At 44.3% G+C, this 72089-nt stretch overlaps 2 protein-coding genes across 4 annotated transcripts; one reads left to right on the top strand and one right to left on the bottom strand.

Annotated features, from left to right (window-relative positions):
* Positions 1–2643: 2643 nt before the first annotated feature.
* On the top strand, positions 2644–11836 carry LOC123411927. Of its 3 annotated transcripts, none has more exons than XM_045104887.1 (5): positions 2644–2866; positions 3278–3435; positions 7036–7234; positions 7649–7812; positions 11748–11836. In XM_045104887.1, coding segments are annotated over exons 1-5 (726 nt in total). In that variant the 5' UTR covers positions 2644–2663; the 3' UTR covers positions 11750–11836. The 3 variants fall into 3 exon arrangements, with proteins under 3 accessions (XP_044960822.1, XP_044960820.1, XP_044960821.1); XM_045104885.1 differs by having other exon boundaries at positions 7649–7806; positions 11748–11835; XM_045104886.1 differs by having other exon boundaries at positions 7039–7234; positions 7649–7806; positions 11748–11835.
* LOC123411926 lies at positions 10305–12767 on the bottom strand. The gene is made up of 3 exons (XM_045104884.1): positions 12141–12767; positions 11727–11960; positions 10305–11083 (listed from the first exon to the last, which is right to left on the bottom strand). Exons 1-3 carry the CDS (start codon positions 12713–12715, stop codon positions 10609–10611), a joined length of 1284 nt encoding a protein of 427 aa, XP_044960819.1. The 5' UTR covers positions 12716–12767; the 3' UTR covers positions 10305–10608.
* Between the last annotated feature and the right edge of the window lie 59322 nt (positions 12768–72089).

The following is a 72089-nucleotide window of genomic DNA, read 5'->3' on the forward strand; positions in this document are numbered from 1 at the left end:
AAGGTACCAAGGATCAGCAGCGGTGCAAGGCTGCCACCAACACCAGGGCAGAGAACCGGGGTCCAGGGAGAGGGAGGACTAGATAGTCTCAACGTCACCACAGGCAACGAGAGTAAGAAACCATACTGCAAGGGAAAAAGGAGCCTATTTGGTACTCCCTCAAAAAAGGAAATAGATGAAGCAATGTTCGGCTCAATTTGCACGTTTTGGAACTACATGGCCCATTAAATTCCTATGATGCATATCGATCTGACGCTCTAACATGTTAAGAGCATCTCTAGCAGACCCCATACAATGCCCCGACCCGCAAAATAACCACCAAAATATGTGCCGGGGCGAAAAATGCTGCCACACCAGACCCCACAAACGCGTCCGGCCCGAAAACTTTTTGCAGGGCGCGGCAAAAGTTCGCCCTCAACCTTCAAATTCACGGGTGGGAGGCCGACCCGAGCTCTCCCCTTATACGCAAAGAGATTTTGCGCGAGGGAACTTTACGCACCGTCCCGCCCGCTTCCCCTCATCGGTAGTCGTTGCGCCGCCCACCGCGTGCTCTGGACCTTCTTCCCCGACATTCTTCGCCGTCATGGAAGCCTTCCAGTCAACGGATCTCGTCATTGTGGAGGTCGTGCACGCGCAATCCCGTCTGGTGGATCTCGTCGCCGGCCATGTCGCCCCCACTCCCTCTGTCGCCAACGTGCCAGCCCGCAAGCAACAAGGCAACGTTGTCGTGCAGGCCAACATTCCGACTGGCCCAGTCAGAAGAGAAGGCGCATCGGGCGCCGCTACTCCTGCGCGATCTGGACGACCGCCGGCGGGGAAGATGAACAAGGTTTTGGGCGTGAAGCAGAAGAAGCTTCCTATGAAGAAACCTTCGGCCACTCCATCCGCCCCGGCGAGACGTTCCCTGACGGTGCCTTCCTACGACGCTGCTTCCACCGCAGGCGAGGTGTTCGATGAAACGTTTGGAAGGTATGCAACTTCTATCACTTATTTTTTGCTTCGATTATTTTCCCATCGTGATGTGCTTTCACTCGATGTAGCCGTGGTTCAAACAATGCCGCTGCCGAGTTCGTGCACTTGTTGGCCACCAACGCAGTCGACATCGATCAAGCCCCGATCGGTGGTTTCGATTACAATGAATTAGAGGGTGGCGTTGATGACCACGGTGGTGAAGACAAGGTGGATGAGATAGATGAGGGGATGTATTAGCAATCGCAAGGAAAAAAGCACTAGATCAACGAACTACACGATCTTGAAAGATCAAATGTTGATAAAGGCTTGGAGTGCGGTGTCTATGGATCCTTGCACGGGTGTGTCTCAAATCGCCAAGACCTATTGGCAACGAATTGAAGATCAGTACTTCCAATTAATGGCCAAGTATCACAATAGGACAACACGGACCTTTCGGTCACTCGAAGGTCGTTGGGACGTGATCAAGCCGACTTGTAGCCGTTGGGCAGTTTGCTTGGAACAAGTTCACAATGCTCCTCCAAGTGGAACTGTCGAATCCGACTATGTGAGTTGATTGCAATCAAATGGTTCCACTAGTTTGCATAATGTATAATGGTTCCATCAGTTTAACTTTGTTTTTATTGTGTAGGAAAAAAATGCCCAACAACGGTACAAAGACATGAATGCTTTTGAAGGAAGATTTTTTAAACTAGAGCATTGTTGGGAATTGCTCAAAAACTGTGATAAATGTGCGTTGATTGACAGAGAATCCCCATCGAAGAGAGGTTCACTTACAAAAATGGATGAAGATGAAGATGATGATGGCCCAAGAAACTTGAACAAGCCCGATGGTGATAAAAAGACAAAGGAGAAGATCAAAAGGGAACGCGAAGCATCGACCTTGCGGGACAAGATAGATTCCATGCTGCAATCAAATGAGGTATTGCTAGCGAAGTCTTCGGATGCAAAGATATAGTTGGCCGAGAAGAAGGCACGAGAGAAGCAAGAGAGGTGGAAATTGATCAAGGAAGTTGAGGAGATAAAAGAACGTGCCGCTGAGAACAAAACCATGACCAACCATCTTGCCAAAGAGAATAGGATCATGACTTTGAACCACAATGACATCGACGACATCATTAAAGAATGACATGATATGACAAGGAGAGAAATCTTGAAGAGGAGGATGCTTGCGTGTTACAATGGTGGCGATGGTTTCTCCTCAGGAATCGGAACCGATGATTTCGGTGCCGGAGTAGGGACAAATGCCGGAGTAGGAACAAGTGCAGGCGATGGATTCGGGGGAGTCGACGGATTTACGGGCGGTGATGAACTTGATGGTGCAGACTAAAGAACGAGGATGCATGAAATCCTTTTGCGTTTGTCTTTTAAACTATGCTCTCATTTCGCGTGTGAACTATGCTTCATTCTTTAAATTCGAATTCATTTGCCGAAATTGCTGTTAAATTCCAACTATGTTTTATTACATGGTTTTCCGGTTTGTGGGTCGACGCGGTGGCGTCCGAGCAGCTCCCGCATTGACGACTCATATAATAGCATCTTCTGTAAATATGTTTTAATGCGGGTCCGTTTTAGGATGTGTGTCTCTGTCCGTCGAGCGTCGATCCGTAAAATCCGTTTTTTGCAAATTATAAACGGCTTTTGTGGGTCGACATTATACAGGGTGTGCTAGAGAGGAGAGAGGTCGCTGGAAAATGGAAGCAGCAGCACGAGCAAATGAGCACGAGCGCGACCCCGAATGGCGTCGACCCCTAAAAAAAACGAATGGCGTCGACCCCGAGCTTGGATTTGGGAAAGATCATGCTGCCGGCCGGCTTCCTCCTCCACCGCTGCGCCGCCACGCCCCAGCGCCCATCTTCCCAAGGGGCGCCGTCTCGGTCTCGTTCTCCAATGGTAGGTATGCCTTTTCCTGCTCCCCCTTCTTGCATTTCTCCGTGGAATTGTTTGAGATATTGGTGTTGAGTAAAACCGTATTAAGATGAGGTGCGAGGAGTCAAATCTTAGTATTACCGCTCTTACCAATTTCATGGTCCACTCTGAAGCCATATCGGTTCAGTTGAATCCGGTAACATTTGATTCCAACTTCTTCGCTATAATTATCCTGAGCTGGCAAAATTAGAGATCCATTTGGAGGGGAATCGTATGTAAAGGGTGTCCAGATAGGGGTTGTCGTACACATGACAGGATAGTTTCGTTGTGCAATATTCAGCTACGAACTTGCAATTCTGGGTGTCTAGTTCTGATGTTAACTTCAGTCTCTGCGCTTGAACATACAGTGAAGTAATAATGGCTCATACCAACGGTGTAGGTGGAGATGGGCTCTCCCCATTGAGCGACTCAGAGAAGAAAGCCCTCTGGTGATGGAGATCCCGCTGGACGATATCCGGAGGCCGCAAATGCGAACACGTGCAAGATCCTCACAAGGTGCAGGAGCTCATGGACAGCATCTGCGTCATCGGCCTCCAAGTACCTGTATGCATCTTTTCCTTTAACATTAATTTTACTTACTGAAAGTATTTTACTTTAGCTCATAAGATAAAAAATTCAGAAGTGGAATTTTCTAATATGGAATTGAGTACATATATGAATGGAGTTATAGAGTAGTTAATACGTGGTCGGCCACTGCTACTGAATCCAGTGATCTCCACACAATTGTCTGAGGATGTTTATGTTATTGTTGATTGAGATTCACTTTATCAAGTATTCGAGTATACGCGTCAATATTCAAGTTGGGTTGCTTACCTGCATGTTCTGCATACATCGTCACAAAGTGTAGATGCAATTTTTTGCCCACGAGATCCTGCAGTATGTATAGAACGAATTTTCCCAAGCTCACTTGACATGTGAAGTCTGTTCACCTGCAGCAGTAACAACAGGGGCTCTATTAGCTCTGTTATGCTCCTCTGAATCAGATTTTTTCTTTTGATAATTGACAGACTTTATTCCTCATATAATGGCTAAGTCGTTTACAAGAATTAGAGAAAAAAATCAGGGACATTCAAATCCCAAAAGCCTGACGATCTAGTACTAGAACATTTTTTTGCAAGCCTGTTAGCTACTCCATTACTTTATAAAAAAATTTAGCTACTCCATTAGCCTCTCTAAAGCAGTTACCAAACAATGTACTAGCAAATTCAGACGCCAAGTGTTTGCATTCCATAATAATCGGAAGCCAGAATCAGTCTTAGATAAAAGGAAGCGTGCCCTTTATACCCGGATAAGGGGCTTTATAATTTCAACATCGGCTCTGTTATGTCTAAGATTGGATCTAATCTTGGTCTAAACTGTTAGGAAGTATTAGTATTAGTCTAGGAGTCCTTATTAGTCTATGTTTACTTTCCTTGCACCTCAAGTCATGTGTAATATATATATGCCCCTTGGGCCTTCAATAAAGATAAGTTGCTTTCCTAACATGGTATTAGAGCTTAGGTTATTTTTTTCGGGCGCCGCAACTCGCCCTCCCGATCCAATCTCGCGCGTCGCCGCTGCTTTTCTTGCGTGGTCGGATCTGGCTGCTCTCCCGTCGCAGTCCTCCCCGTCGTGCTCCCTCACCCCGGCCGCGTCGGCTCCTCCCTGCCTCGCCGTCTCGCGCTGCCTCGTCTCCCATCGCTGGTCCAGGACCCGCTGCCGCAGGTCGCGCCGGTCTCCTGCCTTGGATCCAGCCGCCGCCGCCCCCTCATCAGATCCGGTCGCGCCGCCTCACGCCTTGGATCCTGTCGCTGCCCCAGTCCGCCCAGATCGAGGCGGCCCCAGACGCGGACGCAGATCCGGTGCTGCACCAGATCGAGGCGGCCCCTCATTAGGTCCGGTGCTGCTCCAGATCGAGCAAGATCTGGTTCCGACACATGGGTTATGTTGCCTTGGCCGTCGAAGTAGAAGATGCCCCCTTCTGGTTCCGGCACATGGGTATTTATACCCGGTGTTGAGTCAGATGGACGCCTTCCGTTCCTGGTCTCCTAGTTGCGAAAGCCTTGACCTCCCAATCTTGATCTCTGAGTGGTGGACGTCTCAGCCTCTTTCCCGTGTGACTGGTGATCTCCCTTTCGCCTGAGGCCTTGACACTAAGGAAGGAGGGGGTCTGTTGTAGATGTTCCCTTTAGCATACAAGTTTTCCCCTTTTAATGAAAGATTAAGGGTTCGAGCGACTCTGAATGGGGCCTGGCATGATGTGGTATGGGAAATTTCCACTTAGCGCTGACATAGACCAGGGCCAGTGAGTTGAGATTTCACCTATTAACGAGCAACATTACAACCATGAGACCAAAGCAATGCATTAATCAAGATCGAGTAGCTCCGATCACTCAACCTCTCTAGGAGACACTTTTTAAAATAAGTAACTGAAATTAATAGATAACAGTAAACAACAAAGTAAGGAAAGAAAAACTAAACATGTAAATCTGTCTCTATTAATTCATACCGGAACACTTGTTGAAGCACTATACATGACACAAGCAACATGCACGCCTAAAAACAGTGCAAAGACAAAAAAAGGACATAATTGGGGAAACCGACAAGGACGTAACAAATGATTGATTGTGTCTTTCTTCCTTGGCTCGATGCACCCGTTTTTGCGGAATTTCTGATTAATGACCGGATCGCTTCTATAGCACCTCCACCTCATTATCTTGGACTTGCGGCATCTCCCATTTCTCCATCTAAGCCTCCTACTCATTATCCTCAACTGCCTGTACTTCCAGTATGTCCTTCCATGTCTCCATCTATTAGTACTCATTACATACTCCCCATAAATCCTCATATTAATGGGAGGAAATGCAATAGATATAAGCTAACGGTCCAAATTACAATTGCACAAATGAACTTGAGGGGGACTAGATCAACTCTTGGAGCCAAAGAAGGAAGGAAAAACACTATCCATTGTTTCTTTATGAAATGACCCATTCCGATAAATGTTCATCTGTTAATTTCTTCTTTTGGCCATCTCTACCATTTCATACATAATCTTCCAAGCCTATGTCCAACCTAGGTCTCTAGAGCAAGAAGAACGTAACATAAAAATACCTCAATAAAAGCCAGTCGTGCCCCTGATCTCTTCATTCTCCATTCTCAGAGAAACAAATTAAATATTATGGAGAGTGTTGGTGTTAAATGATGGTGAGGGTAAGGTTTTTATAACTGATTGGTTTCTCTGTTTGACTCCCTAGTTACAAACTGCAAACTATAGTGCCGGTGAAATATGAAATCATTAATTTGAATTTACATCTCTCTCATCATATTTATATAAAGGAATTACATTGCCGCAACATAGCAACACCACACAATATTAATTACTGGTGGCTCTTGGACTAAAAACACGAAGAGCGAACATGCATGCTTTAGATAAAGTAGTGTTAGTATAGTAGGACCTGACTATCAAGTAGAAGGTCTGATTTTCAAGTATTTTGGCAACTGAATCTTATTTGATTTCGTCAAAAAATATTTATTTTTTCACCAAGATTCATGTGTTTTGTCATGGGGTGATTGCAATCTTGTAATGTAGGTAACAATCATGTATGATATATTATGATACAACAGTCAGGGCCATGTATTGAGACAACATGTACACTTTTGTATGGTGATACAACAACAATATATAGTCTTACGAAATAAGGGAGATGACAAGCACTATATTAAGCTGATGAGACATAACTATATTAAGCTGATGAGCACTATATTAAGCTGATGACAAAGGTGAAATATTGTTTATATATAGAAACATAACTATTTATTCATTATTAAACACATATGCCGGCCATAATGTCTTGAAAATACGAATTTACGAAAAAAGGAAAAACTCTTAGGTTTCGAGAGGTGGCACGGTGCGTCACTTGTCGAAATCTGGAAGCTGAAAGTGATTCTTGAAAGGAGTACTACCTAATTAATGATATCCACTTACACGGTTTCTTTTTTTTTTGAGGGGTACTTACACGGTTTGATGATTTAGTAAGAACAATATTTAGGAAAAAGGGAACAGATGAAGCAATGTTCGGCCCACTTTACACCTTTTGGAACTGCAAGGCCCGTTGAATTCGTATGGTGCATATTGATCCGACGCTCTGACACGTTAAGCAGAGAGGCCGCTGGAAAATGGAAGCAGCAGCACGAGCGTGACCACGAATGGCGTTGACCCCTTGGATTTGGGAAAGATCATGCCGTCGTCCGGCTTCCTCCTCCGCCGCCGCGCCGCCGCCCCCCAGCGCCCATCTTACCAGCGGGAGAAGCACGGGCGGGCGGTGCGGCCTCGCCGTCTCGGTCTCGTCCTCCAATGGTAGGTCTGCCTTTTCCTGCTCCCCCTTCTTGCATTTATCTGTGGAATTGTTTGAGATATTGGTGTTGAGTTAAACCATATTGAGATGAGGTGCGAGGAGTCAAATCTTAGTATTACTGCTCTTACCAATTTCATGGTCCATTCTGAATCCATATCGGTTAAGTTGAATCCGGTAAGATTTGGTTCTAACTTCTTCGCAATAATTATTCCGAGCTGGTAAAATTAGTGATCCATTTGGAGGGGAGTCGCATGTAAAGGGTGTCCAGTTAGGGTTTGTTGTACACATGACAGGATAGTTCGTTGCGCAATATTCAGCTACTAACTTGCAATTTTGGGTGTCTAGTTCTGATGTTAAGTTCAGTCTCTGCGCTTGAACATACAGTGAAGTAACAATGGCTCATACCAACGGTGTAGGTGCAGATGGGCTCTCCCCATTGAGCGACTCAGAGAAGAAAGCCCTCTGGTGATGGAGATCCCGCTGGACGATATCCGGAGGCCGCAAATGCGAACACGAGCAAGATCCTCACAAGGTGCAGGAGCTCATGGACAGCATCTGTGTCATCGGCCTCCAAGTACCTGTAGGCACCTTTTCCTTTAACATTAATTTTACTTACTGAAAGTATTTTACTTTAGCTCATAAGATAAAAAATTCAGAAGTGGAATTTTCTAATATGGAATTGAGTACATATATGAATGGAGTTATAGAGTAGTTAATACGTGGTCGGCCACTGCTACTGAATCCAGTGATCTCCACACAATTGTCTGAGGATGTTTATGTTATTGTTGATTGAGATCCACTTTATCAAGTATTCGAGTATACGCGTCAATATTCAAGTTGGGTTGCTTACCTGCATGTTCTGCATACATTGTCACAAAGTGTAGATGCAATTTTTTGCCCACGAGATCCTGCAGTATTATGTATAGAACGAATTTTCCCAAGCTCACTTGACATGTGAAGTCTGTTCACCTGCAGCAGTAACAACAGGGGCTCTATTAGCTCTGTTATGCTCCTCTGAGTCAGATTTTTTCTTTTGATAATTGCCAGACTTTATTCCTCATATGATGGCTAAGTCGTTTACAAGAGTTAGAGGAATAAAATCAGGGACATTCAAATCCCAAAATCCTGACGATCTAGTACTAGAATATTTTTTTGCAAGGCTATTAGCTACTCCATTACTTTTCTGAAAAAAAATTAGCTACTCCATTAGCCTCTCTAAAGTAGTGACCAAACAATGTACTAGCAAATTCAGACGCCAAGTGTTTGCATTCCATGATAATCGGAAGCCAGAATCAGTCTTAGTTCAAAGGAAGCATGCCCTTTATACCTAGATCAGGGGCTTTATAATTTCTACATCGGCTCTATTATTTCTATGATTGGATCTAATCTAGGTCTAAACTAGGGCTTTACTTATGTTGCCTTGGCCGTCGAAGTAGAAAATGCCCCCTTCTGGTTCCGGCACACGGGTACTTATACCCGGTGTTGAGTCAGTTGGACGCCTTCCTTTCATGGTCTCCTGGTTGCGAACGCCTTGACCTCCCAATCTTGATTTCTGAATGGTGGACGTCCCAGCCTCTTTCCCGTGTGGCTGGTGAACTCCCTTTCGCCTGAGTCCTTGACACTAAGGAAGGAGGGGTCTGTTGTAGATGTTCTCTTTGGCATACAAGTTTGCCCCTTTTAAGGTAAGATTAAGGGTTTGAGTGACTCTGAATGGGGCCTGGCATGATGTGGTATGGGAAATTTCCACTTCCTGCCAACATAGACCAGGGCCGGTGAGTTGAGATTCCGCCCATTAACGACCAACATTAATTACAACCATGAGATCAAAGCAATTCATCATTAATCAAGATCGAGTAGCTCCCATCACTCAACCTCTCTAGGAGGCACTTTTTAAAAGAAGTAACTGAAATTAGTAAATAACAGTAAACAACAAGAAAAGAAAAACTAAACCTGTAAATCTGTCTCTATTAATTCATACCGGAACACTTGTTGGAGCACTATACATGACAGAAGCAACATGCATGCCTAAAAACAGTGCAAAGACAACAAAAAAAGACATAATTGGGGAAAACGACAAGGACGTAACAAATGATTGAGTATGTCTTTCTTCCTTGGCCCGAAGCACCCGTTTTTTTTTGGAACTGCTGATTGATGACCGAATCGTTTCTATAGCACCTCCACCTCATTATCTTGGACAAACGACATCTCCGACTTCTCCATCTCAGCCTCGTACTCATTCTTCTCAACTGTCTATACTTCCAATATGTCCTTCCTTGTATACTGATTACAGACTCCCCATAAATCCTCATGTTAATGGGAGAAAATATGATAGATATGAGCCAACGGTCCAAGCTACAATGGCGCAAGTGAACTACAGGGGGGCTGGATCAACTCTTGTAGCCAAAAGAAGGAAAGAAAACACTGTCCAATGTTTCTTTATGAAAGGACCCATTCCGACAAATATTCATCTGCTAATTTCTTCTTTTGCCATCTATGTCATTTCCTATATATTCTTCCAAGCCTATGTCCCAACCTAGGTCTCTAGAGCAAGAAAAACGTACCATGAAAATACCTCAATAAATGCCTCTGATCTCTTCATTCTCCATTCTTGGAGACACAAAATTAATATTATGGGGAGTGTTAGGATTTAAAATGATGGTGAGGGTAAGGTTTTTATAATTGATTAGTTTCTCTATTTGACTCCCTAGTGACAAACTACGAACTAAAGTGCCGGTGAAATATGAAACCTTAATTTTAATTTATATCAACTCTATCATTATATTTATATATACGCATTACATCTGCCACAACATAGCAACACCACACAATATTACTTACTGGGGACTCTTGGACTAAACACAGGTAGAGCCAACATGCATGCTTTAGATAAACTAGTGTTAGTATGGTAGGATCTGACTGCCGAGTAGTAGGTCTGATTTTTAAGTAATTTGGCAATTGAATCTTATTTGATTTAGTAAAAATATATTTAATTTTATGCTAGGATTCCAGCGGTTTTTCATCGGTTGATTGCAATATCGTAATGTAAGCAACAATAATGTATGATATATTATGATACAACAATCAGGGCGATTATTCAAACAACATGTACACTTTTGTATGGTAGAACAACAACAATATATAGTCTTACAAAATAAGATATGGCAAACACTATATTAAGACGATGAGACTGTCGAAGGTCAAATATTTTTTATATATAGAAACAGAACTATTTATTCATTATTAAATACACATGCCGGCCAAAATGTCTTGAGCATGTTACGTTGCCATCTTTAGGAGGACAATATGTTTATTCATGGGACATATGCCTGGCTAGCATTCCAAACATGGCCCAAGCCTACGATCTACTACATCTTGTTCACACGTTGCCAAGATAAAAATAAGCTGACCCTTGTTGGCCATCAGGCACATAGTTTGCTACCCCGTCCATTACAGCTGCAACAGAACCCATCATCTGCTGCTCACTCCACATTGGCTGCTGACCCACTTGTTGATTATTATAAATGGAAGGGGTGCACTGAGCTAGATTGTTCATGACTGTGAACGAGCTCGTCGGAGCCTGCAACTTAAAGCTTGGGCCATTGTTGAGCCCGGTGAAAGAAAGGGCTTGCTGGGGGGAAGAACTATTATTTGCTGGCAATAGCTCGTTGTCGTGGAGCCCGACATCATTGATGCTGTAACGCTTTGTCCCTGACGATGCCTTTTGTTGTATTCGCTTGAAAAACTTTTGTGCATGGCTTGAAACTTGGATAGGGGTCTTAGTGGTGACGAAGTGCTTGGATATGTTTTTCCAGTCGCCACGACCATAGACTTTCAAGCCATAAAGAAATGACCTGTGGACATAATGTTCGAGAGAATAGCTAGGTTAAATTGTTGACTGAATGATGAATCGTGGAGTTGTTTTATTGAAGCAACTAATATAGACTGAAGAAAAGTACCTATTTGACAGGTTCGGACCACTACAACAACACATGCTTATTTTTTTGATACACGGGTACTGGATAGAATGCATGTATATCATAAATCCATAAGTGAACAAACATTTTGTAACATATGGATAACCGAAGCATATTACAATTTCAAAATTAGCATACCTCTATTTTTCTATAGTGAAACAACAATCACTACATGTTATAGATCTGTTTCATTGGGACAAGACGTACCATATTGGATTTTGATGGTCTATTTCACTGCTTTTCTATTGTTTAATCAAGGTCAAATCACATAAATTTGTTAAGCCAGAAAGAAAAGTAAGAAAAGAAACTTCATCAATATCTAATTTCAGGGATTAGTATTTAAGAAAAAATAGAATTGGAAACATCCATATATACATTTAGTAAAGTGTAATATTCTTGCAAATTTCACCTACCTGCTTCACAAAATTAATTCACAGGCATGTTTAATTAGCATATGTTGATTTTAAATAAAGAACAAGTAGAAGTACATGAGAAGGAAGAATATAGTTGTTTAACTAACTTGTGTTCCTCTTTGGTCCAGAATTTTCGTTGATGTGAGGCAACAACTGGTCGATTAGTTGAAGTATTGTTCTCCAACACCACCATCTTATTTTCGTCTACCATCATCGGAGCTTCCTCCGTCTTCGTGATTCTTGTATCCTCGAGTGCATAACGAAATGAAAATCCATTATCATCCATGGTTGTATCCTTGTCCTCTTGTACCTCATAGTTTTCATTAACAAGGTCACCCATGCTGTAAATGGAAATTGACAGTGTCCATGTGTACATTTAGTAAAGTACAATATCATCACGAACATAAGCTACTAATCTCGCATAATAAATTTGCATGACATTCTTAATTAGTATATGTTCACTTGAAACAAACGACAATTAAAACTACATGACAGAGAAGAGTATACGACCGTGGACGAACCTGTGTTCCTCGCCGGTCCAAAAACCCCACTGATGTGGGGCAAAAATTGGCTGATCTATGGAAATATTGTTCTCCAACACCTCCATCTTGTTGTTGTCTACCATATGTGGTGCCTCATCCGTCACCGTGATCCCCGTATCCTCCATTGCACAACCAAAGGACAATCCATTGTTGTCCATTATTGTTGCCTCCTCTCGTACCCCAAAGTTTTCATTCACATGGCCACCCATTGTGTAGACACCGTGTGTGCTGCTAGCATGATTCTCCTCCCCCGGTAACACATAGTTAACGTTGGCAGGGTCACAAAAGGTGAAACTGTTTTGTGGACTACCACGAGTCCCCTCCCTCTGCTGGATCATATGCATTTCCATGGCGAGATCAACGTAAAGATTGGTTACCTGTTTCATGGTCTTTGAAGGGAACAAGGCATGGAGAGAATTCACAATGTAGTTGTGCTTCTTGTTCTTGTCATCGTTATCGTCGTACATGATTTTGTTGGAGTTGAGCCTAGCAATGAGTGACCATGCCTCCTCTACCTCAGATGAGGTCCACCCATGGTTGACTATTGAATCCATGAGAGACTAGATAGTTGAACACTAGAGAATTATGAGTAGTATGAACTATGAAAATGGGTTATAGCTTGAGGATGGCGAGTGTGGAGTAAGATAGTGTATTTATAGCATTCTTGTGTGCAGTCCTACTTTCGCTAATTAATTTGACACATCGATAGTTTGTCGGTCCATACAAAAGTAGACTCAATTATAGTTAAGATAATTCTTATGACCCTCTGAGGAAGATGCCAAACTGTTTTAAGTTGACCTCGACATTGTGCCTTTCTTTGAAAAAATATTTATTGGTTTGCCAATGCAATTAATTGTCGCAGATCTCCAAATATACACAGGAAGATTGCTAGAAACAACACACGCATGCCTATTGAGTGCTGGTCAATTTCGGTCTAGATAGATAGACCATGCATCTTGTGTGCATGCATGACATGTGCTCTCATCTTAGTGTGCAAGACTCAAACCATGGTTTCCGCCGCTCTCAAATATACATGGCACACAGGATCTCCATTCGGTTTTGGCTGCTAGTGACACATGTATAAATTCAGTTTTATTGCGTACATACGTGCAAATAGTTGATTAATATCTCCCCATGAATAACTAGGCTACATATATGATTCACACATTACATGCGAAGGCAAGCATATCTTTTCTCTTGATTTTGGTGACCATTCTTTCCACATCCAGCGCACGAAATTCCATTTATAGGCAGATTTGTTGGCTTAGATCAACTAATGGCACTTCATGGTAAAAAGATTTAATACATGGACCAGTCAACTGTGTATGTAGCTACATATGTTTGTTTATATGTATATATAGAGATAAAAATCATAACCCACGAAGTCAATAAATTTGACACGCTTATCTTCCATATCTCTCTCCCCCTCTCTATCATGTTCAAAATAATTTCAAGATTTTTACATGCTATACAAATTAATTCAATGTTGCTTTTTGAGACGCTAATGTACGAAAACACCAACATAGAGCTTGCAAAACGAATATAGGTTTCTTAGGTGTATACTCATGCACTCATGTGCCAATGTTTCAGCCACGTCCATAGACGGGTTTTGCTTCGCAGTTTCAAACTAAGTTTTAATACAGTGTACAAGTTAATAAACTAGATTAAAGAAAAGGCTTGCTCTACATCAATGATAACCGGCTTCATAGCTTTATTTTTTCCTAGTGAAGGAAACAAATTGGAACGTAGGAGTATTAACTTTCAGCAGATTGTTTCTCTGGATTCCTAATTGATAAAATTATAGGAGATTAAATTCTAACGGCAGCTTTGTATGTTTAGTTTATTATATGGACAACTTTTTCGGGAGGACTGTTTTTGCTCTGGGTGCATATGTTCCCAATAAACAGAAAATTCAAAATAAATAGTAAATAAAATTTAAAATTCTATTTTTTAGATGTTCTCGTTGGTGTAACAAGTGTGCTTGACAATTTCCATGTGAAATGGGATGACAGTGCTTCATCATTGAAAAAAAATAGGTGTAACATTTTGAGGTAACATTTATCGTTCAACTTATTTTTTTGACACAGATCAAAATACTTAAACTTTCCACCAGAAAATTACAGGTAGCATTTTGCTGTGGCAAAGCACACATGTTTTTTTCAGTTTATTTTACATTTGCAAAAAACATTTTTTATGGACAGAAGCATATGCTCCCAAGAGCCAAATTGGATTTCCAGAACTTTGCCTAATTAATATGAAGCATACCAACACCAAGTCTACGTCACCGGAGCCAGGTAGTCCTGATAACTATAGTGGAAGTCGCTTGATGTTGCTAGAGATCTAAATATATTATTTACCAGTTTCGGCGATTTGGCTCGATGGATTATATCTTAAACATACATTTCTAACATAATAAAACTTCTAATTTTCTTATATTGAGATGAAAAGAGAAAGAAATGGATTTCTAGTCACATGCAACAATTTTCCGAATTAATGTGGGCTGCTTTGCAACTGAATGGTATTTTGGCAACAATCGTTGGTGTTGGTTCACTTTTCGTCCCGCTTTTCAAAAACAAACACAAGTAAAACGGCAAGTGGTTTTATTACAAGCAATGCATATATGTCTTTTCATTTTCCATTTTTTTACATATATTTTACAATTTTCTATTTTTGGTTTGGTATCTCCACTTCCTATTTATTGTTGAATTCCCTTTCTTCTTAGCTATTTTATAGTTTATTATGTACCCTACATATAGCACTCCCTTTATGTTTTCTTTGTTGCATCTTCGCCACTGGCCAATTTGTTCATTATTTTTGTTATCCATTCTTGAGGTAATCCACAAACCTTTATTTTTTGCATCTAGTTTGTTGTCGAACACGACACCGGTTTGTTTAAGACAGCGTGTGAAGTTGTTTAATTAGTACTCCCTCCGTCCCAAAATAAGTGTCTTAACCTTAGTACAATTTTGTACTAGCTCTAGTACAAAGTTGAGACAGTTATTTTGGGACGGAGGGAGTATTCAACATGGAAATTTGAAAAGTGAAATGTTTTATCTTATCAAGAATAATTTTTCATGAGGACGGATAATTTTACCCCCATTCATGAAACATATTTTTGTCATATATAATGTTTTTAGTAGGGGAAAAATACATTTCCACCTCACTCTATCGTCTCGCACCTCTCTTGATGAGGATATCAATACACCTTCACCTCTATCATCTCTCCAAAGAAAGGTGGCTAGGACTTTGGCATAAGTGTTGCCGCTAGGTTCACTCGCCTCTAGGTGCCTTTCGGTGCCATCGAGGTGGGGGAACCACGGTTGTGTTTGGCTATGTGTGGGTCACTCAAGCTCTACCTATGGCTCAGTCTAGGTGTCTGGTCGGCGGTGGCATTATCGGTGGTGTTAAATAATTTGTCCCCGTTCTATCCTCGTTTGGGCGATGTCGGTTGGTGTCGATGGATAACATGTGGAGCTTCGGATAGTACCAAATCTTGGCCCCGTTTTTTGTCTATGTTTCATCTAGGTGGTATTGGTCGATAATGGTTCGTGCTTTGGTCCTATGGCTTCTTCTCATTGACACATGACAAGCTTGTACTTTGTCAAGAAGCTAGTGAGGTAAGCCCTACCCAATTCTACATGTCCAACCCCTTTGTTACCTTGTTCTCGGGAATGGTGATCTGATCCTTGGCTCATTGTCGGTGGCTCCTTTGACTCCGACCAGCAACTTTCCAACCGTGTTAACAACGTCACCCTAGCTTTGTGGTTATTTTGGAGATACAAAGATGGCATTTAAGTCTGCTCATGGCGCATCGCTGAGACTGTTTTTTGTTGTTGTAAAGATGGCCTTGTAATGGTTGCCCAATCTATATGTCCCATATAGATAATGTTAGAGTTGTGTCGAATATTGTGTACACGGTAAGTTACACTTGGACTTTGAGTTGTATTGTGTTTAGATAGGATATGGAATCGTGTCCAAACAAGACACTTATATCCTAGGTCTCTCATATATAGCGGGGCTAGACACACGATGTAACCTATGACAACATAATAGCACCGGCGTGCAAGTGGAGCCGGCGGCGTGTGCTGGCGCCCAAGGCGGCCAGGGTGCGGTATTGTGGCGGTGTCACGGGGAGGAGCGCCCGTAGTCATGCCCCGGGATGTAGCCATATCGGTGAACCTCGTTAACAAATCTCGGTGTCGTGCTCATGTGATTGCTTGATCCTCGGATGATTGACGGTGTGCCTCGGACTTATTCTAACAAGTGGTATCATGAGCTAGGTTGTTCAGAGACTGTGAAAAAGTTGATTTGGAGGAGCTGCATCGGAGATCGGCGTGTCGTTGAGGGATCAAAAGTTGGGGCCGCGGCGGATAGCAACTAGTTTGATCAGATCGGCAACATGATCCAGCGCGGAGGTACGGCCAACGGCGTACGTGCGCGGGTTAGCAGCAAACATAGCAATCGGGGGCGGCGGAATCATGCAGCTTGTCAGCGAGAGCAGATCGGAACGATCCTATGCAGCGGCTGGCTCAGACAAGGCTGGTGCTGAGTTGTAAGATTCCAAAGACACGAGATTTGTTTTGAAAAAAGGAAAAGGACCGTGTCCTTGTACATGACGCGAAGACAAGCAGATCAAATTGGCGAAGAAAATTCCAGCATGATAGCGTACATTGGGATTAGTAAGAACATGGCAAAGCAATTAGCCATCGGGAGTTGAGCCGAGAGAGGAATTGCTCACGTGAAGACCAAGTATTATGCGGAGTTTCTGTTCGTGTACTCGGAGTATTGCGTGGAAAGCTCAGTTAATTTTTTGTAGGGTCAGCTGTATAAAGAACCATGGCATCAACGGGTACCAGGTTTGAGGTGAAGAAGTTCGATGAGACTAAAAACCTTGGGTTATGGCAGACAAGGGTGAAAGATTGTTGGCACAAAAAGATGCTTGAAGTCGTTGCAAGAGGTCATGCCAGCTAAGATGGAGTTATCATGTGGTGGATGGGAATTCGTGGAAGATGATTTGCGAGCCTAGAGCGTGTCGTTTAGCCGGACAAGGTCGGCTTGGTCGGACTTGAAGTCTGACGGATCGACGCGAGTCGGTTGGTATAGAAGACGGTGATAGGATCGGCGACGACGACGTAGGAGCGTGAAGCTGATGGTGACCGACTTCTAGGCATGGAAACACGCGACGCAGGCTCTAGGGCTTGTGTGGTTTCGACAAGACTATGACGCGGGGTTGATTCAAGGTGGTGTACACACGGAGCTTGAAGTCGACGGGGCGTGGGGTGGACTGATCATCTACCATGGAGTCATGTTGAAGGTGGAGCTGTATTGAGGGGCTACGGTGTAAGGATCCGAAGAATCGCAGCCTATTCAGCGGGAAAAAAGCGAGTGACACGCAATTCGGACCATAGCCCAGTGGTCCGATGGAAGCGTGAAACTCGTCATCGGTCGGTGATGATCGGTGGTACTCTGCAGTCGGGGTTTAGTGGTGTGGGTTCGCGACCCTTGAGACGCGACCGGGACAGCGGAGGCTCGACGCGGTAAAAGCGGAGAGGCGTGGAGACTGGCCAGGGCTCTGGTGGTAATACATGTGGTGAGACAACTGCGAATTTGACTCGAGATGGCTACAAGCAATGATGAAATTCCTTCAAGTTTCAGACGGGCGGTCAAGGAAGAGCGATGATGTTGAGTTCAGGTAACTCTTATGTGCGACACCCAATATGAGTTGTTCACTTTCATGCATGTCAGTGATCAGTGTGTGATGGCGTTGAATGGATACTCCGGAAGTTGGAAGCACAAAGTAGAGTAATAAGGAACTTCACTTTGCTCGATGGTTGACTGTGAAGAAGACGAGAAGGGACTACAAGTTGCAGGTGGAGTCACATGGAATTTTTTAGAGTAGCAGCGGTGCTCATGGGATAATCTCAAGTCCAATGTACATGGAAGTTTGACGCATGGACGAATTCAAGGTGGTGGAGAATATTCGCCAAGGTGGAGTTTGTTAGAGTTGTGTCGAATATTGTGTACACGGTAGGTTACAGTTGGACTCTGAGTTGTATTGTGTTTAGATAGGATATGGAGTCGTGTCCAAACAAGACACTTATATCCTAGGCCTCTCATATATAGCGGGGCTAGACACACGATGTAACCTATGACAACATAATAGCACCGGCGTGCAAGGGGAGCCGGCGGCGTGTGCCGGCGCCCAAGGCGGCCAGGGTGCGGTATTGTGACGGTGTCACGGGGAGGAGCGCCCGTAGTCATGCTCCGGGGATGTAGCCATATCGGTGAACCTCGTTAACAAATCTCGGTGTCGTGCTCGTGTGATTTCTTGATCCTCAGATGATTGACGGTGTGGCTCGGACTTATTCTAACAGATAATTAAATCCTACTACAAGTCATTACTTTCTATTATCATGCACATGCATGCTTCCACATCATCCAAATTCTTATAGCCATTGGATTTGCTAGTCTGGTCAACTAACCTCTGCCTGTTTTGAACATGAGAGTCTCTCTACCTTGAAACATGAATAGTGGGATGCCGCCACATTTAACTTTTGAAAAGCGTAAATTTTACACTATTATTTTGCTTTTTTGTTTCTAAATAGCATAGTTTAAATCATGAGTATGCGTTCATATTGTATACAATATTTAGAAATCAAACATATAGTCCATGCGGCAACACGCATGGTATGGTAGTTTTAATATGTGGTTGTGTTTGTCTTGCACAAAAGATATATAGAACATTCTTGTTGACTAAATGAATATTTTCTTTGGTAGAATGATAAACAACTCAGACTTAATACTATGTATGCTCTCATGGTAATGCTATTGTGAAAATATGTTCACGCTTCAGTGAAAAAACATGACACATTCGTTGACAAAATCAGGAAATATACAACTAGAGATAGCTTTTCCTGATTTTCAAGCATAAATTTTACATTTTGGCGGAGGATTTATCACTAGTAAAATTCTTATTTATATTTGATAAATCGGGTAAAGTACTTGGAATTGGGGTTTCTACTTCAAAAATATGTTTTCGTTTTAACATCACACTCTCACCGGTTCGTAAATATGCTCGAGATTTCTCATGAAGCACACAAAAATGCCTTAACATGCTTCTAGCGACTGAAAGTAATTGGCTTAACTTTGTCGAGGCGAGTTGTTGGAGAGTTACTATACCGAAACCTAGATTCGTTAAGGAACAATGATGTTTTCTCAATGAGTAAATTGTTGCTATTGACCCCACCCAGAGTCTCTAACAATATTAATATTAGAAAAATAAAACAACTATGAGCTTATGACAAAACTCTTAATTAAGAAGACATGCCCACCGGATCTTCCCGCTCCCAAATTTCTACGCATACTCTCACGTGAAGAGTGAAGATTGCACTTTAGCGGGTCATAGAAAACAAATCTATGTTGCACATCGTGTTGGGTTGCAAACATATTTGTCTTCGTTCTCCTTGGGCACCTTAGGCATTGCTAGATCTAGGTTGTGCTTGTCGCAAATAAGCAATTATAGTTGCTAACATTTTTGCCTTCGTAATGCATAAATCAATATAAATTTTTGTTCATTTTACAGTCGTGATATGCTTTGTTGTCTCTCAAAGCTACACTAGAATGAAGATTGTGTTGGGGAACGTCGCATGGGAAACAAAAATTTCCTACGCGCACGAAGACCTATCATGGTGATGTCCATCTACGAGAGGGGATGAGTGATCTACGTACCCTTGTAGATCGTACAGCAGAAGCGTTAGTGAACGCGGTTGATGTAGTGGAACGTCCTCACGTCCCTCGATCCGCCCCGCGAACAATCCCGCGATCAGTCCCACGATCTAGTACCGAACGGACGGCACCTCCGCGTTCAGCACACGTACAGCTTGACGATGATCTCGGCCTTCTTGATCCAGCAAGAGAGACGGAGAGGTAGAAGAGTTCTCCGGCAGCGTGACGGCGCTCCGGAGGTTGGTGATGACCTTGTCTCAGCAGGGCTCCGCCCGAGCTCCGCAGAAACGCGATCTAGAGGAAAAACCGTGGAGGTATGTGGTCGGGCTGCCGTGGAAAAGTCGTCTCAAATCAGCCCTAAAACCTCCGTATATATAGGTGGGAGGAAGGGGAGGAGGCAGCCTCAAAACCTAAAGGTTTGGCCGAAATTGGAGGTGGAGGAGTCCTACTCCAATCCTACTTGGAGTAGGATTCCACCTTCCCACTTGGAAACTCTTTCCACCTTGTGTTTTTTCCTTCTCAAACCTTATGGGCCTTAGTGGGAACTTATTCCAGCCCACTAGGGGCTGGTTTATCTCTTCCCATAGCCCATGAGACCCCTTGGGGCGTGACACCCCTCCCGATGGTCCCCGGCACCCCTCCCGGCACTCCCGGTACACTACCGATGAGCCCGAAACTTTTCCGGTAATGCACGAAAACCTTCCGGTAACCAAATGAGGTCATCCTATATATCAATCTTCGTTTCCGGACCATTCCGGAAACCCTCGTGACGTCCATGATCTCATCCGGGACTCCGAACAACATTCGGTAACCAACCATATAACTCAAATACGCATAAAACAACGTCGAACCTTAAGTGTGCAGACCCTGCGGGTTCGAGAACTATGTAGACATGACCCGAGAGACTCCTCGGTCAATATCCAATAGCGGGACCTGGATGCCCATATTGGATCCTACATATTCTACGAAAATCTTATCGTTTGAACCTCAGTGCCAAGGATTCATATAATCCCGTATGTCATTCCCTTTGTCCTTCGGTATGTTACTTGCCCGAGATCCGATCGTCAGTATCCGTATACCTATTTCAATCTTGTTTACTAGCAAGTCTCTTTACTCGTTCCGTAATACAAGATCCCGCAACTTACACTAAGTTACATTGCTTGCAAGGCTTGTGTGTGATGTTGTATTACCGAGTGGGCCCCGAGATACCTCTCCGTTCACACGGAGTGACAAATCCCAGTCTTGATCCATACTAACTCAACTAACACCTTCGGAGATACCTGTAGAGCATCTTTATAGTCACCCAGTTACGTTGCGACGTTTGATACACACAAAGCATTCCTCCGGTGTCAGTGAGTTATATGATCTCATGGTCATAGGAATAAATACTTGACACGCAGAAAACAGTAGCAACAAAATGACACGATCAACATGCTACGTCTATTAGTTTGGGTCTAGTCCATCACATGATTCTCCTAATGATGTGATCCCGTTATCAAGTGACAACACTTGCCTATGGCCAGGAAACCTTGACCATCTTTGATTAACGAGCTAGTCAACTAGAGGCTTACTAGGGACAGTGTTTTGTCTATGTATCCACACAAGTATTGTGTTTCCAATCAATACAATTATAGCATGGATAATAAACGATTATCATGAACTAAGAAATATAATAATAACTAATTTATTATTGCCTCTAGGGCATATTTCCAACAGTCTCCCACTTGCACTAGAGTCAATAATCTAGTTCACATCACCATGTGATTCCAACGAATCCAACACCCATATAGTTATGGGGTCTGATCATGTCTTGCTTGTGAGAGAGGTTTTAGTCAACGGTTCTGAAACTTTCAGATCCGTGCGTTCTTTACAAATCTTTATGTCATCTTATAGATGCTGCTACTACGTGCTATTCGGAAATGCTCCAAATATCCACTCTACTATATGAATCCGTTTCACTACTCATAGTTATTCAGATTAGTGTCAAAGCTTGCATCGACGTAACCCTTTACGATGAACTCTTTAACCACCTCCATAATCGAGAAAAATTCCTTAGTCCATTTGTTACTAAGGATAAATTTTGACCGCTGCTAGTGATTCAATCATGGATCACTCTCTGTACCCTCAACAGACTTTGAGTCAAGGCACACATCAGGTGCGGTACACAGCATGGCATACTTTAGATTCTACGGCTAAGGCATAGAAGACGACCTTCGTCTATTCTCTTTATTCTACCGTGGTCGGGTTTTGAGTCTTACTCAAATTCACACCTCACAACGCAACCAAGAACTCCTTCTTTGCTGGTCTATTTTGAACTCTTTCAAAAAACTTGTCAAGGCATGCATCTTGTTGAAACTTCTATTAAGCGCTTTCGATCTATCTCCATAGATCTTTGATGCTCAACGTTCAAGTAGCGTAATCCAGGTACTCCTTTGAAAACTTCTTTCAAACAACCTTGTATGCTTTACAGAAATTCTACATTACTTCTGATTCACAATATGTCAACCACATATACCTATCAGAAATTCTATAGTGCTCCCACTCACTTCTTTGGAAATACAAGTTTCTCATAAACCTTGTACACACCCAAAATCTTTGATCATCTCATCAAAGTGCTTATTCCAACTCCGAGATGCTTGCACCAGTCCATTGAAGGATCACTGGAGCTTGCATACTTGCTAGTATCTTTTAGGATCGACAAAACCTTCTGGCTGTATCACATACAATGTTTGCTCAAGGAAACCGTCGAGGAAACAACGTTTTGACATCCTACGTGCAATATTTCATAAATAATGCAGCAACTACTAACACAATTCTAACAGACCTTTAGCATCGCTACGAGTGAGAAAGACTCATCATAGTCAACTGTTTGATCTTGTCGAAAACATCTTTGCGACAAGTCGAGCTTTTCTTAATAGTGATCTAATATATGATCTATCAACTAGTCTGGCCTTGATAAGCCATAAGCATAGGGGTTAGTATTACATCCTAATTTGTTGATTCAACACAACGGGAGCCAAAGAATATTTATTGATCTTAGTAGGTGAGTTGTCGATTCAACCACACCAGGGATATCCCTCTCTAGAAAAAAAATTAGTAGCACAACAAAATAGTACTAGTAACGGTAACACTGACAATACCGGTTTTAGTGATTGTAATAGTAGTAGCAACAATAGTAACTTAGAAAGATTCAGTATATCAAAAGCACAGGCATTTGGATCAGTGGTGGATAAGTGTATTGGATAACATTCATCATGTAACAGTTACAGACTAGAGCGACATAGAACTTGCTCCAATTCATCAATGTAATGTAAACATGTATTTCATATATAGTCATATATGCTTATCGTAAGAACTTGCATGATATCTTTTGTCCTACCCTCCCGTGGCAGCGGGGTCCATAAGGAAACTAAGGGATACTAAGGACTCCTTTTGATAGAAAACCAGAACAAAGCATTAACACATAGTAAATAATGAACTCCTCAAACTACGGTAATCACCAGAAAGAATCCCAATTATTATCTCCTTGGAGTATGCGGATCATGACATGTAATAGGTACATATAACTTGCAAGATAGGATCCAAAATACTCTCATATTCATGGAAACTTAAAAGGTTCAGATCTGAAATCAGGGAACTGAGGCCCTAGTGACAAGCATTCAGCAAAGCAAAGTCATAGCAACAACTATCTCAAAACATAGTGGATACTAGGGATCAAGCCGTTTCAAAAAGGATTTTTGTATAACACTAGGTTACCTCAATGGGGATTTGCATCTCGCCAGCAATGAGAATATCATATTTCTTCTTGGTAGTAGGAAGAGGAAAATCAAACCCTCCAATTGTAATTGTGGCCACTTGCTCAATGGTATTAATACTATTTATTGAAGCTTGTTTCTTCGGAAAGTGCATTATATGTTGTTTTCCATTGACATGAAAAGTAACTTTGCTTTTGTTGCAAGAAATAATAGCCCCTTTTGTATTTGGGATTTTTATTTCTGTGCCCCTCATTCGTTAGTTCTACTCATTCATCCCCACGCTCTTAACTTTTGCTTGCTTTTCCCCACTCCCTTGCTCGAAACCCTCAGAACAGGTTACAACGGACGTTGCGGTCGGGTCAGTGCTTTGACCTTAACTCTGACGAGTGGGGCCGCGTAGGGCGCATGCAACTGACCGCGGTCGTGGGGTAGCACGTGTGGATGGGGGCAGTCGATGGGACATGCCCGAAACGTCCCATCGTATAAAGAGGGGGAACCACCTCCTAACGCATCGCCCCTGCCATTTCCCCTTCCCCTCCCTGCCGCATCGTCTTCCTCTCCCCAACCGACATCATCTCGCTCTCCTCCAACTGTCGTCTCGCTGTCTCCCACCGCATCCTCTTCCTCACCTTCATCGCCTCCATCTATCCGATGGCGAAAGCTCATGGCGACGTCGGCGCAGCGGGCAGATATGTTGTGGAGTTGCAGGGCGCGGTGACCGTGGATGAACTGAAGGATGTTGGTCGCGTCCACGGCGGTCCGGGGAAACTCGCAACCACTGCGGATGTGGAGAGGGAGGTGGAGGTGTAGTATGATTCTGGAGAAGATGTGTACAAGGGAAACTTCAAGTCCTTCAAAGCGAAGGAGGTGGAGAAGATCAAGGCCAAGGGAGTTGCTTCCTTCTGCAACCGCAATATCAAGAAGTGGCGTTGCCCCTACTGCACCACCAAGCCAAAGCCAAAGGATGGCCGCTTCGACCACCTTGTGTCTCATGCAGAGGATGTAGCGAATCGCGGGGAGGACTACATGATCAGGGGGCAGCATGTTGCCCTCACGAAGGCACTGACTCCGGTGTGATGTGATGATGTGATGAACTGAATGTGGCAACATGTTTTATCTTTATCTTTTGCGTCACTTTTAACTGAATGTGGCTGTTTATGATGTGATGACTGAATCTATGGTAGTAATGTACTAGGGTACCCAATGTATTATGGGAACCCATGTATTATGCTATCTATATTTCTCTGTCCTTAAATTTGCGTGTGGTGTATGGTTACTTCTGTTTAGATATTTTTTAAATTAATCTTCATATTTTTACATTTTATTTTGAAAAATATGCTTTAATATAAGAACTATTAAAAACACGTTTAAAATATGAAAATGTAAAACTAAGTTCAGATCCTTCTTATTCACTTTGAAATAAAGCTTTGGTGATTTTTTTGTTTTTTTTAAATTTTTCAAAAACAGAAGGTAACCCTAGATGTATTGTCCTTAAATTTGTGTGAAGGCTTTCTCATGAAAATGACCATAGATGCTGTGTCCTTAAATTTGCTTGTGGTGTATGGTTACTTCTGTTTAGATGTTGTGAGCTATGTGTTTAGGTGTTGCAATGATCACACATGTTGTTTCAGTGTTGCTTCACTGATTAGACATGCTGCAAAAAAACCTTGGCAAACTACCTAGGGTAACTATCTATGTTTGTATAGGAGATCATGTGTGCAAAATTTGAGGTGATTTAGAGGATGTCAAAGAAATTTCAATTTGAGAAATGTGCTCCAAATGAGCTCCCACGCTAGGGTAAAGAGCCCCATTTGTAATCAAGTTTTTCTAGACCTACTCTAAATGAGGCAAATGTTTTTTATTAACACCTATTCAATCTATATAGTGTAGATTCTAAGTCTCACTATTTTTTGAATTAATCTTCATATTTTTACATTTTCTTTTGAAAAATATGCTTTAATATAAAAACTATTAAAAACACGTTTAAAATATGAAAATGTAAAACTAAGTTCAGATCCTTCTTATTCACTTTGAAATAAAGCTTTGGTGATTTTTTTTGATTTTTTTAAATTTTTCAAAAACAGAAGGTAACCCTACCTCATCTCCTTGAATTCTATGAAATCTTGTAGGTGATAGCTCATATGTGTGAAGGTTTTCTCATGAAAATGATCATAGACCAAGTTTATGATTTTTTGTTGGTAACATGTCACATAAGACAATATTGTGTGCATGTTTCATATTTTTTTGATTTTTTTAAATTAATGGTGCTCATTTGACCTCGATCGTGCCAACTAGGGTTTTTTCATGAAATGACCATAGAACAAGTTTAGTATTTTTCCTCATTAGTGTGTCTTATAAAACAATGAACGACGACGAAGGTTTCATATTTTTTCGATTTTTTTAAATTAGTTATGCTTAGTCAAAGCTTTCATAACCCCGTTGACCAGCTCAAAACCCCTCTAAACCCCGCGGGGTTTCGCCTAACCCTAGCTCCCAACGCCAGCCGTCCGATCACACCCTAGCGCCAAGCGACAGCCCTCGGATGTGGTCTTCTAGAAGGAATTCGGTGGGCAGGCTACGTGCAGGCTCTGGGTCGTTGGATCACAAGGACGGCTCCGCATTGTTGGATCGTGGGGCGATCCGGGAGAGGCGATCCCGTTGGTTGTGCTCGGCTGCTCGCCCACCACTGACTCCGCATCGTTTTTTTGCATCATTTTTTCACATCATTTTTTTTCATCGTTTTTTGCATCATTTTTTCGCACCGTTTTTTGCGTCGTTTTTTGCATCGTTTTTTGCATCATTTTTTCGCATCGTTTTTTTGCATCGTGTGTGAACGTGCTGGCTCTTTCACATTTGATCATAGTTTCCCACGCGTCTACATTTGATCACAGTCCACTCATCAAATCAACCACAGTTTCCCACACGTGTACACTCCTAATCTCGCGGTGGGTGTGAAAACGGGGCAGTTTAGGGTTTAAGTTACAATGACTATTTAAGCCGGACGGACACTCCCCTCCCCCAACCGTAGCTCTTTGCCTACTCCGTTTTCCCGCTGGCCCGAGCACTCCCCTCTCCCAGCCCATCAGCCATGCCACCATGCCGCCAGTACTACACGATCGAAGAACGTCTCTACCTCCTTCGACGGGCCCAATTCCGGAGGGAAGAGGGCCTACCTCTAGAGGATTTCGGGGAGCCGGAGGAGGAGGCGCCTGAGGTGGAGGCATCATCGGAGGAGGAGCCGGAGGTGGAGGCGCCGCCACAGGAGCCGGAGGTGGAGGCGCCGCCACAGGAGCCGGAAGTGGAGGCGCCGCCGATCTACTATGTGTGGCCCAACCAAGTGGTGATCCTCAACTCCATCTGCTCGGAAGCAGCTGCGCACGCCCGACGTCTTCATCAGCAGCAGATGCAGGCAGCGCGGGCGGCGCAGGAGGAGGCACAAGTGGTGGCCCAGGAGGACCAGGCTCCGGCCATCTCTGACGACGAAGACACATAGTGCACTAGGCAGTACGTAGGATATATATCGTTGGCTTCCCTAAATTGTATGCTTTCGTTATTATGATCTCTGAGCTATGTTTGTTGATGCTTCAGCATGTATGCTTTCGTTATTATGCTCTCTGACCTATGTTTATTCATGCTTCAAAAAATATATTACATGATTTTTGTTGATGCTTCAAAGCCCTAAACCCTCAAATACCTAAAACCTAGCTCGATCAGTGGTAGCGACTGTCGCTGCGTCCGTGACGGCGCGCATGCAGGCGGCCTAACTCGATCACATGGCATGCACAGCAGGCTTCGCCGCTTTGGTATCATGGCGGCACACGTCGATCGGTGTGCCCTACAGTTTAATTGTCATGCTGAATTGATGCTGCGGTGGTAAAAGGCTGAGACGGTGTGAACTGTGAATCGATCGAGGAGGCGACAGACGCTGCGTCCCGTGGCGGCTCACAGGAAGGTTGCATCCGTGGCGGGGCGCATCTGTTGGGGAACATTGCATGGGAAACAAAAAATTTCCTACGCACACGAAGACCTATCATGGTGCTGTCCATCTACGAGAGGAGATTTGGATCTACGTACCCTTGTAGATCGCACAGCAGGAAGCGTTAAGAAACGCGGTTGATGTAGTGCAACATCTTCACGTCCCTCGAACCTCCCCACGAACCGTCCCACGATTCGTCCCGTGATCCGTCTTCATGATCCGTTCCGATCTAGTGCCGAACGGACGACACCTCCGCGTTCAGCATACATACAGCTCGATGAGGATCTCCACCTTCTTGATCCAGCAAGAGGGGACGGAGAGGTAGAAGAGTTGTCCGGCAGCATGACGGCGCTCCGGTGGTGGTGACGATCTAATCCTGCAGAGCTCTGCCCGAGCTCCGCAGAAATACGATCTAGAGGAAGAACTATGGTGTCTAGATCTGAGTTGCACGTGGCAAAAAGTTGTCTCAAATTAGCCCTAAATCACCACTATATATAGGAGAGAGGGAGGGGAGGAGGCAGCCTCAAAACCTCAAGGTTTGGCCGAAATTGGAGGTGGAGGAGTCCTACTCCAATCCTACTTGGAGTAGGATTCCACCTTCCCACTTGGAAACTCTTTCCACCTTGTGTTTTTTCCTTCTCAAACCTTATGGGCCTTAATGGGAACTTATTCCAGCCCACTAGGGGCTGGTTTATATCTTTCCATAGCCCATGAGACCCCTTGGGGCGTGACACCCCTCCCGATGGTCCCCGACACTCCCGGTCCACTACCGATGAGCCCGAAAGTTTTCCGGTGACCAAAACAGGACTTCATATATATTAATCTTTACCTCCGGACCATTCCGGAGCTCCTCGTGACGTCCTGGATCTCATCCGTGACTCCGAACAACTTTCGGTTGCCAACACCAGTAACAACTTTCGGTTACCACAGGCAGCGGCCACTCCCCTAGGCCGCGTCGTGAGGGCTTGTGGGGCCCACGTGGCTCCACCGACTCCAATTTCAGCTCTATATATTCCGTTTCGCCCGGAAAAAAATTAGAGAGAAGGTTTCATCGCGTTTTACGATACGGAGGCGCCGACACCTCCTGTTCTTCATCTCGAGGGCAGATCTGGAGTCCGTTTCGGGCTCCGGAGAGGGGAAATCGTCGCCATCGTCATCATCAACCTTCCTCGATCAACAATTCCATTATGCTCTTCACCGTGCGTGAGTAATCTCATTGTAGGCTTTCTGGACGGTGATGAGTTGGATGAGATCTATCATGTAATCGAGTTGGTTTTGACGGGGATTGATCCCTAGTATCCACTATGTTCTAGATTGCTTTTGCTACTACTTGGCTATGCTTAATGCTTGTCACTAGGGCCCGAGTGCCATGATTTCAGATCTGAACTTATTATGTTGTCACCAATATATGTGTGTTTAGCTCCTATCTTGCAAGCTATAGTCACCTACTATGTGTTATGACCCGGCAACCCCGGAGTGACAATAGCCGGAACCACTCCCGGAGATGACCATAGTATGAGGAGTTCATGTATTCACCATGTGTTAATGCGTTGGTCCGGTTCTTTATTAAAATGAGAACCTTAATATCCCGTAGTTTCCATTAGTACCCCGCTGCCATGGGAGGGATGGACAATAGATGTCATGCAAGTTCTTTTCCCTAAGCACGTATGACTACATACGGAATACATGCCTACATTAGATTGACGAACGGGAGCTAGTTACATATCTCTCCGTGTTATAGCTGTTACATGATGAATCACATCCGTCATACTCATCCATCACCGATCCACTTCCTACGAGTCTTTTACTACTGGTCCTTGCTATGTTACTTTGTCTAGGCTTGTCCCTTGCTACAAAAGGGATTGGGCCACTTTGCTGCTACTGTTGCTACTGTTGTTACTTTGTTGCTACTGTTGCTACTGTTGTTACTTTGTTGCTGCTGCTACTGATGTTCCTTCCTACTTCCCTGTTACTTGCTACAACACTTTTACTGGCGCCATTGATACAACAGTTAGGAATAGTGTGCCGTCAACAGTTCTGTTTCTGACACCGTTGCTATCATAATACTTTGCTACTGATACTTTGCTTGCAGACACTAATCTTTCAGGTGTGGTTGAATCTGACAAACTCAGCTGCTAATACTTGAGAATATTCTTTCGTTTCCCCTTGAGGCGAATCAACAAATTTGGGTTGAATACTCTACCCTCGAAAACTGTTGTGATCCCCTACACTTGTGGGTTATCAAGACCTTTTTCTGGCGCCGTTGCCAGGGAAGCACAGCTATATTCTTTGAGTCACTTGGGATTGACGTCTGCTGGTCACTATGAGGAATCCGAAAGATCCAAGAACTAAAATCTTGCCTTCCACTACAAGGAGAGGTAAGGAACTGCCATCTAGCTCTGCACTTGATTCACCTTCGGTTTTGAGTAAGTTTGCGACATCGCCTCCTGCTAGAAATCTTGATATGTCGCATGTGCTTGATGATGCTACTTTTGCTGCCCATGATGCTTATGATGATGCTATGCTTGATACTATGCCTGATGATGCTATGCTTGATACTATGCCTGATGATGCTATGCGTGATACTGCTTTGCCACTAGGTGCCCTTGATGCACAAATTGCTAGAGTTGCTGCTAGATGTGATGATACTTCCGAAACTGCTGATACTATTGAAGTAGAACCTGCTACTATGCCTGAATTGTGTGTTATGCCTGATACGCGTTATGTTATGGAGGGAGAGATAGTTGAGGACTTTCTTGCGTGTAAGGATAGCTATGATGTTGAGAAACTACTGTGCAAGTGGAAAGAAAAATCTCTGAACGCTAGGATGAAATACGACCCGAAGTTTGCCACTTGGCCTATCTTTGTGACCGATAAGGATTATGAATTTTCTGTCGACCCTGAGTTAATCACTTTGGTCGAATCTGATCCTTTTCACATTCATGAGTCTGAAACGGTTGTATCCCATCTTACCAAACTGCACGATATAGCCACCCTATTCACTAGTGAGGAAAAAGATCCGCCACTACTATATCCTCAAGTTGTTTCCTTTCTCGCTAAAGGATGATGCTAAGACTTGGTTCACTTCTCTTGCTCCTGGTTGTGTGCGTAGCCCCCAGGATATGGTCTAGTACTTCTCCGAAAAATATCTCCCTGCCCATAAGAAGCAAGCTGCCTTGCAGGAAATATACAACTTTGCTCAAGCTGAAGAAGAGAGTCTCCCACAAGCTTGGGGGAGGCTCATCCAGCTACTGAATGCTTTCCCTGATCACCCTCTTGAGAAGAATGAAATACTTGATATCTTCTATAATGGACTTACCGATGCTTCTAAAGACCACCTAGATAGTTGTGCTGGTTGTGTTTTTAGGGAACGAACTGTAGAACAAGCTGAGTTTCTACTGAATAACATCTTGTGCAATGAGAATGCTTGGACTATTCCCGAACCACCTCCTAAGCCAACTCCGAAGAAAAGAGGTATTCTATTCCTCAGTCCGGAAGATATGCAAGAAGCCAAGAAATCTATGCGAGAGAAAGGCATTAAATCTGAAGATGTCAAAAATCTACCACCTATCGAAGAGATCCATGGTCTCGATAACCCGATATAGGTAGTAGAAGTAAATTCTCTGCGTAGGTTTGATGAGAGTGATATTCTTTTTTATAAACCTACTAGCTTATGCATGGATGAATTTGATAACTTTGTTGCCAAACATAAGAGTTTCAATGATTATGTTAGCAGACAATTGCAACAAAATGCTCGTATGCTTAGTCATTAAAGTGCTTGTGTGGACAGAAATGTCAATGATCTTAAGCTTCTGAGTAAGCATGCCTCTATGGTTACTACTCAAGTAGAACAAGTACTTAAAGCTCAGAATGACTTGCTCAACGAGTTGAATGAAAATTCTGTCAGAGTCGTTACTAGAGGCGGTAGAATGACCCAGGAACCTTTGCATCCTGAGGGTCATCCGAAGAGATTTAAACAAGATTCTCAAGGAGTTAGCACTGATGCGCCTAGTCATCCTAGAAAGAAGAAGAAAGATGATAGGAACCTGCACGCTAGCAACCCACACCTGAGAGTCCAAATGATGCCTCTATCTCTGATGCTGAAACACAATGTGGTGATGAACATGAGCCTAATGATAATATCAATAGTGATGTTCATGATGATGCTCAACCTAGCAATGATAAGGATGTAGAGATTGAACCTGTTGATCTTGATAACCCACAGCCTAAGAATAAGAGATACGATAAGAATGACTTCACTGCTAGGAAGCATGGTAAAGAAAGGGAGCCATGGGTTCAGAAACCTATGCCCTTTCCTCCCAAACCATCCAAGAAAAAAGATGATGAGGATTTTGAGCGATTCATTGAAATGATCAGACCCGTCTTTCTGCAAATGCGTTTGACAGATATGCTCAAGATGTCTCCGTATGCTAAGTACATGAAAGATATTGTGACTAATAAAAGGAGGGTACCTGAGGTTGAGATTTCCACCATGCTGGCTAACTATACCTTTAAGGGTGGAACTCCTAAGAAACTAGGTGATCCCGGTGTGCCCACTATACCTTGCTCCATTAAAGGTAACTACGTGAGAACTGCTTTATGTGACCTTGGAGCCGGTGTTAGTGTTATGCCTCTCTATCTTTATCGTAGACTTGAACTGGATAAGTTGACACCCACTAAAATCTCTGTGCAAATGGTCGACAAATCAACTGCTTTCCCTATCAGCATTTGCGAGGATGTGCCTGTTGTGGTTGCTAACGTCACCATCTTAATAGACTTTGTCATTTTGGATATTCCCGAGGACGATGCCATGGCAGTCATCCTCGAAAGACCCTTTTTAAACACCGCAGGGGCTGTTATAGATTGCAACAAAGGCAATGTCACTTTCCATGTCAACGGTAATGAGCATACGGTGCACTTTCCGAAGAAACAATATCGAGTACATTGCATCAATGCTATCAAAAAACTTCATTGATTCTTATTGGGAGCTTTGAATGCCCTATACCTCGTGTCAAGATGAAGTATGATTTGCTTGTTGGGGAGATACACATCCCCATTGAGGTGACCTAGTAACTATTCGAAAATTCTCCGTTCTCTTTTGCGATTCGAAAAAGTTTTGTCGAGGGGATTTGATCAACCCCATTGACGGATTTCTTTCGATGACCATGAGATGGATGAATTGAGGATTCACAAACCTCTGTTCCAAGCTTTCACCTTCGGTTGCTTGGAAGAAAAATGATAGATTTAGTTTAGTTTTCCCTGTTTTCTGTTTTAGCGTCCGGTAGAAAAGTACCCCGAAAATAAAAGTTCTCCGAACGTCCTGAAAATCAAGTATGATTTTTTCTGGATTTTTTGAAAAATTCTGAGAAAAAGAGTTTGTTTGGGGGCGACACCAGTGGGCCACAAGACCTAGGGCGCGCGGGCACCCCCCTGGCCGCGCCACCTAGGCTTGTGGGGCCCACAGGCACCCCCTCCACTCATTCTTGCTCTTATCTCCTTCTCCTACCTCCAAAAAAAATCGTTTCACAGCTCAAACACGTGTTCTTGCTCCTCTTGCAGGGATTTTCGATCTCTTTGCTCAAATCACCATTCTCCGAACTGTTTTGGGGAAATTACTCCTTGGTAAATGACTCCTCCATTCGTCCAATTAGTTTTTGCTCTAGTGCCTTATAATTCGCGTATTTTTGTTGCCTTGGTGACCATGTTCTTGAGCTTTGCATGCTAATTCTAGCTGGTCCCAAGTAGTTTTGATGCGTAATATGGTCTCTAGGCACTTGTGGGAGTAGTTGTTACGAGTTTAGTTGAACCTTGTTCACCTTTCCTTAGAATCAGTGAAAATTTCAGAAAAGGAAGATGTTCAAGAGAAACTTTCATGGTGGTTCCTCAAGCAAGAGAGGTCCCCGTCTTGCGATTCAGGAGCCCGATCTTTACCAACCAAGGGACGCGCAGGTACAACCATGTGAATGGCCTTCTGATGAATTTATGATTGAGGCAGGTTTCAAGGATGAGTTTGATGCACTTGTTCGCAATGTCGGACTCAAAGAATTCATATCCGATAAATGTGAACAGTATGTTGCTCTCACGGCCTCTTTTGTTTGTAGATTCAAATTTTCAGTTGGCCGTGACACATCAGTACTGTTTGATCTCTATGACAAATCGTATACCATGGATTTAGAGGATTTCAATAGAATTTGCAAAATACCTATTTGGGGTAGCCTCAATGATCCTCCTAAATCTTCGGTTAGAGATTTTTGCTCTCGTGTTATGGTTGGAGAAACTAGAGACATTACGCAAGCTACCATGGGGAGTATTCATTTTCCTGCCTTGCATTACTTTGCCCTCTTCATAGGCAGATGCATTAATGGCAAGATTGGGCATTGTCACCTCTGCGCACCCGACCTTAGTATCCTTAAGAGCGCAGTAACGGGTGACAAAAGCTTCAACATGGGAGCTATAATAGCAAGGAGGCTGAATAAGAATGCTAATGAAGGGGATTTCTTTGGTGGGATCTATGCCACTCACATAGCAAATTTTCTTGGAGTACCCATCCGCGAAGGAGATCCCCCGCTCCATACAACTTTCCTTGACCGCGTCGCTTTGACACGCTACCAGTTCCTTGAGAGGGATGACGAATCCCTCCTATACCATTTGATATTTAACCGGTAGCGTGTTTTCCATATTACCCTTCCTGCTCCTGCCTTCTTTAACTTTCAGGTAAAACGGAGATATTACATAACCAGAGGAGAGGCAGAGGAGTATGAGAGGGAGGCAAAGGCTGCTCGTCTCCATGAGGTAGCTATTCAGGCAGTGGCTACAGCGCTCCCGTATAACCCCCATTATGATTTTGGGTTTCGCCAGGACCATCCTTGGGAGTAGACCAACTTAGGCCAAAATCCTAAGCTTGGGGGAGTACGTGTTCTCACCGACTTTACATTCTTGCTTATGCTTTCACTTTGTTAGCCGGTGTTCACACTTTGCCACTGTATCATCCATGCTAGTTTATTTTCTTTTTCTCGTTTTCTTTCCGTGTGTTTGTCTAGTTTGAGAAAAACCCAAAAAGATTTTCTTTTTTCTTCTTTTGCCTGTTGGGAGTTTTCCCTTGTAAATAGTTTTCTTTTTCTTTGGGTCAAGGTAGAAGATATTGGTTACAATGTTTAGTGGCTCTTGCATGCATACCTGTTTAGCTTTCAAAGAGCCATATTACTTTGTCTTCTCCTTTGTGTTTGCCTGCAGATTCCAGCTTTAGTCCAATGCATGAGCACACTTATTATTGTTCACATCGTTCGGTCGTGCAAGTTAAAGGCAATAATGACGATATTTGATGAAGTGACTAAGCCTGGAAAAGCTGGTATGAACTCGATCTATTTTGTTTTTGTAAATATGACTAGCTCATCATGCCTGATTCAGCTTTATTGTGAGAGAAACATGTTTGCAATGACAACTTAGAGATCATAGTTGCTTATGCCATGCTTACTTAGCTAGGAGCTTATAATGGTTGTCTTGGATGCCCACATGAATGTTGAGATGACTGTGCTGTAGTATGATAGGATGGTATCCTCCTTTGAATGATTCAAGTGGCTTGACTTGGCGCATGTTCACGCATGTAGTTGAAACAAAATCAACATAGCCTCTATGATGTTCATGTTCATGATGATTTATGTCCTACTCATGCTTGCACTCAATGTTAGTTAATCTCAATGCATTTTGATGACTGTTGTCGCTCTCTAGTTGGTCGCTTCCCAGTCTTTTGCTAGCCTTCACTTGTACTAAGCGAGAATACTGCTTGCGCATCCACTCCCATAAAACCAAAGATGTGCCATATGAGTCCACCATACCTACCTATGTGCGGTATCTACCTGCCGTTCCAAGTAAATTTGCATGTGCCACTCTCTAAACCTTCAAGAAATAATCTATTTTGCATGCCCGGACCGCTCATGTGGTGACAGGGGGCTATTGGTATCTTCCATGCTAGGCGTGTTATCCTCGATATGTGTTTATTCACTATCATTCACGAGAAAGGGGCCAATAATTGGAATTCCCAGTTCCATGCTCAAATCGAAAAGATAATTGCAAATAAAACTCCCCAGGATTGATGTTGGTATGGACGGTACCCGAGGATTCGGCTAGCCGTGGAGTGTGATTGATTTGTGGTGGGGGAGTCAAAACTTTACTTTTCTGTTTGGGAACCGCCTATAGCATGTGTAGCGTGGAAGATGTTGAGAACTCTTAGTCATTGCGTTGACAATGAAAGCATGCCACCCAAAAATTATTATCTCTCTTTTCAAAGCTTGAGCTCTCGCACCTCTGCAAATCAATGCTTCCCTCTGCGAAGGGCATGTCTATTTATGTTCCTGTTGAGTCATCCTCCTCTTACAAAAAGCACCAATTAGAGAGCACCTCTGTCATTTTTATGCTTTGCTTTTAACTGTGTTGAGTATGACTATGACTGGATCTTCATTGCCATGAATTACCATGTTTAGTCAGCCCTTGGTCTTTGAAGGTGCTCTGTATTTATGTTTTGCGGTCTCAGAATGAGCTAGCGAGATACCATCTATTCGTACTGCTTCATGTTGTTTTGACTGAAGTGTTGAAATTTGAGGCTTAATATTATTTGATCGCTAGCTGATTATGCCATTGATATGAGTTTACCGTGAGACCTAGATGTCCTTTGCTTATGTGGTTTGCTTGTGATCTTGCTGAAACTCTGGTTATGAGTTAGACATAGTTGCAACAACAAGATCAAACAGAGTTCGTCAAAGTTTTTTCTTTTGTCTCTCTCAGTTTGTCAACTGAGTTGCTTGAGGACAAGCAAGGCTTTAAGCTTGGGGGAGTTGATACGTCTCAGTCGTATCTACTTTTCCGAACTCTTTTGCCCTTGTTTTGGACTCTAATATGCATGATTTGAATGGAACTAATCCGGACTAACGCTGTTTTCAGCAGAATTGCCATGGTGTTGTTTTTGTGCAGAAATAAAAGTTCTCGGAATGTCCTGAAAATTTACGGAGATTTTTCTGGAATAAAAGAAACATACCTGCACAAAGATCCACCGGAGGGGGCGTGCTAGTGGGTCACAAGACCACAGGCCGCTGCCACCCCCTAGGCCGCGTCGTGAGGGCTTGTGGGGCCCACGTGGCTCCACCGCCTCCAATCTTAGCTCTATATATTCCGTTTCACTCGGAAAAAAAATCAGAGAGAAGGTTTCATCGCGTTTTACGATATGGAGGCGCCGCCACCTCCTGTTCTTCATCTGGAGGGCAGATCTGGAGTCCCTTTCGGGCTCCGGAGAGAGGAAATCGTCACCATCGTCATCATCAACCTTCCTCGTGCGTGAGTAATCTCATCGTAGGCTTGCCGGACGGTGATGAGTTGGATGAGATCTATCATGTAATCGAGTTAGTTTTGACGGGGATTGATCCCTAGTATCCATTATGTTCTAGATTGATGTTGTGTAACGACCAAGATGCGGTCCTTTCCGATCTGGGGATCGAGGCCCCGAATTGGAAAGGAGCGCATCTAAGCGTCTCGCAAACAGGTAACACAGCACATACATAATAATAAAGACAGACAATCAGGGGTTCAATTGCCTTCTCATAAATATCTCAGAGTACATCACACATACAACCAAGGTAGTTCCTCTACGGACTACAAAACATAGAAAGGCTATGCTACCCTACCTGTAGGCCCACGATCACGACCACGCCTCAATCTTCTGGATAGTTCACGTACAGGCGGTCTGTCTCCTCATCATACTTCCACGCCAGCTGCGTGCCGTCAGGATCATCTGTCTCTGGGGTACCTGAACCTGTTGGTATTGTGGAGGAATCCGTGAGCCACGGGGACTCAGCAATCTAAGACCTTGGTGCCAGAACTAGTCAAGTTATTAGGTAGGATAAGGTGAAGTGTTTAAGGTTGCAGCATCCTAAGCTTGATTTGGTGGCTATCTTACGTAGAATATATATGAAGGTGGACTATACTAGCGGTCGTGAAAACTTGATCACTAAGTGGTCCTGAACACCTACCTACGTCAATCATAACCCCACCGTGTTCCCGATCGAAGAGAGATCTTCGAGGGGACAGTCACGGTTACGCACACAGTTGGCAATTTTATTAGATTATGTTTAAGTTATCTAATACCTGATGTTAACAAAATATTCCAAATTGCCACATAGCCGCGGGCACGGCTTTCCAAAAGATTAAACCCTGTAGGGGTGCCCCAACTAGTCCATCACAAACGTACACGGGCCGCAAAGTAATCCTCTATCACGAATCTCGTGATCTCGTCGGATTCCTTAGAGGAAAACCTCAACTCTGGGGGAAACCAAAGCTTCACCGGGATTCCTATACGCAAGATATATCGCTAAGGTAAGACAAGGCTACCAGGACCTCCCGACATGTCGACGACCCTAATAAGAGCCGCGTATCTTAGTCTCAGGACACGCCGGATAAGCGAAGCGTACAGTGGCCAGAGAAATCTCCCGAGTTGCCCCGGGATGGCCCTGCACGGTGCTCTAGTTTGGACCAACACTCATGAGGAGCACTGGCCCGGGTTGTTGATTAAAGATCCTCGGGGTGATCATTCCCTATGCAGATTATTAAGTGATTAGCAAATTAACACCAATGTTGGGTCTTGCCGGACAAGTCTTATCACTAAGAGATTTATCGAGGGGGTCCCCATAACAACCCCGAACGTGTTAGGAGCGATCATTATGGAATCAAACACCGGTAACCGGTAACTAAGGCGGCAATAACGGAACAAAGCACCCGGCAAAAGGCTAGGCCTTCCGTCAATTACCAAGTATATAAGTGCATTAATTAAATAACAAAATTTAAGACAATGATATCAAGCTCATCTTAACACATGATTCAAAGCACCTGCATCTAGCAACGCTAACATTAGTAGCTGAGCAAAGCCTACTTAGCCATTCAAGTTTGCTAGGAAGGAATCAGTGTTTGGGTTCATGGCATATCAAGAGGAAATTTAATTCAGTGGTAGGCAACGAGCAATATGACATGGAAACGCAATCTAGCATAACAAGTCTAGAGATGGAATCAAGGTCATATCATCTTGCGTGTGATATCCTCAGCTTGGAATGGTTCTTGATCGTCCTGCATGTACTCTCCTGACTCCATGTATTCGTTCTCCGATCCCAGTGCTACCCAACATAAGAATAACATCCAATGAACAACAGCACCTCAAGATGCAACAAGCACATGATGCATGAGATGAATATGAGCATGCATCACTAATTCTATCACTAGCACAAGCAAAAGAAGCTAATACAAGTTCCTGAACAGAACTGTACCCTAAGCTATTTTGACATGCATGAGAATGACATGATCAGATGCGTCTCGTGAAAACGATGCAAAACCATATAATGAACAATACAATCGGAGCTACGGATCAACGGAACCAACGAAACAAGATATGAAGCCCTACGTGTCAAAATCATCACCACACACTCAAATGGCACAAATCTGGTATTCCCAGGTTGCCAAGACATAAAACAAACCATCATGGATGGGGTGGAGCAAAGAAGAACACCACAACATCAGCTAAGCACTCACAATCATCAAAATGACAAAACTACATAATCTGCCATATTCTGCATCATAGCACTTTGTGAGCTACATGCAAAGCACCTACAGCCACCCAACTATGACACATAATATATGTGGCTGTAGCTAGCCAAGAATACTACCAGCACAAGCAAAAATCACACAAAAAGGAATTAAGCACAGGAAGATACAAGGCTGCAAACTTTCCCAAAACCATCGGATCTCAGGGACTTAGTGAAAATTCCTGCACCTATCTTTCTGTCTTTGCTCTGAAGCTTTTTGACAGAAGCCAAAACAATACCTAAATGGCTCCAAATGATATGAAATTTTACAGGGAGCTAGACAAACATATCAGGTCCAACTTTGTAGTAGAAAGCTAGGGCTAGATAACTACACAATGACCAGAACAACCTCATCTACAGGGGAAGAAAATATAAATAGATTCTCAGACTTAGTGAAGATCTCAGATTTTCACTAAGCTGGAATTTCAGTCACAAGCCTACTTTGGATGGGCACAACTTGCACACATGGATTCCAAATTATGAATTGAAACCAACATGTGGTAGAGGGGGTCACCCTCTACTACCACAACCAAGAAACAAATACAAGAGCACTTCACAAGTCATGGAACCAAGCTCTAAACTTAGAAGAAAATGCAAATATGACTTTTCCTGAAGATGTTCCAATGGCAAAAATGATTTCATCAATGGATTACTGGGATCTTTCTACCCCAAAACATATATAAAACATATGCACTTGCTTGGAGCAAGTGAGCTCAAACTAGGAAGGAAAAACTACATAGAATCCAACATAGTGAATAGTGCAACTTTTATGCAACTCCCACTAGAACAACTATCACATATCTATGCTCATGTGCACAAAGACAATATGTACATGAGGGTTTGGACCCCATGTTGGTGTCAAGCACATCAACAACACAACTACTTCTCACTAAGACACCCACACACACACATCATGCTCTCTCTCATATTAAACATGAGGAGGTGCACAACTTGCACATGGGGCTGTTTTACCACCTACACATCACACCACAATCTCATCATAATCTCTAAGACTCCAAGAACAACATAAGGGAAACTATCAAGCAAATGATAGTAAAGCTACACTCACTTGCACACCTACACTAGCAACACCTCATGTGTGTGCAACACACACACACACATGCACATCATCTACTGCCATCTAAGTAGTCACATAAGCGAAGATCACAAGCCACCTACATATCATCATATACTAGGGTAGCATAACCACACACACACACACACACATGTGGCTAACATCATGTGTATGCACACACACACATGCACCTCTCACAAGAACACACACACACATACCATCTGGTCTACTATAGCAGCAGAGGAACAAAATAATATTATGCCATCCGCCATCTTATGTTTAAGGCACAAAACAACAAACAAAGAAAAAGAGCATATCCAGCAAAAAAAACAAGAGGTAAAAGAAAAAGGGGGCACCCTGGGGATCGAACCCCTGTGCCTCTGGTGCAAAGCCATCTACACTACCACTGCGCTGCGCTAGCTTACTCGACACAGAGGGGATCCCAATCAGGTTAAACTGTCTCTGGGACTCACTGTGCAAAGAAACGAAAAAATAGCAAAAGGTTCCGAAGGGGGGAATCGAAACCGCGCCCTCCATCAGGCATGCCATGCTAGCTACCAGTGGGCTACGAAACGGTGTCTGAACCACTACGCGCTACGAAACGGAAGAAGTAACCTCCCTGCTTATCTGCTACCGGCGGCTGACCGGAACACGGGAGGGGTCTCGCCGGCGATGCGAGCCAAATCCAGCTCCGGCTGGTGGAGGGGAGGAAGCCCACACACACACGAGCTCATTTCACGTCCTAACTACTCCCGAGGGACTCTACAACGGCGTGACGACGGTGATCGGCGGCTCCGGCGACAGAGGTGATGCGCACAACGATTCTACGGCTACAGTGCCCGAACTAGGACAGGGAGGAAGCAGGAGGAGCGCTACCTCACGCACGGGTCGAGGAGGAAGCGTCTCGTAGTGTAAGTAGAGGAAGACGGGCGCCGGCGAAGCTGCTCGTTGGAGAAGACGCACCGTCGTGGACAAGAGGAAGCAGGGGCGATGTGGTCGATCCAGCGACGGGAACGAGCCCCTGGAGAGGCCTGCGATCTCCTCGACCTCTCGTCAAGGAGGAAGAGGCACCACAGCGACGACGGCGACCTCCTTCAACCGTCGGCCATGGCGGATCCGCCACACTTACCTTGCTGCGACGATGCAGAGAGGAGGGTGATGAGATCTGGGTGGAGCGGCAGCGGAAGGGGGAACCCTAGCCGAGGCACGGACGCCAAGGGGGATATATAGCGCGAGGGGGCCGCGTGGGGCCTGCTGTCGGCCTTATGCTTTCACTTTGTTAGCCGGTGTTCACACTTTGCCACTGTATCATCCATGCTAGTTTATTTTCTTTTTCTCGTTTTCTTTCGGTGTGTCTGTCTAGTTTGAGAAAAACCCAAAAAGATTTTCTTTTTTCTTCTTTTGCTTGTTGGGAGTTTTCCCGTGTAAATAGTTTTCTTTTTCTTTGGGTCAAGGTAGAAGATATTGGTTACAATGTTTAGTGGCTCTTGCATGCACACATGTTTAGCTTTCAAAGAGCCATATTACTTTGTCTTCTCCTTTGTGTTTGCCTGCAGATTCCAGCTTTAGTCCAATGCACGAGCACGCTTATTACTGTTCACATCGTTCGGTCGTGCAAGTGAAAGGCAATAATGACGATATTTGATGAAGTGACTGAGCCTGGAAAAGCTGGTATGAACTCGATCTATTTTGTTTTTATAAATATGACTAGCTCATCATGCCTGATTCAGCTTTGTTGTGAGAGAAACATGTTTCCAATGACAACTTAGAGATCATAGTTGCTTATGCCATGCTTACTTAGCTAGGAGCTTATAATGGTTGTCTTGGATGCCCACATGAATGTTGAGATGACTGTGCTGTAGTATGATAGGATGGTATCCTCCTTTGAATGATTCAAGTGGCTTGACTTGGCGCATGTTCACGCATGTAGTTGAAACAAATCAACATAGCCTCTATGATGTTCATGTTCATGGTGATTTATGTCCTACTCATGCTTGCACGCAATGTTAGTTAATCTCAATGCATTGTGATGACTGTTGTCACTCTCTAGTTGGTCGCTTCCCAGTATTTTGCTAGCCTTCACTTGTACTAAGCGAGAATACTGCTCGTGCATCCACTCCCATAAACCCAAAGATGTGCCATATGAGTCCACCATACCTACCTATGTGCGGTATCTACCTGCCGTTCCAAGTAAATTTGCATGTGGCGCTCTCTAAACCGTCAAGAAATAATATGTTTTGCATGCTCGAACCGCTCATGTGGTGACACGGGGCTATTGGTATCTTCCATGCTAGGCGTGTTATCCTCGATATGTGTTTATTCACTATCATTCACGAGAAAGGGGCCAGCAATTGGAATTCCCAGTTCCATGCTCAAATCGAAAAGATAATTGCAAATAAAACTCCCCAGGATTGATGTTGGTATGGACGGTACCCGAGGATTCGGCTAGCCGTGGAGTGTGATTGATTTGTGGTGGGGGAGTCAAAACTTTACTTTTCTGTTTGGGAACCGCCTATAGCATGTGTAGCGTGGAAGATGTTGAGAACTCTTAGTCATTGCGTTGACAATGAAAGCATGCCACCCAAAAATTATTATCTCTCTTTTCAAAGCTTGAGCTCTCGCACCTCTGCAAATCAATGCTTCCCTCTGCGAAGGGCATGTCTATTTATGTTCCTGTTGAGTCATCCTCCTCTTACAAAAAGCACCAATTAGAGAGCACCTCTGTCATTTTTATGCTTTGCTTTTAACTGTGTTGAGTATGACTATGACTGGATCTTCATTGCCATGAATTACCATGTTTAGTCAGCCCTTGGTCTTTGAAGGTGCTCTGTATTTATGTTTTGCGGTCTCAGAATGAGCTAGCGAGATACCATCTATTCGTACTGCTTCATGTTGTTTTGACTGAAGTGTTGAAATTTGAGGCTTAATATTATTTGATCGCTAGCTGATTATGCCATTGATATGAGTTTACCGTGAGACCTAGATGTCCTTTGCTTATGTGGTTTGCTTGTGATCTTGCTGAAACTCTGGTTATGAGTTAGACATAGTTGCAACAACAAGATCAAACAGAGTTCGTCAAAGTTTTTTCTTTTGTCTCTCTCAGTTTGTCAACTGAGTTGCTTGAGGACAAGCAAGGCTTTAAGCTTGGGGGAGTTGATACGTCTCAGTCGTATCTACTTTTCCGAACTCTTTTGCCCTTGTTTTGGACTCTAATATGCATGATTTGAATGGAACTAATCCGGACTAACGCTGTTTTCAGCAGAATTGCCATGGTGTTGTTTTTGTGCAGAAATAAAAGTTCTCGGAATGTCCTGAAAATTTACGGAGATTTTTCTGGAATAAAAGAAACATACCTGCGCAAAGATCCACCGGAGGGGGCGTGCTAGTGGGCCACAAGCCCACAGGCCACGACCACCCCCCTAGGCCGCGTCGTGAGGGCTTGTGGGACCCACGTGGGTCCACCGCCTCCAGTCTCAGCTCTATATATTCCGTTTCACCCGGGAAAAAAAATTAGAGAGAAGGTTTCATCGCGTTTTAGATACGGAGGCGACGCCACCTCCTGTTCTTCATCTGGAGGGCAGATCTGGAGTCCGTTTCTGGCTCCGGAGTGAGGAAATCATCGCCATCGTCATCATCAACCTTCCTCCATTGACAATTCCATGATGCTCTTCACCGTGCATGAGTAATCTCATCGTAGGCTTGCCGGACGTTGATGAGTTGGATGAGATCTATCATGTAATCGAGTTAGTTTTGACGGGGATTGATCCCTAGTATCCACTATGTTCAAGATTGATGTTGCTACTACTTGGCTATGCTTAATGCTTGTCACTAGGGCCCGAGTGCCATGATTTCAGATCTGAACCTATTATGTTGTCACCAATATATGTGTGTTTTAGATCCTATCATGCAAGCTGTAGTGACCTACTATGTGTTATGACCCGGCAACCCCTGAGTGACAATACCCGGAACCACTCCCGGAGATGACCATAGTATGAGGAGTTCATGTATTCACCACGTGTTAATGCGTTGGTCCGGTTCTTTATTAAAAGGAGAACCTTAATATCCCGTAGTTTCCATTGGACCCCGCTGCCACGGGAGGGATGGACAATATATGTCATGCAAGTTGTTTTCCCTAAGCACGTATGACTACATACGGAATACATGCCTACATTAGATTGACGAATGGGAGCTAGTTACATATCTCTCTGTGTTATAGCTGTTACATGATGAATTACATCCGTCATACTCATCCATCACCGATCCACTGCCTACGAGTCTTTTACTACTGGTCCTTGCTACGTTACTTTGTCTAGGCTTGTCCCTTGCTACAAAAGGTATTGGGCCACTTTGCTGCTACTTTTGCTACTGTTGTTACTTTGCTGCTACTGTTGCTACTGTTGTTACTTTGCTACTGCTGCTACTGCTATTCCTTGCTACGTCGCTGTTACTTGGTGCAACACTTTTACTCGCGCCATTGATACAACAGTTAGGAATAGTCTGCCATCAATAGTTCTGTTTCTCACACCGTTGCTATCATACTACTTTGCTACTGATAATTTTCTTACAGACACTAATCTTTCAGGTGTGGTTGAATATGACAAACTCAGCTGCTAATACTTGAGAATATTCTTTCGTTTCCCCTTTAGGCGAATCAACAAATTTGGTTCGAATACTCTACCCTCGAAAACTGTTGTGATCCCCTACACTTGTGGGTTATCAAGGTGCAACAAATCGAGTGGTGCATTAAGGACATAATCCTTCTGCGCAGCAATGAGGACAATCCTTAGTTTTACGGACTTAGTCCATAAAGTTGCTACTATCAACTTTCAACTAAATTTTCTCTAGGATCATATAAAAACAGTAGAGCTATAGCGCAAGCTACATCATAATTTGCAAAGACCTTTTGACTATGTTCATGATAATTAGAGTTTAACTAATCGAATTACTTAATAAACTCCCACTCAAAAAGTACATATCTCTAGTCATTTGAGTGGTACATGATCCAAATCCACTAACTCGAGTCCGATCATCACGTGAGTTGAGAATAGTTTCAGTGGTAAGCATCTCTATGCTAATCATATCAACTATACGATTCATGCTCGACCTTTGGGTCTCTTGTGTTCCGAGGCCATGTCTGCACATGCTAGGCTCGTCAAGTTTAACCCGAGTGTTCCGCGTGTGCAACTGTTTTGCACCCGTTGTATGTGAACGTTGAGTCTATCACACCCGATCATCATGTGGTGTCTCGAAACGAAGAACTGTCGCAATGGTGCACAGTCAGGGAGAACACAATTTCGTCTTGAAATTTTAGTGAGAGATCACCTCATAATGCTACCGTCGTTCTAAGAAAAATAAGGTGCATAAAAGGATTAACATCACATGCAATTCATAAGTGACATGATATGGCCATCATCTTGTGCTTCTTGATCTCCATCACCAAAGCACCGGCACGATCTTCTTGTCACCAGCGCCACACCATGATCTCCATCATCATGATATCCATCAACGTGTTGCCATCGAGGTTGTCGTGCTACTTATGCTATTACTACTAAAGCTACGTCCTAGCAATATAGTAAACGCATCTGCAAACACAAACGTTAGTTTAAAGACAACCCTATGGCTCCTGTCGGTTGCCGTACCATCGACGTGCAAGTCGATATTAACTATTACAACATGATCATCTCATACATCCAATATATCACATCACGTCATTGGCCATATCATATCACAAGCATACCCTGCAAAAACAAGTTAGACGTCCTCTAATTTGTTGTTGCATGTTTTACGTGGCTGCTATGGGTATTTAGTATAATCGCATCTTACTTACGCAAAACCACAACGGAGATGTGCAAATTGCTATTTAACCTCTCCAAGGACCGCCTCGGTCAAAACCAATTCAACTAAAGTTGAAGAAACCGACACCCGCCAGTCATCTTTATGCAACGAGGTTGCATGTCAATCGATGAAACGAGTCTTTCTTAAGCATACGAATAATGTTGGTCCAGGCCGCTTCAATCCAACAATACTGACGAATCGAGAAAAGACTAAGGAGGGCAGCAAATCGAACATCACCGTCCACAAAACCCTTTGTGTTCTACTCGATATAACATCTATGCATGAACCTAGCTCATGATGCCACTGTTGGGGAACGTTGCATGGGAAACAAAAAATTTCCTACGCACACGAAGACCTATCATGGTGATGTCCATCTACGATAGTAGATTTGGATCTACGTACCCTTGTAGATCGCACAGCGAGAAGCGTTAAGAAATGCGGTTGATGTAGTGGAACGTCTTCACGTCCATCGAACCGCCCCACGAACCGTCCCGTGATCCGTCCCACGATCCGTCCCGCGATCTGTCTTCATGATCTGTTCTGATCTAGTGCCGAACAGATGGCACCTCCACGTTCAGCACACGTACAGCTCGATGACGATCTCCACCTTCTTGATCCAACAAGAGGGGGCGGAGAGGTAGAAGAGTTCTCTGGCAGCGTGACGGCGCTCCAGTGGTGGTGACGATCTAATCCTGCAGAGCTCCGCCCAAGCTCCGCAGAAATACGATCTAGAGGAAGAACTATGGTGTCTAGATCTGAGTTGCACGTGGCAAAAAGTTGTCTCAAATCAGCCCTAAATCACCACTATAAATAGGAGAGAGGGAGGGGAGGAGGCAGTCTCAAAACCTCAAGGTTTGGCCGAAATTGGAGGTGGAGGAGTCCTACTCCAATCCTACTTGGAGTAGGATTCCACCTTCCCACTTGGAAACTCTTACCACCTTGTGTTTTTTCCTTCTCAAACCTTATGGGCCTTAATGGGAACATATTCCAGCCCACTAGGGGCTGGTTTATATCTTCACATAGCCCATGAGACCCCTTGGGGAGTGACACCCCCCCCCCCCGATGGTCCCCGGCACCCCTCCCGGCACTTCCGCTCCACTACCGATGAGCCCGAAACTTTTCCATTGACAAAAACAGGACTTCCTATATATTAATCTTTACCTCCAGACCATTCCGGAGCTCCTTGTGACGTCCTGGATCTCATCTGGGACTCCGAACAACTTTCGGTTACCAACACCTATAACTCAACTATACAGAAACGTCACCGAACCTTAAGTGTGCAGACCCTGTGGGTTCGAGAACTATGCAGACATGACCCGAGACACTCTCCGATCAATATCCAATAGCGGGACCTGGATGCCCATATTGGATCCTACATATTCTACAAAGATCTTATCGGTTGAACCTCTATGTCAAGGATTCAATTAATCCCGTATGATGTTCCCTTTGTCCTTCGGTATGTTACCTACCCGAGATTCGATCATCGGTATCTTCATACCTAGTTCAATCTCGTTACTGGCAAGTCTCTTTACTCGTTACGTAATACAAGATCCGTAAATAACTCATTAGTCACATTGCTTGCAAGGCTTGTTGTGATGTTGTTTTACCGAGTGGGCCCCGAGATACCTCTCCGTCACACGGAGTGACAAATCCTAGTCTTGATCCATGCCAACCCAACAGACACCTTCGGAGATACATGAAGAGCACCTTTATAGTCACCCAGTTACGTTGCGACGTTTGATACACACAAGGTATTCCTCAAGTGTCCAGGAGTTGCATGATCTCATGGTCATAGGAACAAATACATTGACATGCATAAAACAGTAGCAATAAACTGACACGATCATATGCTACGTTTATAGTTTGGGTCTTGTCCATCACATCATTCTCCTAATGATGTGATCCCGTTATCAAGTGACAACACTTGCCTATGGCCAGGAAATCTTGACCATCTTTGATCAACGAACTAGTCAACTAGAGGCTGACTAGGGACAATGTGTTGTCTATGTATCCACACATGTATTTGAGTTTCCAGTCAATACAATTCTAGCATGGATAATAAACGATCATTATTAAGAAGGAAATATAATAATAACCAATTTATTATTGCCTCTAGGGCATATTTCCAACAGCATTGACGCATGCTGGCAGGCAGGCATACACGCGGTTCATGTCGCGCATGCATAGCTTAGATTTAATTGCCACGTTGAATAGATGCGAGTGGATCGGGGAGACAAGCGTGTGACATGAGACGAACCAGCAGCAGCGACCGTCCCTGCGTCCATGGCGGCTAGCATGCAGAAAGAGGCCAGTCGGCGTACGTGGCGGCTGGCATCAGCGGATGGAGGCAGGCTAGCTACGTCCATGCATAGCAGGCTCATGTCGTTACGGCGCGCGCAGGGCCGAGCAGCGACCGATGGAGGCAGGTGCATGCATAGCAGGCTCATGTCGTTACGGCGCGCGCATGGCCCAACAATCTAATCAAGGCCCAACGGGCTAACGGCGGCACCATCAGCCGCAACCCCACTCATCAGGTCCAACGGGGGACACTGTCAGCGCGGCCCCACTCGTCAGAGTTAACGGTCAAAGCACTGACCCGACGGTATCCATCGGTTGTGACTAGTTCTGAGGGTTTCGGCCAAGGGAGTGGGGAAAAGTGAGCAAAAGTTAAGAGCATGGGGATGAATGAGTAGAGCTAACGAACCAGGGGCACAGAAATAAAAATCCCTTTGTATTTAGAAAAGGTCTACCAAGGATAATCGACATGTTGTCGTCCTCGGGCATAACAAGAGTAACAAAGTCCATCAAGATAGTAACATTTGCACCCATAATAGGGACATCCTAAAAAATGCCAATAGGTAGAGGAGTGGATTTATAAGCCATTTGCAAAGATTTTTCAGTAGGTGTGAGCTTGTTCAAATTAAGTATTTTATATGAAGAGAAAGGCATAACACTAACATTGGATCCTAAATCACATGGGGCAGTTTTAACGTAGCTATGTTTAATGGAGCAAGGTATTGTGGGTATATGAGGGTCTCCCAACTTCTTAGGCACTCCACCATCAAAAGATTAATTAGCAAGCATGGTGGAAATTTCAGTTCTAGGTATCTTTCTTTTATTAGTGATGATATTTGTCATATACTTAGCATATGGAGGCATTTTCAAAATATCAGTCAAATGAGTGCACAGAAAGATAGGTCTAACCATTTTGGCACAACGCACAAAATCCTACTCGTCCTTACTGAAGGCTTATGAGGGAATTGCATGGGTTTTCGAACCCATGGCCCTCTTTCTATACCCTGTTTTCTAGCAACAAAGTCTTGTTGGAAATATGCCCTAGAGGCAATAATAAATTTGTTATTATTATATTTCCTTGTTCATAATAATCGTTTATTATACATGCTAGAATTGTATTGATTGGAAACTCAAATACATGTGTGGATACATAGACAACAAACTGTCCCTAGTGAGCCTCTAGTTGACTAGTTCGTTGATCAAAGATGGTCAAGGTTTCCTGGCCATAGGCAAGTGTTGTCACTTGATAACGGGATCACATCATTAGGAGAATCATGTGATGGACAAGACCCAAATTATAAACGTAGCATGTGATCGTGTTATTTTGTTGCTATTGTTTTCTGCGTGTCAAGTATTTATTCCTATGACCATGAGATCATATAACTCACTGTCATCGGAGGAATACCTTGTGTGTATCAAACGTCACAACGTAACTGGGTGACTATAAAGGTTCTCTACAGGTATCTCCGAAGGTGTCCGTTGAGTTAGTATGGATCAAGACTCGGATTTGTCACTCGGTGTCACGGAGAGGTATCTCGGGGCCCACTCGGTAATACAACATCACAAACAAGCCTTGCAAGCATTGTGACTAAGTGTAAGTCACGGGTTCTTGTATTACGGAACGAGTAAAGAGACTTGCCGATAACGAGATCGAAATAGGTATACGGATGCCGACGATCAAATCTCGGGCAAGTAACATACCGAAGGACAAAGGGAATGACATACGGGATTATATGAATCCTTGGCACAGAGGTTCAACCGATAAGATCTTCGTAGAATATGTAGGATCCAATATGGGCATCCAGGTCCCGCTATTGGATATTGACCGAGGAGTGTCTCGGATCATGTCTACGTAGTTCTCGAACCCGCAGGGTCTGCACACTTAAGGTTCGATGATGTTTTAGTATAGTTGAGTTATATGTGTTGGTGATCGCAGGTTGTTCGGAGTCCTGGATGAGATCACGGACATTACGAGGGTTTCCGGAATGGTCCATAAACAAAGATTGATATATAGGCAGTTGGTGCTTGGATTCCTGAAAGTTTTCGGGCATTACCGGCAGTATACCGGGAGCGACGAATGGGTTCTGGGGGCCCACTGGGTGGGCCCACCATGCCCCAAGGGGTCCACATGGGTTTATTGGATGCACAATGAGGTATAATGGGCTAACAAAGTCATCCAAGGAAAGCCCGTGAGGAAAAAGTGGAAAATCCAAAAGAGGTGGGAAAATAAGGAAGGAGTCCTAATCCAAGTTGGATTGGAGAAGGACTCCTCCCTCTCTCCCACTTTGGCCGACCCAAGGAGGATTCCTTGGTGCGCCAAGGCTGCCCAAGGCTGCCTCTCCCCTCCTCCTATATATACTAGAGGTTTAGGGCTTTTGAGACACAACTTTGCCACGTGCAACTCAAACCTACACATCGTAGTTCTTCCTCTAGTTTAGATTTCTGCGGAGCTCGGGCGGAGCCCTACAAGAATAGTTCATCACCAACACCGGCGCTCTGTCACGCTGCCGGAGAACTCATCTACTTCTCCGTCTCTCTTGCTGGATCAACAAGGCCGAGATCGTCATCGAGCTATACGTGTGCTGAACGCGGAGGTGCCGTCCGTTTGGCGCTAGATCGGGACGGGGCGGATCGCGAGACGGTTCGTGGGACGGATCGTGGGACGGTTCGAGGGACGGATCGTGGGACGACAGTGATTTGAATCACAAAGTTGTACCACTACATCAACCGCGTTTCTTAACGCTTCCCGCTGAGCGATCTACAAGGGTATGTGGATCTAATATCCTGTCATGGATGAACATCACCATGATAGGTTTTTGTGTGCGTAGGAAATTTTTTGTTTCCCATGCAACGTTCCCCAACAAGTCTCTCTTATCATAACGTTTATTGGTAGGATCTATGTTATGAAGATCTTTAGCAGGTTCTATTTCCACATAATTATCATGTTCTTTATCATTACCTGGTTGATCATCTATGTGAACATCATTATTATCATTATCGCTATCACTAGGTGAATGTTCACTACCAGGTAGAGTCTGAGCATCAAAATAGAAATATCATTATGATTCTCAGTAGGTTTTTCTCTAACATGTTCACTAGAAGCATGCAAAGTCCTATCATTTTCTTCTTCTTTTTGGATGGACTAGGTGCATCATTATTAATGCTCTGAGAATCTTGTTCAATTATTTTAGGTGACCTTCGGGATAGAGAGTTTCTTGAGTCATTCTACCTCCTCTAGCCATTACTATAACACCATGATCATTCATGTTATCATTCTTTCAGCAAGCAAATCATTTGGTTACTTAGCAACTTGGTCTAGTTGAGTGTAAAACATGGAAGCATGCTTAGCTAGACCTTTATCATCATTAGCAATTCTAAACATTAAGTCACTCAAGCAATCAATCAGCATATCATTTTGTTGTAATTTATCTTTAACATAATTATTAAAATGTTCTTTCTTAACAATGTAACTATCAATTTCATCCATGCATTGAATAGGATTTTTAGTGTAAGGTATATCACTTTCATGAAAGCTATGGAGATAATTTACCTCTACTACCTTTGTAGGGATATCAAGTCCATGTACTTCTTCAATGGGTGGTAAATTCTTGACATCTTCAGATTTAATACCTTTCTCTTTCATAGATCTCTTGGCTGCTTCCATATCTTCCGGATCGAGGAATAGAATACCTCTCTTCTTTTGGATAGGTTCCGGCGGTGGTTCGGGAAGTGTCCAATCATCAACATTTCTCAATGTATTATTCAATAGTTCTTCAGATTGTCCAATAGTTCTTTACCTGAAAACACAACCATGACAACTATCTAGGTAGTCCCTAGGAGCATCGGTTAGTCTATTATAAAAGATATCAAGTATTTCATTTTACTTCAGAGGATGATGAGGCAAAGCTTTAAGTAGCTGGAGAAGCATCCCCCAAGCTTGAGGGAGATTCTCTTCTTCAATTTGCACAAAGTTAAATATTTCATGTAAAGCAGCTTGTTTCTTATGAGCAAGAAAATATTTTTCAGAAAAGTAATGAATCATATCCTGGGGGCTACAAACACACCCACGAGCAAGAGTAAGAAACCATTTCTTAGCATCACCTTTTCATGAGAAAGGAAAAGGCTTAAGTATGTAGAAGTAGTGAATCTTTTCCTCATGAGAAAATAAGGTGGCAATATCATGCAATTTAGTAAGGTATACCACAAGAGTTTTAGTTTCATAACCATGAAAATGATAAGATTCTACTAAGGTAATTAACTCAGGATTAATAGAGAATTCATAATCCGTATGAGTAACACATATAGGAGAAGTAGCAAATTCAGGATCATGCTTCAATTTCTCCATCATATATTTTTCTTTCAGTTTACATAGCAATTTTCTCAAATCATCTCTATCATTGCAAGCAAGAAAGTCTCTAGCTATCTCCCCATCTATAACATAACGCTCACGTACGTCAGCGATATCATATCTATTAGGAGAGCTAGGCATAATAGGTGAATCATAGTTTTTATCAGTCTCGACATTTTCAATTTTAGTAGATCCAACAATATGAGCATCAAGTAATACAACAAGTGGCAGAATTTTAGTTTTATCAAGCATAGAAGTATCATCATCATAAGTTTCAGGAAATGTAGAACTGGCATCATCAAGTACTTGCGACATATCAGAATGAACAACAAGTGGTGGTGTCATAAGCTGATTCAAAACAGTAGGTGAATCAAAAGCAGAGCTAGATGGCAGTTCCTTACCTTCCCTCGTCTTAGAGGGTGTGATCTTGGTTCTGGTGTCTTTGAGGTTCTTCATAGTAACAACTGGATATCCTCAAATGAACACAATAAATAGAGCTATGCTCCCCGGTAATAGCGCCAAAAAATTGTCTTGATAACCCATAAGTGTAGGGGATCACAACATTCTTCATGGGTAGTATTACACCCTAATTTATTGATTCATCACAAGGGAAGCCAAAGAATATTTATTGTTCTTAGCAGTTGAATTGCCAATTCAACCACGGCTGGGATATCTCTCTGTAGAAAAAGTTTTAGTAGCACATCAAAATGGTAGTAGGAACGGTAACAGTAACAACAACAATTTTGTAGTGATTGTAACAAGAGTAGCAACAATAGTAACTTAGCAAGATTCAGTATATGAAAAGAGTAGCCATTTGGACCGGTGATTGATAAGTATATTGGATAACATTCACCATGTAACAATTACATACTAGAGCGATACAGTCATACGTGCGTATATAAGAATTTGCATGGCATCTTTGGTCAATGTAATGTAGGCATGTATTCCATATATAGTCATACGTGCTTATAAGAAGAATTTGCATGTCATCTTTCGTCCTACCCTCCCGTGGAACCGGGTCCATAAGGAAACTAATAGATATTAAGGTCTCCATTTATATAGAACTGAAACAAAGCACTAAAACACAATGAAGACATGAACACCTCAAACTACGGTAATCAGTGGAAAGAGTCCAATTATTGTCACCTTGGTTATGTGGATCATGACACATAATAGGTGCATATGACGTGCAAGATATAGGATCCTAAACACTCTCATATTCATGGAAAAATAAAGGGTTCAGATCTGAAATCTTGGCACTTGGGCCCTAGTGACAAGCATTAAGCATATCAAAGTCATATCAACATCAATATCAGAACATAATGGATACTAGGGATCAAGCCCTCTCAAAATAACTCGATTACATGACAAATCTCATCCAATCCCATCAGCGTGCAGCAAGCCTACAAAGGAATTACTCACTCCCGATGGTGAGCATCATGATGGTGTTGATGGAGAAGGGTTGGTGATGACGAAGACGACGAATCTTCCGCTTCGGAGCCCCAAACGGAATCTAGATTAGCCCTGCTGAGGAAGAACATGAGGTGGTGGCGGCGGCTCTATCTCGTAAAATGTGATGAAAACTTCTCTCCTATTTTTTTCTTCGAAAATAGGAATTTATAGGACTGGAATTAGGGTCAGCGAATCCGCGAGGTGGCCCCAAGCCCATTAGTGCACGCCCTAGGGGGTGGGTGCACCCTCTTGGCTTGGCAGTAGTAGGTGGCCCCCTCCAGTCGATCTTTGCTCCAATATTTTTTTGTTCCAGAAAAATTCTTCAAAAAGTTTCATCCACTTCCGGGAACTTTTATTTCCGCACAAAAACAACACCACGGTAGTTCTACTGAAAACAGCGTCACTCCTGATTAGTTTATTCAAATCTTGCAAATTAGGCTCCAAAACAATATAAAAAGTGTTTGGAGAAGTAGATATGTTGGAGACATAATAAGCCTTGGTTTATATAATGCACTAGAGGCCTAGGATAACTTGAGTCCTCATCTTGTGCGCCAAGTCTTGTGGAATCTTCCTTATATACGTCATGGGCTGCCCGAAGTGGCCAATTAGTGAGCCGCCTTGGGGTACTTGGCCCGACACACCTAGTCGTGGGACGAACTAGTGAGTACCCTCTAGTCTAGGACACCGTCAGTATCCCCCTAAACTGGCCTTCAAGTTGGGGACACTCATTCGCTCTTTCTGAATTGTTCTTCGTCTTCAGCTGTTGGTCTTGAAAGATGGTTCAAGAAATCTTCCCATCTCCGATCTTGAGGATCGTCAGGGTGAATCTGAAGAGTTCACACGTTGGGTATCCGAGGAGTCCCTTTTATGTTTTCGGCCTATACCAATGCCTTGGCACTTTTAGGCCACACCTTGGGTTCATTGTTTTTCCCGTGCGATGGTGTACTCGTGTTGCCTAGTTCTAGCGTCGAACTATATCCGAGGTGTCTTTTTGTAACCATACTCCAACATCGGTATGCATTCGAAGTGTCATAGGTTACCTAGTGTTGAAAAAGTTTGAAGGAGTTCAACCGAGCTTAATGCAAGAAACTTCCTCTATGCAACCAGACACTCGCATCCAAGCTTTATGATTGACTATTTCCGAGGTGGTGCACCACCTTAGTGTTGGAATGATTTTTTGCTGATTTTTTATTATTGGTGCAATTTATTCTCTCTCGGGATGTATAGCTAGTAGCCCTCGAGGTGTGTGATTGCCTAAAATATGAGATGCACCTTAAGGAAAGCAAAAAACCGTTGATCCCACTAGCCCCTCAAACTTAGGTCGATTCTGAAATCATCCTGAGGATCAAGCCCTTGCTCGGCAACATACTTTAAGAATAGAAATACGATGTCCAGTAGCCACCGAGACTCCTCGAATCGTAATCTCCTCGAAACGTAAGTATCGTAATCTCCTCGGAACCTAAGTGTCATAATCTCCTCAGAAACCATGTTGCCCCTTTGAATGTTTACTGCATTGAATCATCAAGTAGTAGCCCCAAAGACTTAGGTTGGGCAACATGGCCGACCCTAGAATTGTATCTCCCCGGGAACTTGCTACACACCGAGGTGCAACTCGGGAGGTAAGATGCCGAACTGCGGGTCAAATAAGAAAAATCTTTCCTGAGCAGAATTATCACGTAGAACACCTCAGCCAAGAGGATCTCCTTCCTCCTCAAAGGAAAACATACAAATAGGTTAACACTGTCATAAACTCGAAAAAACAAAAAACTTATGTAAAAACTTTACGTCTGAATTAAATCAAGTTTTTTTATGTTAATCTGAAATTGTTCTAAAAATTAATTAGTATTTTTTTGTGCTTTAACATGACACATCCGATCTCTAAACTCAAAGTAGGGCAGCCTTCAACTTCAACCGCCTTTTCCCACAGGCGGAGTGCTTCTCAAAGGTTAGTTTAGTGAATTAAACTTGATTGGATTTCGAGAGAAACCAGGCTATCCGACTATTGACCATATACTCGAGTTGAAAAAGGAGTGGTCGAATAATACTTTGCAACAAATAAGAAGAAAACACTTTAAAATGATAGATATGAATTTAAGAGCCCGTAGTTAACATGGGAAAAAGAAGTGCTTTTTAACAAACAAATTTTTGTTTAAGAAAAATATAACACTTAGTTGAATCGAACAAAAATTAATAAATTGATATTATTTAAGCATGAAAGTGACTTAGTTGGTTAGTGTGCTTAGTGTTGATGACGTGGTATCGTCTTGTTGTGGGATGAAGACGTAATCCTCGTCCTAGCTGAGGTTCCAGACCCCAAGCCAGTCCCGAGGTGACCGAGCCATGAGCTCGGCTTGGTGATGGTGGTGCAACACAACATTCCTGATGTGTCAAGGCAAAGCCCCCGTCTAGCCTAGGTGACAAAGTAGGTTGGCAAGGTGACACCGCAGTAGGTTGATGAAGCAATAGTGAAGCCCCCGATCTAGCCGAGGTGATGGAGCAGGTCGGTAGGGTGACGCTGGAGCCCCCAGGACATCCGATGTTTTGAAGCACATCGATATGGTGGACATTGGGTTAAAGAAGCCATGGTGCGATGATGGAGGCTTAGGCTAGAATTTTTTGTGCGGTCAATGCCGCCTTGGTGAAGCGACTGCGCAGCGACGCCGGTGCACCAAGCCCGTGCAATCCATGGGGTGATGATGTAGTCTTGACAATGTTGACCTCTTGGTGGGCTCACCGAGGTGATGGTCGTGGTTGATCTCGGTCGATAAAGCAACAACCCATCTAGCATAGGTCGACAACCATGGCGCAACATCGTCAGGTGATGTGTACTATGCAACTTTATTCTTGTAGATGTTGGGCCTCCAAGTGCAGAGTTTTGTAGGACATAAAAAAATTCCCTCAAGTGGATGACCTAAGGTTTACCAATCCGTTGGAAGTGTAGGATGATGATGGTATCTCTCAAACAACCCTGCAATCGAATACAAGAAATCTCTTGTGTCCCCAACACACCCAATACAATTGAAAATTGTATAGGTGCGCTTGTTCCATGAAAAGATGGTGATACAAGTGTAGTATGGATGTTAGAAATATATTTCTATAGTCTAAGAAAATAAAACACATCAAGGTAACAAGTGGCAAGAAGCCAGCAAAGCGTTGAATAAATGCTTGGAAATAAGGCCTAGGGTTCATACTTTCACTAGTGCAATCTCCCAACAATGCTAACATAATAGAATCATATGATCATCCCTCAACGGGCAACAAAGAGTCTATCTAGCGGAGAACATAAGTTGAAATTGTTGTAGGTAGAAAAACACCTCAAAGTTATTCTTTCCGATCAATCTATTGAGCCCTTCCTATAAGTGTCACAAACAGCCCTAGAGTTCACACTAGAATAACACCTATGATACGCATCAATCAACCCTAATTTCACGCAGATACTCCGATGTCACCTCAAGTATCCGTGGGTTAATTATTCGACATACATAGAGCAATTTTAAATTCATTATATTCAATCCAACACAAAGAACTTCAAAGAGTACCACAAGATGTCTATCGAAGAAAGTAAGACAAAAACGTGCATCAACCCGTATGCATAGATCCCCCAAGGTCACCGTAATCCGCAAGTTGATGCCACAACATATATCAAGTGACCCAATAGAATACCACATTGTCACCATGGGTATCCACATGCAAGACATACATCAAGTGTTTAGATCCAAAGTATTTAATCCAACATAATGAAATATAAAAGGGAAAGACTCAATTCATCATATCAGGATAGCAAGGGAAGAAAACCATATGATCAAACTATATTAACAAAGCCCGTGATACATCAAGATCGTGACATCTCAAGAATACGAGAGAGAGAGAGAGAGAGAGATCAAACACATAGCTATTGGTACATATCCTTGATGACCCACAAGTATAGGGGATCAATCGTAGTCCTTTCGATAAGTAAAAGTGTCAAACCCAACGAGGAGCAGAAGGCTCTGATAAATGGATTTCAGCAAGGTAATAACTGCAAGCACTGAAAGTGGCGGTAACAGGTGATTGTGTAGCGAGGTGAAACGTAGCAAGCAAAGAGTAACAAGTAACAAGTAGTAGCAACGGTGCAGCAAGTGGCCCAATCCCTTTTGTAGCAAGGGACAAGCCTGAACAAAGTCTTATAGGAGGAAAAACGCTCCCGAGGACACACGTGAATTTCTGTCATGCTAGTTTCATTATGTTCATATGATTCGCGTTCGTTACTTTGATAGTTTGATATGTGGGTGGACCGGCGCTTGGGTACTGCCCTTACTTGGACAAGCATCCCACTTATGATTAACCTCTCTCGCAAGCATCCGCAACTACAAAAGAAGAATTAAGACAAAGTCTAACCATAGCATTAAACTAGTAGATCCAAATCAGCCCCTCACGAAGCAACACATAGACTGGGGTTTAAGCTTCTGTCACTCCAGCAACCCATCATCTACTTACTACTTCCCAATGCCTTCCTATAGGCCCAAATATGGTGAAGTGTTATGTAGTCAACGTTCACATAACACCACTAGAGGAAAAACAACATACAGCATATCAAAATACCAAACGAATATCAAATTCACATGACTATTATTAACATGACTTATCCCATGTCCTCAGGAACAAAAGTAACTACTCACAAGACATAATCATAATCATGACCAGAGGTGTAATGAATAGCATCAAGGATCTAAACATCAACTTCTTCCACCAAATAATCCAACTAGCATCGACTACAAAGAGTAATCAACACTACTAGCAACCTTACAAGTACCAACCGGAATCGCAAGACGAGGATTGGTTACAAGAGATGAACTAGGGATTGGAGAGGAGATGGTGCTGATGAAGATGTTGATGAAGATGCCTCCCCTCCGACGAGAGGAGTGTTGGTGATGACGATGGTGACGATTTCCCCCTCTGGGAGGGAAGTTTCCCCGGCAGGATCGTCGTGTCGGAGCTCTAGATTGGATCTGCTCAAGTTCCGCCTCGTGGCGGCGGAGAAACCACGAAAAAGCTCCCTCTTGATTTTTTTCAGACCAGGACGCTTCATATAGCAAAAGAGGGGGGCTAGTGGGCCTTCAGGCAGCCCACAAGCTTGCCCATCGCCACCAGGGGGTGGTGGCGGAGTGGGGGCTTGTGGGGCCCTGGTGGCCCCCCTCCAGTAGTTCTTTCGCCTAGTATTTTTAATATATTCCAGAAAAAATCCACGTAAATTTTCAGGGCATTTGGAGATGTGCAGAATAGTGGACTAGGATTTGCTCCTTTTCCAGTCCAAAATTCCAGCTGCCTGAATTCTCCCTCTTCAAATAATCCCTGCAAAATAAGAGAGAAAAGGCATAAATATGGTACCACAAGTAATATAACAGCCCAAAAAGCAATAAATATCAACATGAAAGCATGATGCAAAATGGACGTATCAACTCCCCCAAGCTTAGACCTTGCTTGTCCTCAAGCGAAAACCAAGTTCCATAAACATGTCCACATGTTGAGGGACGAAGGTGTCGATAAAACATAATACAGACATGAGGGCATCATGATCACACATAGGACAACAATATATCATAAAGATTCTTATGGGAAAGCAACAATTCCTTCACAAAGCAAAGCATGAAGCAAAAACCTTACCGAGAAGTAACCAACAATAGTCCATAGTCATTGAGGCAATTGCAATTTATCACGACATCAGAAAGAGTCAAATAAGAGCTTGTAAGGCAAACCCACATACTCAATCATCTCTTTTGTTTTCCACAATTGTTAGAACTCACGTGCTCATGGTGTCAAAGTTTCAGCTGGACACAGAGGAAGATAGGGGCTTATAGTTTTGCCTCCCAACGGTTTACCTCAAGGGTAAAGTCAACAACAATAAAGCATAAGTACTCAACTCCAAGTTGATATATGAATATAGATCTTTCCCAAGCATGTGACGGTAGCCAAGACAAAGGCAAAAAGGGAATTGGTGATGATCACCATGACTCTTACAAGGGTAAAAAGTAAAGGCAGAAGATAGGCCCTTCGCAGAGGGAAGCAGAGGTTGTCATGCGCTTTTGAGGTTTGGATGCGTGTCCTCTTAGTGTGGAGGAACGTCACTTTATATTGCCTCCTGTGATAAAGAACTTTATTATGCAGTCTGTCGCTTTTATGTCTTCCTCACCACAGGTTCGTACAAAGCTTATTTTCCACACACTAATAGATCATACATATTAGAGAGAAATTTTTATTGCTTGCCCCGATGACAACTTACTTGAAGGATCTTATTCAATCCATAGGTAGGTATGGTGGACTCTCATGGCAAAACTGGTTGGAGGTTTAAGGATGCACAAGTAGTATCTCTACTTGGTGCGGGAGTTTTGGCTAATATGAGGTGGAAGCAATCGTCACATGCTAAGGGATCTCTAATCATATAACATTGTTTGGAACCAAGCAAACACAATTCATTATGTTGTCTTCCTTGTACAACATCTACTCCTAGGCATGTAATAGTTTGGTGAATGCTCACAATTGTAGAAAGTGCCTAAGATGATATATTTATATGTGAACCTCTCTTTCCTTATTACTTCTTATTAATTGCAACAATGACTGAGGTCTATGTTGATTTATTCTCAACAAGTTTCAATCATCATACGTGTCATAAGTGAAGTTATCACTTTCCATAAGATCGTCTCATGATCTTTCATGCTATCGTTCTTTTCATACTCTTTGATCATGGCACAAAGCAAAGCCCTTGACTAAGACACTCTTTATTATATAGCTCGTAAGCTCGAATACATCGGGGGAGAGACAAAAGCAAAAGACTCAAACTAAAAACTAAAGACTTATTCCTCTAAAAGAAGAAATAAAAACTGAAAAGGAAAGAACTAAAACAAAGGTAAAAGCAAAAGATATAAAGGTGATACATACCAGGGCAACTCCCCCAAGCTTGGCAGAAGCCAAGGGGATTGCCCATAGCAATGCTTAGTTGTCTTCCTTTGGTGGTGATGGTGGTGTTCTTGGAGTAGTCTGATCCTCCGTCTTCCAAGGCATAGGTGATCCATCATGGCAGGATGAACGAGTCGCCGGAATCCTCAAATCTGCAGCCAACCTTATTGATTTAAATCTGTACTCATACTCACAGTTTTGATTCTGCAGGTCATAGATCTGGCCCTGAAGTTGGTCAACCTTATCATAGAGCCTGGAGAGGTGTTTCCCAATATCAATGGCATCCATATTGTGATTGCTAGTGAACCCTGTGATCATTGTGTGGTTGGCATTGAGTCCACGCTCAACCATCCCTTGGCACTTGAAGACTTGTTGCTCCATTGCTTCGAGCCTCGTCTCCACACTTCCGGTCTTCTTAGGCCCCTCAACATCACGGATGTGCAACATCCCCTCGCTCATCTTGATAGATTGAGGGTGTTTCAGCACTTCCGTGAGGTAGGGATTGATGACCTTCTTGAAGATCTTGTCCTTAGGAGCGTCTGGGGAAGTCATGATGATCTAGATCTACGGTAGAAACAAGCTCGAAACGAAAACAAAGGAAAACTATGCGATACGGAGATCAAAACCTTCGGGCGACTATATATTGATTTTTTTTCTGGGCCAGAAGGAGTCCTCCGCAAGAAAACGGAGTTCGGGAGGCACACGAGGTGCCCACAAGCTTGCCCACCGCCACCAGGGGGTGGTGGCGGAGTGGGCCCTTGTGGCTGCCTCGTTTGCTCTCCGGACTGCTTTTTATTTTTCTAATTTTCCAAAAATTCCAAAACTGAGGAAATTTCCTATTGGAAAAGTATCGGAGTCCAATTTCTTGCAAAAACAGATACATCTTCGTTTTCAAGGTCTGAAACAGGCTGATAAACATCCCTTATGTACTCCTTTGGAGTTATGACATTGATGATATTGGTCTCAACATTTATGGGAGTACCAGAGATGTAATGCTTGATTCTTTGACCATTTACCACTCTAGGAAAATTTCCTTCCATGTTATTGATTTTGATGGCACCGGAACGATATACTTCCTCGACAACATAGGGACCTTCCCATTTAGAGAGAAGCTTTCCTGCAAAGAATCTCAAACGATAATTGTATAGCAAGACGTAATCACCTACATTGAACTCTCGTTTCTGTATTTGTTTGTCGTGCCATCTCTTAACCTTTTCCTTGAACAACCTGGCATTCTCGTATGCCTGGGCTCTCCATTCATCTAACGAGCTGATATCAAACAACCGCTTCTCACCGGCAAGTTTGAAATCAAAGTTGAGCTCTTTGATTGCCCAATAAGCTTTGTGTTCTAGCTCAAGAGGTAAATGACATGCCTTACCGTAAACCATTTTATACGGTGACATGCCCATGGGATTCTTATAAGCAGTCCTATAAGCCCATAGTGCATCGTCAAGTTTGCTTGACCAGTTCTTTCGAGATCTATTGACGGTCTTTTGTAGGATCAACTTGATCTCCCTATTACTCAACTCAACTTGACCACTAGACTGAGGATGATAAGGAGATGCAACTCTATGGTTGACATCATACTTAGCTAGCATCTTGCGGAAAACACCATGAATGAAGTGTGAACCGCCATCAGTCATCAAGTATCTAGGGACTCCAAATCTTGGGAATATGACTTCTTTAAGCATCTTAATAGAGGTGTGGTGATCAGCATTTTTAGTGGGGATAGCTTCTACCCACTTAGTAACGTAATCCAGAGCAACTAAGATGTGAGTGTACCCATTGGAACTCGGGAAGGGTCCCATATAATCAAAGCCCCAGACATCAAATGGTTCAATGACAAGTGAATAGTTCATAGGCATTTCCTGACGCTTACTGATGTTCCCTATTCTTTGGCATTCGTCACAAGACAATACAAACTTACGGGCATCCTTGAAGAGAGTGGGCCAATAGAAACCTGATTGCAATACCTTATGGGCAATTATATCTCCAGCATGGTGTCCTCCGTAGGCTTCGGAATGACACTTCTGCAGGATCTGTCCCTGTTCATGTTCAAGCACACAACTTCTAATAACACCATCTACTCCTTCCTTATAAAGGTGAGGATCATCCCAAAAGTAGTGTCTCAAATCAAAGAAGAATTTCTTCTTTTGTTGATAGGTGAAACTGGGTGGTATGTATTTGGCTACGATATAGTTTGCATAATCGACATACCACGGTGCACTAAGTGAAGTGCGGATGACATTTAATTGCTCATCAGGAAAGCTGTCATCAATTGGTAGTGGGTCATCAAGGACATTCTCTAGCCTAGACAAGTTATCTGATATAGGGTTATCAGCACCCTTTCGATCAACGACGTGCAAATCAAATTCCTGTAGCAGGAGAACCCATCTGATCAGCCTAGGCTTAGCGTCCTTCTTCTGCACGAGGTACTTAATAGCAGCATGATCAGAGTGAATAGTGACTTTGGAGTCAACTATGTAAGATCTGAACTTTTCACATGCAAACACGACTGCTAAAATTCCTTCTCCGTAGTGGCATAGTTTCTTTCGGCACTGTCTAGAGTTTTACTAGCATAGTGAATGACATTCAACTTCTTGTCAACTCTTTGTCCTAGAACAGCACCAACAGCATAATCACTAGCGTCACACATGATTTCAAAGGGCAAGTTCCAGTCAGGTGGTTGAACAATAGGTGCGGTTATCAAAGCCTTCTTAAGTATTTCGAAAGCTTCCTCACAATCCTCATCAAAAACAAAAGGAGCATCCTTCTGCAAGAGGTTGGTAAGAGGCCTAGAAATCTTAGAGAAGTCTTTAATGAACCTTCTATAGAAACCAGCATGACCTAGGAAACTTCGTATACCTCTGATATCTGTGGGGCAAGGCATTTTCTCAATTGCATCAACCTTAGCCTTATCAACTTCAATGCCTGTTTCAAAGATTTTGTGTCCTAAGACGATACCTTCATTAACCATAAAGTGGCACTACTCCCAATTCAAGACGAGGTTGGTTTCTTCGCATCTCTGTAAGACTCGATCAAGGTTGCTGAGGCAATCATCAAAGGAAGACCCGTAAATGGAGAAGTCATCCATGAAAACCTCGACAATCTTTTCACAAAAGTCAGAGAATATAGCCATCATACATCTTTGGAAGGTGGCAGGTGCATTACATAAGCCAATAGGCATACGTCTGTAGGCAAAGGTACCGAAAGGGCAGGTGAAAGTGGTTTTCTCTTGATCAGATTGTGCAACAGGTATCTGCGAGAAACCTGAATAACCACCTAGAAAATAGAAGTGTGTGTGTTTTGATAGCCTTTCTAGCATTTGGTCGATGAACGACAAAGGATAATGATCTTTCCTCGTTGCCATGTACAATTTCCGGAAGTCTATCACCATTCTATAGCCGGTAATAATCCTTTGTGGGATTAGTTCATCCTTATCATTAGGAACGACGGTGATACCTCCCTTCTTAGGTACGAAATGTACTGGACTTACCCAATCACTTTGAGCAACAGGATAAATGATTCCTGCTTCCAGAAGCTTTAATATTTCTTTTCTAACGACCTCTTTCATCTTAGGATTTAATCTCCTTTGATGATCAGCAACTGGTTTAAAGTCAGGATCGGTTTTAATCTTGTGCTGACATAGAGTAGGACTAATACCCTTAAGATCATCAAGAGTATATCCAATAGCAGCGTGGTGCTTCCTCAGAGTTTTTAGTAACTTCTTTTCTTCGCGCTTTGAGAGGTGTCGTGGGTATAAGCCTGACAGTAGATGTGTAGGGTACGAATGAGATGGGCAGAGTCCTAGCTACGGCGAGGTTGTATGAGTTCAGGCCCCTCTGCGGTGGAGGTAACAGCCCTACATCTCAGTGCTCTCAGAGCTTGTTGTCGAGTGGAATATGGAATACAATGATTTTCTAACCCCTCTACCAGTGGGGGAGGGCGGCTTATATAGAGTGCGCTGCCCTCCACAACGGTTCCGGTACAGGGGTGGAGTAGTGGGGATTGACTGCGTACGTTACACGTAACATATGCTCTAAATGCCAATAAATGCACCTGGAAACGTACGGCCGTTTCCCTCCAGAGAGGTTACGATGTACCGAGTGTAGCCAGTCGATTAGCTTGGTATCCTCCGAATGCTAGTCTCCGACTGGATAATTGAGGACCTGTTACCGAATGGATGATGGGGACTCCTTAGTTCAGTCGGGATTGACTAAGGGCCTTGTTCTTTGTGAGGGGTAGTCCTTGGGTAGGACTTACATGGCAGGCCTATGACCCTACCCTAGGACCATGACCCCATCATTAGTCCCCGAATGGATTGGGGTTGAAACGACGAAGCGGTGCTTGAAGTTTGGATCCGACTGGAACAGATTTGGCTTGGGCATTGCATGCCTCGATCCATTTTATCTTTTCTGACCAACGATCCGAGTGGAAGTACTCGCGAAACAGACTGTCGGAAGCCGAGTGCTTCTGCGGCATCTTTTGACGCGACCGGTCAACTTACAGCGGCGGATTTTCCGGGATCTTTAAATTTTGGTTTCCGCGCGTCCAGCGGGGATGACGCCGGCGCGCTCGAGTAGCGCCTGACGCCTCGATTCTCGCGCCTTCAACTCCTCCACTGATATCGCCGCGGCCGGTCGGGCGGATAAGGTTTCGGGGCCATCTGCCAGTGACCCAGTCGGAACCCTATTTAAATCTCAGCGGCGAGGCTTCTTCGTTACGCTCGCCGAATCTTTCGCTCTCGCCTGCTCCGTCTTCCTCGCCGCCTCCAGCGCTCCTACACTCCTTCCTTCTCCTTCCTCCCGAGGGTTCGCCGTCGCCTCCATGACCAAGGGTCAGACCAGCAAGATGGAGGTGAGGAAGAAGAAGGGCAAGGCGGCGGCGCCTGCTCAGTGGCGGCAGCGGCCGCTGCCGGCAGGGTGGATTCAGGGCGACTTCCTCCCCTCCACGGTGACGGAGGGGGATCTGCTGCAGCTGGTGGAGCACGGAATGATCGTGCATAAGTCCTGGAGGCTGCCGACGGAGGACGAGGTCGAGCCAGCGCCTCGAGAGGGGGAGCGCGTCCTGCTGCTCAGCCACGTCCACCGAGGTTTTTCTTTGCCCCCGCATCCTTTCTTCAAGGGCATCATGAATCACTTCGGGGCCCAACTTCACCATTTTCCTCTGAATGCCATCGCCCATCTTTCTGCCTTTATAGTTTTGTGCGAGTGTTTCATCGGCTGCCCTCCCCATTGGGGTTTGTTCAAACACATCTTTTCCGCCAGATCCCAAACTATCAAACGACTTAGCCAGTCGGATGATAAGACGCATCTCCTCCAGCTCTGCGGGGGTTTAGGTTTTCAGAAAAAGAGTCGGAGTAGTTATCCTGCTCTTCAGTTAAGTGAGTCGGTCAGGAACTGGCAGTCGACGTGGTTCTACTGCCAGGATATCGCCTGTCTAAATGCGTCGACTGGCTGCCTCCTTTTAGTTTAGATCGGCCCGCTCCGCCTAAGCAGCTCGTGCTCTCGAAGGCGGAGAAGATCAACATTCAGCCCTTGGTTGAGGCACTCGTGGACGTCGTCAGGAGGGGGGTCACCGGCATAGACTTGCTGGAGATCTTCCTCGGTCGGCGGATCCAGCCTCTGCAGGCTCGCGACCATGCCATGTGGCATTACACGGGGCCCGAAGACTCCACTCGGACCAACGTGGTGGGCATGACTGAGGAGAGGGTGACCTCGTGGGTGCTCCAAATCATGGGCCCCTGCGAGAATCCCAAAGGATCTTGGCGAGTGAAGCCTTACAGCGCGGATCATCCTCCACCGAATCAGGTGAGTGACACTTGTCGAGTGCACTGAACTGTCTTAATTCTTGTCGCTTGTCTATATCTCTGTGTGATGTCTGACGTCGCCGACTGAATTTTATGCAGGAGTGGACCAACTGGTTTTCTCCCGTCTCGAACGGGAACCCGGCCGAGGAGGAGGAAGGCAGCCAGGAGGGCAGCGTGGAGAGCGCTGAATATGTCTCCGACAGCGGGGAGTCGGAGGAAGAGACCAGCGAGGAAGAGGAGGAAGACGAAGAGCAGGACTCTTCGCCTCCGCAAACAGAGCATCGGACCAAGCGTCAACACGAGCCTGTCGTTCCCTCGGCCCCTCCGGCATCTTCGAGTGCTCCGCCTACTGCCCCGGTGGTCCCGAGTGCTCGGAGCACCAAAAGGGCCAGGGATGCTGCCGCTGAGCCTGCGGGTCAGTCTTCCAAGGCAGCCAAACCGAGTGGGTCCAAACCTCGGAAGGCTCTGCCGTGGATGAGGGTTGCTGTCCCCGTCACCTCCACGTAAGCGTATCGATCCTCTAATTTCTTCTGATATCCGAGTGAATTCTTGTTCATTGGTCGAATGGATTTTACTCGACAGAGTTGCTACCTCTGCCACCTCTCCGGCGCGCCAAGAAGACGACCCCATGGACACGGACAACGTCGTCTCATCCCAGCCAGGTGCGTTGTAGTGACTCCGAGTGTTTTATTCTATCATAGGTTCTGCCTCTTTCTTTTTCTGAGACCTCGTGTCATTCGGCCTGTCAGGGGCGATTTGCCTGGACGAGGGGGACCAGAGGAGAGCTGACCCAGCTGTGGAGCCTGTTCTTGAGGCTGCTCCTCCTACTGCCGCTCTCGCCGCCGACGTGCTGCCGACTGAGGCGCCGCCACAGACTGAACCAGTGCTGGTGGTTGAGGTGCCGACTGGAGCGGACCTCGGGATGCCTTAGGAGCTTCCGACGATGCCAGGCTCGTCGAATGCTGAGTTCAACATCCAGCGTCTCCCGGAGGAGCAGGTGGGAGCGGCCAAGGGAGCCATGGTGCAGGCGGAGCTGATGGCTGGGGAGGCCAAGAGGGCCTACAACTCCGTCGCGTCCTTGTACCAGCGGAGCCTGGAGCTGCGGGATGATATCTGAGTAAGTGGGCTAGTAAGTATTTACTTTTCTCTTGTAACCCACTGGGTGTTTTTGGATAGCATTTGTCGTTCGCAATGGGTTCACTCTGAGTGCACCCAGTGGGTGTAGTCCCCGAGACTTCTGTCGAGTGCTTGCACCGGCAGTTGTCTTTATACATATTGTCTTTGCTTTGGTCAGGTCTGTAAATAACGTGACCGAGTGCGCGTAGTTGTGGCACTCGGAGTGCACTTACTGTAAGAGTCCCCAAGAGTAATTTGTACTCAGGTCGGGTAGTATTGGCCTCGTAGGCGTAGGTGATAACATGCATCTCAATAGGGCAGGCCTGCTTGAGCTGCATGCCAGTGGGGTCACTCTTAGTGAACCCACTGGGTGTAGTCCCCGAGACCGCTGTCTACTGCTTGCGTCGGCAGGGGTCTGAAGAACTTAGACTTTTAACTGTTGAACTTTCTGATTGTCCCTTGGTGCTTGGTGGCAGAAAACTTGTGAAATGGGGACGGCCTATGAGGCTCTCAGAGCGGAGAGGAACCAGTTCGCTGGTGAGCTTGATGCGGCTATGCTTGCAATGGCCGGCATGAAAGATGCTCTGGAGGGACGAGAGAAGTCCTTGGAGGAGGCGCGTGAAGCGAACAAGGTGTTGACTTAGGAAGTGGAAAAAATGAAGAAACGCAGGACTGCTCTCATGGACGTCCTGAATAAACGATGCACAGCTCAGGAGAAGTATGTCAGCGACTAGGCTGGGCAGATGATGACGCGTCTGGTTGGTAAGTCTTATGTTTTGCCGAGTGCTTGTACTGTGTGCGTGACACTCGGCGTTTATTGTATGCTTGCCCTTTTGTTGCAGATTTTTGCGTTGATGCTAAAGCTGAAGCAGCGGACGTGGAGCGGTCCATTCGCGACAACGTGCCACTCGGCGAGGACGCCAATCGGGATCTCCTTCGGGCACATATCCGCGTAGGCAAAGTGGGTCCTTTCATCGGTCGACTGAGAGAAGTCGTCGGCCGAATCGAAAAGGAGCTTTGGCCAGAAGATGAGTCACGGCAGGAGATGGAGAACTTGATGACCCGACTGGAGGAGATTCCCAACCGAGTGCAGTCGTGGAAGAAATCTGCAGCGCATTGCGGTGCAGATGTTGCTCTGTCCTTGGTCCGAGTCCATTGCAAGGAGGTGCATGAGGAGAAGCTGAAGACACTGAAGGTCGCCAACACGAAGAAACATCGATTCGAAGACTTCATGGAGACGTTCCTTGAGAGTGCTACCCGCATCGCCGACGGAATCGATTTGGAGACCTTCGTGGAGCCCTCCAGTCCTGGCGCCGACCCAGCTGACGCATTAGAAAACTTTATCCTTAGTATGCCGATTGTTTATCTGTAAGGTTTTTTGGCCACTGCTGTTGGCCGTCACATTCTTAGATCGGTGTGGGTAAGCTTGATCCGCACCGAGTGAACTATCTTTGCTGGAGCTTTGAATCGAATTTTTGCTCTTCTGTTGCAATGTTGATTCGAGTTTTTGTTTGGCGTTTCTTGGTGAAGCCAAAGGCAAACATTCGGAACATGTCATTTGTTTTGACATCTGCGTGAGCCTCATTGAGGGTCCGTGGAATTCCCTAAGTCTCCGAGTGTGACGTTAAGAGTACACTCGGAGAAGGTTAATACTTAGGCGATTCTTGATCGCGGCTAAGCTTCCCGAGTGTGACGTGTAGCGCACACTCGGAGAAGGTTAATACTTAGGCGATTCTGGATCGCAGCTAAGCCCCCCGAGTGTGACGTGTAGCGCACACTCGGAGAAGGTTAATACTTAGGCGATTATGGATCGCGGCTAAGCCCCCGAGTGTGACGTGTAGCGCACACTCGGAATACTTAGGCGATTCTGGATCGCGGCTAAGCCCCCGAGTGTGACGTGTAGCGCACACTCGGAGAAGGTTAATACTTAGGCGATTCTGGATCGCGGCTAAGCCCCCGAGTGTGACGTGTAGCGCACACTCGGAGAAGGTTAATACTTAGGCGATTCTGGATCGCGGCTAAGCCCCCGAGTGTGACGTGTAGCGCACACTCGGAGAAGGTTAATACTTAGGCGATTCTGGATCGCAGCTAAGCCCCCGAGTGTGACGTGTAGCCCACACTCGGAGAAGGTTAATACTTAGGCGATTCTGGATCGCAGCTAAGCCCCCGAGTGTGACGTGTAGCGCACACTCGGAGAAGGTTAATACTTAGGCGATTCTGGATCGCAGCTAAGCCCCCGAGTGTGACGTGTAGTGCACACTCGGAGAAGGTTAATACTTACGCGATTCTGGATCGCAGCTAAGCCCCCGAGTGTGACGTGTAGCGCACACTCGGAGAAGGTTAATACTTAGGCGATTCTGGATCGCGGCTAAGCCCCAGAGTGTGACATGTAGCGCACACTCGGAAAAGGTTAATACTTAGGCGATTCTGGATCGCAGCTAAGTTTTTTTTTTTGAGACCGGAGTCTGCGACCGCGGAAGGACTTTGAACCTGCAGAAAACTCAATCTGCTTTATATTATTTCACCAATACTTGTTCTTTACATTGCGTCAGTCGACGGTCACGTGTAGAAGCGCTTCAGGAGATCTCCGTTCCATGCACGCGGCTCGTCTGTCTCTCTCTCGATGTTGTAGAGTCTGTATGCTCCGTTGTTCAGCACCTTGGAGATGAGGAAGGGTCCTTCCCAGGCCGGGGCCAACTTGTGAGGTCTTTGCTGATCCACTCGGAGCACCAGGTTGCCTGCTTGGAACGTGCGACTTCTGATGTGGCGTGCATGAAAACGCCGCAGATTTTGTTGATAAATGGTCGAGCGAGTTAGTGCCATCTCGCGCTCCTCCTCCAGGAGATCCACTCCGTCTTGCCTTGCTTGTTCTGCTTCGACTTCGGAGAAGAGTTCGACTCGTGGCGCATTGTGAAGCAAGTCACTCGGAAGGACCGCTTCTGCTCCATCAACGAGGAAGAACGGGGATCGCCATGTAGATCTGTTCGGGGTTGTGCGAAGTCCCCAAAGCACTGAAGGTAGCTCGGTAACCAAAGCGCCAGCGGCATGTCCTATCTCTCGCAGGAGTCGGGGCTTCAAACCTTGCAAAATAAGTCCGTTTGCTCGCTCGGCTTGTCCATTGGACTGAGGATGCGCCACGGAAGCAAAATCCACTCGGATGCCTTGGCTTGTACAGAAACCTTTGAATCTGTCTGAGTCAAAGTTTGTCCCGTTGTCTGTGATTATGCTGTGAGGTACACCGAACCTGAATATGATGTCCCTGACAAACTTGACGGCTGTTGAGGCGTCGAGCTTCTTGATGGGCTTCGCTTCAATCCATTTCGTGAACTTGTGGACTGCCACCAACAGATGTGTGTTTCCACCTTGACCTGTCTTGAATGGGCCGACTGTATCTAATCCCCACACTGCAAACGGCCACACAAGAGGGATCGTCTTCAACGCATACGTCGGCTTGTGGGACTTGTTGGAGTAGAACTGGCAGCCCTCACATCGGTCAACCATATCTTTAGCCATCTCGTTAGCCTGCAGCCAGAAGAAACCAGCTCTGAATGCCTTGGCGACAATTGCTCTCGAAGAAGCATGATGACCACAGGTTCCCGAGTGAATATCCTCCAGAATCAGCTGCCCCTCCTCTGGGGAGATGCATCATTGAAGAACGCCTGAGATACTTTCTTTGTACAATTGGCCATCAATGACAGTGAATGACTTCGACCTGCGGACTATCTGTCTGGCCTGGACTTCGTCTTCTGGTAGTTCCTGCCTCAGAATGTATGCAACGATCGGCACAGTCCAATCGGGGATGACGATAAGAATCTCCATGACCAGATCAACCACAGCAGGAACATCGACTTCAGTCGGATCTGTAGAACTCTTTGGTTGTACCGGCTCCTCTGTGAAAGGATCTTCTTTGACTGAGGGGAGGTGGAGGTGCTCGAGGCAGACGTCACTCGGGACTGGTCTCCGAGTGGATCCGAGTTTTGCTAACTCATCA

Source organism: Hordeum vulgare, chromosome 7H, assembly GCF_904849725.1.
Source record: "Hordeum vulgare subsp. vulgare chromosome 7H, MorexV3_pseudomolecules_assembly, whole genome shotgun sequence".
In the NCBI taxonomy this organism is placed as follows: domain Eukaryota; kingdom Viridiplantae; phylum Streptophyta; class Magnoliopsida; order Poales; family Poaceae; genus Hordeum; species Hordeum vulgare.

What these genes read in the sequence shown, in the direction of transcription:
- LOC123411927 (XM_045104885.1), top strand. Translation starts at nt 2,664, where the DNA reads ATGGAAGCAGCAGCACGAGCAAATGAGCACGAGCGCGACCCCGAATGG. An exon ending in GTCTCGTTCTCCAATGGTAG is followed by an intron (nt 2,867 to 3,277) that starts GTATGCCTTTTC and finishes CCAACGGTGTAG; the next exon opens with GTGGAGATGGGCTCTCCCCA. An exon ending in CTCGGTCTCGTCCTCCAATG is followed by an intron (nt 7,235 to 7,648) that starts GTAGGTCTGCCT and finishes CCAACGGTGTAG; the next exon opens with GTGCAGATGGGCTCTCCCCA.
- LOC123411926 (XM_045104884.1), bottom strand. Translation starts at nt 12,715, where the DNA reads ATGGATTCAATAGTCAACCATGGGTGGACCTCATCTGAGGTAGAGGAG. An exon ending in TGGACCGGCGAGGAACACAG is followed by an intron (nt 11,961 to 12,140) that starts GTTCGTCCACGG and finishes TTCCATTTACAG; the next exon opens with CATGGGTGACCTTGTTAATG. An exon ending in TGGACCAAAGAGGAACACAA is followed by an intron (nt 11,084 to 11,726) that starts GTTAGTTAAACA and finishes TTATGTCCACAG; the next exon opens with GTCATTTCTTTATGGCTTGA.